General features: G+C 45.9%; 1 protein-coding gene across 2 annotated transcripts; it reads left to right on the forward strand.

Annotated features, from left to right (window-relative positions):
* Positions 1-15,136: 15,136 nt before the first annotated feature.
* Positions 15,137-39,437, forward strand: LOC140405674 (protein angel homolog 1-like). 2 transcript variants are annotated; one of them, XM_072494184.1, is made up of 10 exons: positions 15,137-15,241; positions 18,268-18,975; positions 21,295-21,512; positions 26,070-26,139; positions 29,446-29,888; positions 30,020-30,146; positions 31,769-31,879; positions 32,602-32,671; positions 33,893-34,056; positions 37,064-39,437. In XM_072494184.1, exons 1-10 carry the CDS (start codon positions 15,178-15,180, stop codon positions 37,219-37,221), a joined length of 2,133 nt encoding a protein of 710 aa, XP_072350285.1. In that variant the 5' UTR covers positions 15,137-15,177; the 3' UTR covers positions 37,222-39,437. The 2 variants fall into 2 exon arrangements, with proteins under 2 accessions (XP_072350285.1, XP_072350286.1); XM_072494185.1 differs by having other exon boundaries at positions 18,268-18,966.
* The last annotated feature ends 21,056 nt before the right edge of the window (positions 39,438-60,493 follow it).

Raw genomic sequence — 60,493 nt, forward strand, 5'->3', positions numbered from 1 at the left:
CACTAAGGCATGGGAATGCAAACCTATAGATATGAAAGCTGCCTTTCTGCAGGGGCATCAGCTCCAGAGAGACATTTTTCTCCGTCCTCCTAAAGAGGCAGCTAACACAGAAAGGGTACTCTGGAAGTTGAACAAATGTGTCTATGGATTGAATGATGCGTCTAGAGTCTGGTACTTTTCGGTAAGGTCAGCTTTGTTAAAGTTAGACTTGCCAGTTGAAAGCAGATCCGGCAATGTTTTACTGGCACTATAAATGAAATCTTTCTGGCATCTTTATGATGCATGATTTTTTGTGGGATGGGACTAGTGATTTTGAAGCTATTGTAATCTCTGGTTTGAGGAAAGAATTCAGGGTTGGAAGTCAGGCTTCTGGTGCATTTAAATATATTGTACTGGAAATCGGACAGACTAAGTTAGGGGCAACTTTACGTCAGCAATCTTATTTGGAAAGCATCAACCCAATAGCAATTAGTCGTGGCCGGGTTTCACAAAAAGACGCAATGGTTTCAAAGATGAAAAAAGAGCAACTGCGAAGTTTAACTGGGCAATTAAATTGGTTAGGTAGACAGACTAGACCGGATGTGAGTTTTGATGTCTTAGAGTTGAGTACAAAAATGAATGATCCCAAAGTGGAAGACATAATAATAGCAAATAAAGCGTTGGTCAAACTAAAAATGCAGGAATGTGTTTTGAGGTTCCCGGTTTTAGGTGACCGTAGGCACTTGAAACTCATAGTTTATAGTAATGCATCCTATGCAAATTTATGTGATGGGGTTTCAAGCACAGGAGGTTTTATAATTTCCCTTTTGGGGAATACTGGTAAATGTTTCCCTCTTGTGTGGGAAACAAAGAAAATAAGAAGAGTGGTCAAATGCACTTTGGCTGCTGAGATGTTAAGCCTTGTAGAGGGGGTGGATATGGCCTTTTATATATCTCAGATATTGACAGAAATTTTGGGATTAGGGAATTTGAATGTCACATTGACAATAACTCCCTGTGGGAAAATGTGCACTCTACAAAAAGTGTCAATGAAAAAAGGTTAAGGATAGACATTGCAAGTTTGAAGCAGATGTTGGACAGAGGGGAAATAGCAAAAATTAAGTGTGTCGACAGTAGCTATCAATTGTCAGACTGTTTTACAAAAAGAGGGGCTAGTTCACAGAAACTTTTGGATATTGTTAATGAAGGGTGCCTGTTTCTGTGACTGTTTTCTTTTTCTTCCAAAAAAAAAGAAGAAAAAAAGAGAAGGGGGGAAATTGCGTGTGTGTTTGAGTTCTTCGTAATTTTGTTTTCACCTAATTATTTTTTTTGCCCAAGGAAGGGGAGACTGTTAAGTAATGGGTTAAGAGACATTCCAATTAGTTGTTTCATTTATGTTAAGTATCCAAAAATTGACACTGATATGTAAAGAGGCTACAGGTGGCCTTTGTGTCAGGTGATGTGAAGATAGAGTTTTGTGCAGAGTATGTTAAAGTGAAATAAAGGTGTTTGTGAAAAGGAGAAGAACCTTTGACTCTTTATACAACAGCAGCTAAAGGTGTAACAAATCACTGGCTTGGCATTCTCCTTCAACAGTATCTTGTACTTGAATGGTAAATTACCCATTCCTTGAAACACCGTCGGACATTTTTCAATAATGGCATCTATTTCATCTTGTGCATGAACTGAGATTCTGTCTGTGCTGTGGATTCTTTTCACTAGCTGCAGTGACTCACATGCCTGCACGCCTAGTAGTGATGATCATTTTTGGATCCACTATTTCAAATTTCAACGGCATCATCGTGTTTTTATTCTGTACTGTGAGATAACATGTTCCCAATGTTTTAATTACATTGCCATTGTAATCACGTAATTGACAGTCATTGTCATGTATTGGAGGCTGTCGACTTAATTTGGCTAAGTCCAATTTGTTAATTAAATTTGCATGAGCACATGTATCCAATTTAAATTTAATGTCCATTCCATTCATTGTCAATGGAATTGTCCAGTCATCTTTAGTATTGACTATTGATATTGGTTTCTTGTGTAGAAATTCCATTTGAAGCAGTATCAATCTTTTCTACCATGCCAACAAAGAATGTGTTCCAGCTGGTACATGTCTGGAACATTGTCAGGTTTGATCACTTTCATTGCATTTTTATTTGCATTTATACTTTGTACAGTTTTCTCTTTGTTATCTGAACTTATTTCCTTAAACCGATACGATTTTGTTACTGTTCGGCACTGTGCAGCAAAATGATTCTGCCTGTGACACTTAGCGCCCACTTTCCCGAAGCTGGGCATTCTAGGTGGGCATGTACACGTTTGCACATCACGACGCTGGTTGCGTCATGCGCCAAATGGCCGCCCTCTGTAGCGTGCTGTTTTCTCAAGTGTGCCGCAGCCTCGATGGCGCCAGCCACATTTTTTCTTTTGTGTCACTTTCGCGAATCAACATTTCGGAGTGCTGATTCTTAGCAAGTTCACTCTCACAACACATACTGATAGATTCTTCTAGCGTTAGTTTTTGTTGCCTGAGCAATCTTTCACACAGCTTTTCATTTTTTATGCCGAAAACAATCTAATCAGGCAGAATGTAGTCTGTTAACAGCAAAATATTACAGATCTGCGCTTTGAGCCTGAGATCTGTTACAAATTAGTCAATCGTTTCACCTGCCTTTTGAATTCGTTTTCGGAAATTATAACGCTCAAACTTTTCATTAATCTGTGATTCACAGTGTCTGTCCAACTTTGCTATGACAATATCATATTTCTTTTTATCGCCATCATTCTTGAAGTGGAATGAGTTATACAATTCTAATGCTTGCGGACCAGCCATGTTAAGAACAGCACAATTTTTCGCTGATCACTGGCCGCTTTGAGGTCTGAGGCTGAGAAATAGAGTTCAAACTGTTGTTTGAAATTCCTCCAGTTCCCATTTACTTTACCCGATGTACTGTTTTCAAGCCTGTCTCTCTCTGAAACTTCGACAGGACTCGGCTGTTCGATGCGACACTCCGCGGTGTCATTGCAATCGGATCTTTTTTTTTGATCTTCGCATGTCTTTTTCCCGAGATTTTTTCTCTCTCTCTAAATCTAACTGAACTACCTTGGTGACCACACCTGGTACCATGTGATGTTTTCTGTTGTGTCGATCATCATGTCTTGAGAACGTAATGTTAACAAAGGACATCAAGCCATGTTACTGAACAAAGCTGATTCATTTACACTACTTAAATAAGATTCAAGCAAGTCAGCAAGATAAGTTATGAAATTAAACTATATGATATCTCTAACTACAGAACTCTACACTATGCAACTAATCTATCTCACGCCTAAACACCTTCTCCCAGAAGTCACATGATATTTATTTATTTATTTGTTTTTATAAATTTAGAATACCCGATTAATTTTTCCAATTAAGAGGCAATTTAGCGTGTTCAATCCACCTAGCTGGCACATTTTTGGGTTGTGGGGGCGAAACCCACGCAAACATGGGGAGAATGTGCAAACTCCACACAGGCAGTGGCCCAGAGCCGGGATCGAACCTGGGACCTCGGCGCCGTGAGGCAGCAGTGATAACCCACTGCGCCACCATGCTGCTCTGTCACATGATATTTATGACTGCTCCTTGTCTCCATTGGGTGGTGAGAAGTATTAACATCATATTGTTAACCCTTTGTATTGTAGCCACGTAAAATGGCTGATTCCCGATTAGAATGGTCAAACCCCGATCTAAAATGGTGAACGGCAGAGGCTGATGGGAAAATCAGCCAACAGGACTCAAACGGACAGCTGCAGGTAAAACAGTGTATTCGCCTCTGGGGGAATCCAGACAGACCGATACCTGCAGCCATTAACATCACAACAACCCAGCCATCTGCATAGTAAACAGCCATCCCCGGGAACAATTGCCACACATTAGCAACATAAAGCTGCTCCAGACCTCTCGGCGCCAGGAGAGGCTAACACAAAGAAAGGTGGGCGACCACCCCCCGATCAAGGAATCGCCCCATTATTGGAGCATATCGAACCAAGTGATTGGGACCAAGTCCAATCACTTGGAACCAGGGTCAAGGTCCGCCCCGAGAGGCGGGAAGCCCCTGGGGACTATAAGAATAGGGGCCAAGTTCAGCTCGACCCTTCTCTTCCTGCTCGCATCCTTCGCAAGAACCTTCGATAAAGAAAACCGTAAGTTTGACTCCAGCGATCGCTACCCGATAGACACTCCTAACCATCGACCTTTATCAGCCTTTGAATCCCGCGGGCTCAGGACCAATTCGAAAAACCATTCGTTTCCCTGACCTGGTGGGCCATTCCTAAAGTTAAGTATTGGCCTATTAGTTGTAGGTATTAGTCTAGCAGTAGCATTATTGTATAAGTATTAATTGCTGTATATAATAAATGACCGTTGATTTAATTCTTATTAAGCGGTGTGTTGCATTATTAATCATTACTTGGACTTGAACCACGTGGCGGTATCAGAAAGATACCTGGCGACTCGTGAGCAAAGGTGAGAGAATTAGAGGTAATAAACTAAGGCTAAAAAGAGCAACAGTATTCCTTACAATGTACATATTGTTGCAGGAGAGATTCAGGAGAGGTTTACAAGAATGGTTACAGCAATGGGAAACTTCAGTTATGAGGATAAGATTGCAGAGGTTGGGATTGTTCTCCTTGGAGAGAATAAAATGAAATGAAAATCGTTTATTGTCACAAGTAGGCTTCAAATGAAGTTCCTGTGAAAAACCCCTCGTCGCCACATTCCGGCGCCTGTTCGGGGAGGCTGGTACGGGAATTGCACTGTGCTGCTGGCCTGCCTTGGTCTGCTTTCAAAGCCAGCTCTTTAGCCCCGTTCTAAACCAGCCCCATGCCTTTTCTCCGTACCCCATTCAAATAATCATCTCATTCCCTCTTGAATGCCTCGATTGAACCTGCCTCCACCACACTTCCAGAAGAAGACGGCTAAGAGGAGATTTTATGGCGATGTTCAAAATCACGAGGGGGCTGGACAAAGCAAACAGGGAGAAACTGTTCCCGCTTGTAAAAGGATCGAGAACGAGAGGGCACAGATTTAAAGTCATTTGCAAAAGAAGCAAATGTTGTGCGAGAACATTTTTTTTTTCACACGAGTGGTTGGGGTCTGGAATGTCACGGCCTGGAAGTGAGGTGGAGGCAGGTTCAATCGAGGCATTCAAGAGGGCATTGGATGATTATTTGAATTGAAGCAATGTGCAGGGGTACGGGGAAAGGGCAGGGGAACGGCGCTAAGTCACGATGCTCGTTCGCAGTGGGCCAAACAGCCTCCTTTTGAGCCGTAATAATTCTGTGTTTCTTTAATCTCTCTTTGTAGGACTATCCAGCCATTCCGGGAACAAGTCTGATGAACCTTCGCTGTACTTCCTGTAAAGTAAGGGAACCTAAATTGCACACAGCACTCCAGGGCGTAATCCAGACCACCATGCTTCTTTTAGGTGAGCCAAATGAACTAAATCAACAAACTGAAGGATGAATTAAAAGGCAACCCCCTGAAAGAGGCCTGCAACAAAATAAACACAGGCAAGATACATGCGGCTGGGAAAGAATTTATCTCAGACACGCAAAGTACACTCAAAACACCAAACAGAATGTGATGAAATGGGATTGATGACTACTGCAGTCCCTCTAATGCCCACCAGGCATGGAAGGCCCCGACAAACACCGTGTGCTCCGTTTCCAGGGATACCGAGTAGAATGAAAGCCTAAGAAGAGGGGGAGACAATCAGGACGGGCAACCCACTCGACATTCCGCTGCATAGACTCATTACAGATCATTGTGAGTACTGCCGTGTGAATGATCTGGGTTTAATGCAGATTACTGAGTGTGTTGCAGTGTGAGTGATCTGGGTTTAATCCAGATTACTGTGTGTGTTGCAGTGTGAGTGATCTCGGTTTAATCCAGATTACTGTGTGTTGCAGTGTGAGTGATCTGGGTTTAATCCAGATTACTGTGTGTTGCAGTGTGAGTGATTTGGGTTTAATCCAGATTACTGTGTGTTGCAGTGTGAGTGATCTGGGTTTAATGCAGATTACTGTGTGTTGCAGTGTGAGTGATCTGTGTTTAATCCAGATTACTGTGTGTGTCGCAGTGTGAACGATCTGGGTTTTATCCAGATTACTCTGCGTTGTAGTGTGAGTGATCTGGGTTTAATGCAGATTACTGTGTGTTGCAGTGTGAGTGATCTGGGAATAATCCAGATTACTGTGTGTTGCAGTGTGAGTGATCTGGGATTAATGCAGATTACTGTGTGTTGCAGTGTGAGTGATCTTTGTTTAATCCAGATTACTGTGTGTTGCAGTGTGAGTGATCTGGGTTTAATGCAGATTACTGTGTGTTGCAGTGTGAGTGATCTGGGATTAATCCAGATTACGATGTGTGTGTTGCAGTGTGAGTGATCTGGGTTTAATCAAGATTACTGTGTGTTGCAGTGTGAATGATCTGGGTTTAATCCAGATTACTGTGTGTTGCAGTGTGAGTGATCTGGGTTTAATGCAGATTACTGTGCGTGCTGCTGTGTGAGTGATCTGGGTTTAATCCAGATTACTGTGTGTTGCAGTGAGTGATCTGGGTTTAATACAGATTACTGTCAGTTGCAGTGTGAGTGATCTGGGATTAATCCAGATTACGATGTGTGTGCTGCAGTGTGATTGATCTGGGTTTAATCCAGATTACAGTGTGTTGCAATGTGAATGATCTGTGTTTAATCCTGATTACTGTGTGTGTTGCAGTGTGAACGATCTGGGTTTTATCCAGATTACTGTGTGTTGCAGTGTGAATTATCTGAGTTTAATCCAGATTACTGTGTGAATGATGTGGGTTTGATCCAGATTACTGTGTGTGCTCCAGTGTGAATGATCAGGGTTTAATGCAGATTACTGTGTGTGTTGCAGTGTGAGTGATCTGGGATTAATCCATATTACTGTGTGTTGCAGTGTGAGTGATCTGGGATTAAGACAGATTACTGTGTGTTGCAGTGTGAATGATCTGGGTTTAATCCAGATTACTGTGTGTTGCAGTGTGAGTGATCTGGGATTAAACCAGATTACTGTGTGTTGCAGTATGAGTGACCTGGGTTTAATCCAGATTACTGTGTGTTGCAGTGTGAATGATCTTGGTTTCATCCAGATTACTGTGTGTTGCAGTGTGAGTCATCTGGGTTTAATCCAGATTACTGTGTGTTGCAGTGTGAGTGATCTGGGTTTAATCCAGATTACTGTGTGTTGCAGTGTGAGTCATCTGGGTTTAGTCCAGATTACTGTGTGCTGCAGTGTGAATGATCTTGGTTTCATCCAGATTACTGTGTGTTGCAGTGTGAGTCATCTGGGTTTAATCCAGATTACTGTGTGTTGCAGTGTGAGTGATCTGGGTTTAATCCAGATTACTGTGTGTTGCAGTGTGAGTCATCTGGGTTTAATCCAGATTACTGTGTGTTGCAGTGTGAGTGATCTGGGATTAATCCAGATTACTGTGTGTTGCAGTGTGAGTGATCTGGGTTTAATCCAGATTACTGTGTGTTGCAGTGTGAGTCATCTGGGTTTAGTCCACCATGCTTACAGCGCGCAACCACCGCGTCGCCCGCCAACACGCCAACAGCGCGCAGGTGCTGCCCCGCCCATCACCACTCCGGCAGACAGTGCGCATGTGCCCACCGTCATGGCAGCGCGCACGCACCGCCCATTATCACACTACTGCAACACAGTAATCTGGAGTAAACCCAGATCACTCACACTGCAACACAGTAATCTGGAGTAAATCCAGATCACTCACACTGCAACACACAGTAATCTGGATTAAACCCACATCACTCACACTGCAACACACAGTAATCTGGATTAAACCCAGATCACTCACACGGTATTCGGGATTACATCCAGATCACTCACACTGCAACACCCACAGTAATCTGGATTAAACCCAGATCATTCACACTGCAACACACACAGTAATCTAGATTAAATCCAGATGACTCACACTGCAACACACAGTAATCTGGATAAAACCCAGATGACTCACACTGCAACACACAGTAATCTGGATTAATCCCAGATCACTCACACTGCAACACACAGTAATCTGGATTAAACCCAGATGACTCACACTGCAGCACACAGTAATCTGGATTAATCCCATATCACTCACACTGCAACACACAGTAATCTGGATTAAACCCAGATCACTCACACTGCAACACACACAGTAATCTGGATTAAACCCAGATCACTCACACTGCAACACACACAGTAATCTGGATTAAGCCCAGATCACTCACACTGCAGCACACAGTAATCTGGAATAAACCCAGATCACTCACACTGCAACACACAGTAATCTGGATTAAACCCAGATCACTCACACTGCAACACACAGTAATCTGGATTAAACCCAGATCACTCACAATGCAGCACACTCAGTAATCTCTATTAATCCCAGATCACTCACACTGCAACACACAGTAATCTGGATTAAACCCAGATCACTCACACTGCAACACTCAGTAATCTGGATTAAACACAGATCACTCACACTGCAACACACACAGTAATCTGGATTAAACCCAGATCACTCACACTGCAACACACACAGTAATCTGGATTAAACCCAGATCACTCACACTGCAGCACACAGTAATCTGGAATAAACCCAGATCACTCACACTGCAACACACAGTAATCTGGATTAATCCCAGATGACTCACACTGCAACACGCAGTAATCTGGATTAATCCCAGATCACTCACACTGCAACACACAGTAATCTGGATTAAACCCAGATCACTCACACTGCAACACACACAGTAATCTGGATTAAACCCAGATCACTCACACTGCAGCACACAGTAATCTGGAATAAACCCAGATCACTCACACTGCAACACACGGTAATCTGGATTAAACCCAGATCACTCACACTGCAACACACAGTAATCTGGACTAAACCCAGATCACTCACACTGCAACACACACAGTAATCTGGATTAAACCCAGATCACTCACACTGCAACACACAGTAATCTGGATTAAACCCAGATCACTCACACTGCAACACACAGTAATCTGGATTAAACCCAGATCACTCACACTGCAACACACACAGTAATCTGGATTAAACCCAGATCACTCACACTGCAACACACACAGTAATCTGGATTAAACACAGATCACTCACACTGCAGCACACAGTAATCTGGAATAAACCCAGATCACTCACACTGCAACACACAGTAATCTGGATTAATCCCAGATGACTCACACTGCAGCACACAGTAATCTGGAATAAACCCAGATCACTCACACTGCAACACACACAGTAATCTGGATTAAACCCAGATCAATCACACTGCAACACACATTAATCTGGATTAAACCCAGATCACTCACACTGCTACACACAGTAATCAGGAATAAACCCAGATCACTCACACTGCAACACACAGTAATCTGGATTAAACTCAGATCACTCACACTGTAATCGGGATTAAACCCAGATCACTCACACTGCAACACACAGTAATTTGGATTAAATGCAGATGACTCACACTGCAACACACATTAATCTGGATTAAACCCAGATCACTCACACTGCAACACCCACAGTAATCTGGATTATTCCCAGATCACTCACACTGCTACACACACAGTAATCTGGATTAATCCCAGATCACTCACACTGCAACACACAGTAATCTGGATTAATCCCAGATCACTCACACTGCAACACACATTAATCTGGATTAAACCCAGATCACTCACACTGCAACACACAGTAATCTGGATTAAACCCAGATGACTCCCACTGCAGCACACAGTAATCTGGATTAAACCCAGATCACTCACACTGCAACACACAGTAATCTGGATTAAACCCAGATGACTCACACTGCAACACACAGTAATCTGGATTAAACCCAGATGTCTCACACTGCAACACACAGTAATCTGGATTAATCCCAGATCACTCACACTGCAACACGCAGTAATCTGGATTAAACCCAGATCACACACACTGCAGCACCCACAGTAATCTGGATTAATCCCAAATCACTCACACTGCAACACACAGTAATCTGGATTAAACCCAGATGACTCACACTGCAACACACAGTAATCTGGATTAATCCCAGATCACTCACACTGCAACACACACAGTAATCTGGATTAAACCCAGATCACTCACACTGCAACACACACAGTAATCTGGATTAAACCCAGATCACTCACACTGCAGCACACAGTAATCTGGAATAAACCGAGATCACTCACACTGCAACACACAGTAATCTGGATTAATCCCAGATGACTCACACTGCAGCACACAGTAATCTGGAATAAACCCAGATCACTCACACTGCAACACACACAGTAATCTGGATTAAACCCAGATCAATCACACTGCAACACACATTAATCTGGATTAAACCCAGATCACTCACACTGCTACACACAGTAATCAGGAATAAACCCAGATCACTCACACTGCAACACACAGTAATCTGGATTAAACTCAGATCACTCACACTGTAATCGGGATTAAACCCAGATCACTCACACTGCAACACACAGTAATTTGGATTAAATGCAGATGACTCACACTGCAACACACATTAATCTGGATTAAACCCAGATCACTCACACTGCAACACCCACAGTAATCTGGATTATTCCCAGATCACTCACACTGCTACACACACAGTAATCTGGATTAATCCCAGATCACTCACACTGCAACACACAGTAATCTGGATTAATCCCAGATCACTCACACTGCAACACACATTAATCTGGATTAAACCCAGATCACTCACACTGCAACACACAGTAATCTGGATTAAACCCAGATGACTCCCACTGCAGCACACAGTAATCTGGATTAAACCCAGATCACTCACACTGCAACACACAGTAATCTGGATTAAACCCAGATGACTCACACTGCAACACACAGTAATCTGGATTAAACCCAGATGACTCACACTGCAACACACAGTAATCTGGATTAATCCCAGATCACACACTGCAACACGCAGTAATCTGGATTCAACCCAGATCACACACACTGCAACACACAGTAATCTGGATTAAACCCAGATCACTCACACTGCAACACACAGTAATCTGGATTAAACCCAGATCACTCACAATGCAACACAGTAATCTGGATTAAACCCAGATGACTCCCACTGCATCACACAGTAATCTGGATTAAACCCAGATCACTCACACTGCAACACACAGTAATCTGGATTAAACCCAGATGACTCACACTGCAACACACAGTAATCTGGATTAAACCCAGATGACTCACACTGCAACACACAGTAATCTGGATTAATCCCAGATGACTCACACTGCAACACACAGTAATCTGGATTAATCCCAGATCACTCACACTGCAACACACAGTAATCTGGATTAAACCCAGATGACTCACACTGCAGCACACAGTAATCTGGATTAATCCCAGATCACTCACACTGCAACACACAGTAATCTGGATTAAACCCAGATCACTCACACTGCAACACACAGTAATCTGGATTAAACCCAGGTCACTCACACTGCAACACACACAGTAATCTGGATTAAACCCAGATCACTCACACTGGAACACACACAGTAATCTGGATTAATCCCAGATGACTCACACTGCAACACACAGTAATCTGGATTAAACCCAGATCATTCACACTGCAACACACACAGTAATCTGGATTAATCCCAGATCACTCACACTGCAACACACAGTAATCTGGAATAAACCCAGATCACTCACACTGCAACACACACAGTAATCTGGATTAAACCCAGATCACTCACACTGCAACACACATTAATCTGGATTAAACCCAGATCACTCACACTGCTACACACAGTAATCAGGAATAAACCCAGATCACTCACACTGCAACACACAGTAATCTGGATTAAACTCAGATCACTCACACTGTAATCGGGATTAAACCCAGATCACTCACACTGCAACACACAGTAATTTGGATTAAATGCAGATGACTCACACTGCAACACACATTAATCTGGATTAAACCCAGATCACTCACACTGCAACACCCACAGTAATCTGGATTATTCCCAGATCACTCACACTGCTACACACACAGTAATCTGGATTAATCCCAGATCACTCACACTGCAACACACAGTAATCTGGATTAATCCCAGATCACTCACACTGCAACACACAGTAATCTGGATTAAACCCAGATCACACACACTGCAGCACACACAGTAATCTGGATTAATCCCAAATCACTCACACTGCAACACACAGTAATCTGGATTAAATCCAGATGACTCACACTGCAACACACAGTAATCTGGATTAATCCCAGATCACTCACACTGCAACACACAGTAATCTGGATTAAACCCAGATGACTCACACTGCAACACACAGTAATCTGGATTAATCCCAGATCACTCACACTGCAACACACATTAATCTGGATTAAACCCAGATCACTCACACTGCAACACACAGTAATCTGGATTAAACCCAGATGACTCCCACTGCAGCACACAGTAATCTGGATTAAACCCAGATCACTCACACTGCAACACACAGTAATCTGGATTAAACCCAGATGACTCACACTGCAACACACAGTAATCTGGATTAAACCCAGATGACTCACACTGCAACACACAGTAATCTGGATTAATCCCAGATCACTCACACTGCAACACGCAGTAATCTGGATTAAACCCAGATCACACACACTGCAGCACACACAGTAATCTGGATTAATCCCAAATCACTCACACTGCAACACACAGTAATCTGGATTAAACCCAGATGACTCACACTGCAACACACAGTAATCTGGATTAATCCCAGATGACTCACACTGCAACACACAGTAATCTGGATTAATCCCAGATGACTCACACTGCAACACACAGTAATCTGGATTAAACCCAGATGACTCACACTGCAACACACAGTAATCTGGATTAATCCCAGATGACTCACACTGCAACACACAGTAATCTGGATTAAACCCAGATCACTCACACTGCAACACACAGTAATCTGGATTAAACCCAGATGACTCACACTGCAGCACACAGTAATCTGGATTAATCCCAGATCACTCACACTGCAACACACAGTAATCTGGATTAAACCCAGATCACTCACACTGCAACACACACAGTAATCTGGATTAAACCCAGATCACTCACACTGCAACGCACACAGTAATCTGGATTAAACCCAGATCACTCACACTGCAGCACACAGTAATCTGGAATAAACCCAGATCACTCACACTGCAACACACAGTAATCTGGATTAAACCCAGATCACTCACACTGCAACACACAGTAATCTGGATTAAACCCAGATCACTCACAATGCAACAGTAATCTGGATTAAACCCAGATGACTCCCACTGCATCACACAGTAATCTGGATTAAACCCAGATCACTCACACTGCAACACACAGTAATCTGGATTAAACCCAGATGACTCACACTGCAACACACAGTAATCTGGATTAAACCCAGATGACTCACACTGCAACACACAGTAATCTGGATTAATCCCAGATGACTCACACTGCAACACACAGTAATCTGGATTAATCCCAGATCACTCACACTGCAACACACAGTAATCTGAATTAAACCCCGATGACTCACACTGCAGCACACAGTAATCTGGATTAATCCCAGATCACTCACACTGCAACACACAGTAATCTGGATTAAACCCAGATCACTCACACTGCAACACACAGTAATCTGGATTAAACCCGGGTCACTCACACTGCAACACACACAGTAATCTGGATTAAACCCAGATCACTCACACTGCAACACACACAGTAATCTGGATTAATCCCAGATGACTCACACTGCAACACACAGTAATCTGGATTAAACCCAGATCATTCACACTGCAACACACACAGTAATCTGGATTAATCCCAGATCACTGACACTGCAACACACAGTAATCTGGATTAATCCCAGATCACTCACACTGCAACACACAGTAATCTGGATTAAACCCAGATCATTCACACTGCAACACACACAGTAATCTGGATTAATCCCAGATCACTCACACTGCAACACACAGTAATCTGGATTAAACCCAGATCACTCACACTGCAACACACACAGTAATCTGGATTAATCCCAGATCACTCACACTGCAACACACAGTAATCTGGATTAAACCCAGATCACTCACACTGCAACACACACAGTAATCTGGATTAAACCCAGATCACTCACACTGCAACACACACAGTAATCTGGATTAAACCCAGATTATTCACACTGCAACACACACAGTAATCTGGATTAATCCCAGATCACTCACACTGCAACACACAGTAATCTGGATTAATCCCAGATCACTCATACTGCAACACACAGTAATCTGGATTAAAGGCAGATCACTCACACTGCAACACACAGTAATCTGGATTAATCCCAGATCACTCACACTGCAACACACAGTAATCTGGATTAATCCCAGATCACTCACACTGCAACACACAGTAATCTGGATTAATCCCAGATCACTCATACTGCAACACACAGTAATCTGGATTAAAGGCAGATCACTCACACTGCAACACACACAGTAATCTGGATTAATCCCAGATCACTCACACTGCAACACACAGTAATCTGGATTAATCCCAGATCACTCATACTGCAACACACAGTAATCTGGATTAAAGGCAGATCACTCACACTGCAACACACACAGTAATCTGGATTAATCCCAGATCACTCACACTGCAACACACATTAATCTGGATTAAAGGCAGATTATTCACACTGCAGCACACACAACCCGTGCGCGCTATCCGCCCGCAGAATGGTAGGTGGAGCGGCTACTGCGCGCTGTCCACCGGCGGGACGGTGGGCGGGGATACGCCTGCGCAGTGTCCACCGGCGGGATGGTGGGCGGCGCTACGCCTGCGCAGTGTCCTCCAGCGGGATGGTCGGCGGTGCGGCGCCTGCGCGCTGGCCACAGACGGGACCGCGCCTGCGCGCTGTCGACCGCCGGGATAGTGGGCGGTGCTACGCCTGCGCAGTGTCCACCGGCGGGATGGTGGGCGGTGCCACGCCTGCGCGCTGTCGACCGGCGGGATGGCGCTTGCGCGCTGTCGACCGGCGGGATGGTGGGCTCTCTGCTTGTTTATATTCTGGCGCCGCTCGCTCAGCTCCTCAACCGGATCACAGGTGAGGGCGGCTGCGGGGAAATTGAGGCAGGAGCCGGCTCCCGGCGGCGGGAGCGGGCTGGCGTGAGCTGTTCACCCCGCAGTGAGGCGGGAGTGATGTTCGGGGTGACTGGGCCCCGGGGGGGGGGGGGGGGGGGTCCTGTTACCTGGCAACCGCCAGGAGGTTGCTCCGGGCAACGCCAGGTCTGAGGGTCTCCACCATCCCCCCCTGTTTACCCACTCATCCCCCCCCCCCCCCCCCCCCCACGCACACACACACTGTCTTCGTTGACTTTGTGCCTGTGGTGTGCTGCGGAAATCTGTCCCTCCTCCAGCTTCTCTAATAGCTTCTCTCTGTAAGTGGATCCAGACATTCCCCTCCTCTCTATCTTGGCATCAGCTCCAGTCGTGGGGAATGTTGTGCCCAGCCCTGGGAGAGGGTGCAGTCTGAGCCTCCCCTTGTGCTACCCCCCCCCCCCCTTGTACCCACCCATCACATTGGTCAGGAGTTGGTTGGTGCACTGAGGGGCACAGAAGTCAGAACCACTTGCCTGGGTGTCAGCCGTGGCTCAGTTGGGCAAGTGTCCTCGATCCAGAGGGTTACAGGTTTGAGTCCCGCTCTGGAGGACATACAACTACCGACTCCTGTGCGCCACTGAGGGAGCACCGCACTGTCAAAAGCTGAGTCCTTTGGATAAAGCAAACTCCCATTTGCTGTGCTGGCTAGGTGTAAAATACGACTATCTGAGGAAGGGCCAGGACAATTCTCCCTGCTGCCCATCATTGATCCCATAACCAATGCCCGAATGCAGTGGGCACCTATTTCATTTCTGTTTATGGGGACTCTGTCAGTGGGCTCTTGCGTTTCTCTAACATTGCAACAGTGATTGTACTTTACTGAAACTTTGTGATACCCTGAAGTCATGGATGGTGCGATTAAAAATGCAATACTTCATTTTATCCTTATGCAGGGAATGGTAACAAAGTGGTCATATTACTGAACTAATCATTGAGAGTTCTGGCCTGATGATCTGGCAATTTGAGTCTAAATTCCACCGTAGCAATAAAGAAATTTAAGTTCCGTTAAGAAAATTGTTTCTGAATCTGGAATTAAAAGATAATCAGTAATGACGATTGTGTAATTGCTGGATTGCTATAAAAACCCATCTGGTTCATTCATGTCCTTATCATGTCTGATCTAAACGTGACTCCAGACCCACAGCAACTTGGTTGACTTTAACTATCCTCTGAAATGACCCAGAAAGTTACTCAGCTGTATTTGAACAAGATGACCGGCTCACCACAACCTTTTCAAGGATAGTTGGGATGGGTAGCCTTGTTGGGGAAGGACACATCCTGTGAATGATTTTTTAAAAAAATATTCAAGCCCATTTTGAGGTTCAGTTGCCAACCTGCTAAATTACGTTGCGCAGTCGTGGGAAAACCATGACTACAGGATACGCAGCATTTCAAGGAATAGATCTACTACCTTCTCGGGGAAGCTAGGGACAGTGTAGCAATGCAGCCTTGCCAACATCAACCACATTTTGTTTCGCATTCAACAGAGAGAAGCTATTTTGAAGATGTCTTTGCCAAAACGTTGGATCTTAAGCTTTTTTTAAAAAAAGGTTTAGGATTGCCAGTTCTACATACAGGACTCACGGCTGATTAAGTTTTGGTCACCAAAGATGACTGTTTGCACAGAAATCCAGTGGTTTAAAGGGTGCAGGACATAGACACAATCTTGTAAGGATTCAAAGATGAGACTGAATTCTTTCAATTTGCTATAGATCAACAAGCATTTAGGTGCTGGATGAATGGGACTTGGTCAGGGTGTGAAGAGCTGGGATTTGAACATATTGGAGTTAATGGAAAGAGAAGAATTGGAGGCTGCCATCGTGAACACAGGCGAACTCAAATCCAGTTGTTTCCCAAGGGTGGATAGTGGCTGTGGTAGTGAGGCAAGGGCAGTGGGTGGATGGTATTGGGCAGGATGTTCTAAAGGTGGAAGGCAGTAGCCTGTTCGATGGGTGGAATGTGGGGATTAAAATACAACCCTGATTCAAATAGGTTGCCAAGGTTTTAGGTGGCCTGATTCAGTCCAATTTGACAGGAACGGGATGAAATGGTCGCAAGAGAGGGGTTTTCCTCAGAGATTGAGAATAATCATAGAGTTCCTACAGTGTGGAAGGAGGCCATTCGGCCCATTGAGTCTGCACCGACCCTCTGAAAGAGCCCCACACTATCCCCATAACCCAGTAACCCCACCTAACCTTTTGGATGCTAAGTGGCAATTGATCATGGCCAATCTACCTACCTGCACATCTTTGGACTGTGGGAAGAAACCGGAGCACCCGGAAGAAACCCACGCAGACACGGGGAGAAAGTACAAACTCCACACAGTCACCCGAGGCCAGAATTGAACCCGGGTCCCTGGCGCTGTGAGGCAGCAGTGCTAACCACTGTGCCACCGTGTTTTCAGTACATGTCAAGTTGGAACATCTTTAATGTTCTTGGCTCTGATTTGGAACTTGCAGCTTCAAGACTCAAAGAAAGCAGAGCAGGGTCACTGGGACACTGATCTCTCTAGAATATGTGCGGAGTTTACGAGGGGGGCTGGAGCTTTTTGAATGGTGAACATTGCCTCGAGATAATGAGCACATAATCTAAGCTGACCCTCTAGTGTAGAGTAGGGGAATACAGCGTTGCCAAAAGTTCTGTCTTACTAGTGAGATGTTAAAGTGAGGCCTCATTTCATTGTTCAGATGGATGTCAGAAATTCCACTGTTTGAAGCAAATGAGACAAACTATTTAGTTGACACCAAGCCTCAGTGTTGAAAGTGTGCAGGTTGTGATAGGAAAGGAAGTGCTGAGGACTAGGGGTTAAATTGCTTGTATGTGTAATTACCTGTAAGAGCTTGATGATTGTTGTGCTTTTTTGAAATAAGAGCTGAATATTTCCTGGCAGTTGGAATTCTCCATTTCATTTTATTTTGAGTGCTCATGTAAATAAACCAACTTATTTCTGTTGTTCTTTTGTCCTGTCAGGCCTTTACATTGAAGATGACTCTGCTGGAGAATGTTCAACAACCTTGTTACAGGAAAGCGACGGGCTGTCTGATGGACATTCCGCTCCACGGCTGCCACTTAGCAAAGACCAGACTGCCCTGCTCCAGGATTGGCTACGAGGAGGGACGAGTGAACTTTTGGAAGGGGAGACAGTAGGGGAGAACAAAGTGAGCGTTGACATTGAGAAAAACACCCAGGATCAGCCATCTGAGACCTGGGAGGTGGATGAGGCCATTATGGCATGGCAGCAATCGAGGAATGTGGCAACATTGACCCAACAGTCGGAGCTGTGGCAGGCTGCCACTGTTCAGGGTATCAATCAGGACCAGAGCACTGTGGGATGGCAATTGACTTCCACATCAGAGACTGTCACAGGCTGGCCAACCTTGTCCAGCCAGGGCGTGAAGGAGGGCAATGTAAGTTGGACATCAGCACCTGCACAGGATATGAGTGGGATCGAGGTCCCAACAGGCTGGCAATTTCAACCTGGGCAGCGTGATTGCCAGGATGGCGGTTTAATGGACTGGCAATCGATGCCAGCAGAGAGCATGAACGAGCCAATCGGCGGTACAGGGTGGCAGTTTCCCCCTCTGATGGGTGTGAATCATGCAGCAGAAAATGCCCTGTGGCAGTTCCAGAATGAAGGCAATCTTGTAATGGGAACAGACCCATATCAAGGTGAGAAAGGTGAACAACTAAACAACTCTCACCTGACAACTGACGACTTTTATTTAATCACCAATAAAAGTAACCATATCAGTGATACGGTGCTAACGTTTTGTAGTTTTTGACACTGTAAGCAGTCCGATGGCGTGGGTTCAGACCCCATCACGCCACCATTGTTAAACATTTGTTGTTTGTGCTAGGTTGTCAACTAGGCAAATGATAGCAAGACCCAGGGATTGAACAGGGCTTTACTGGAATGTAAACGGGCTCTCAGAACATTCTCTTCATCCTTGGGAGAGAGTTTGAAAATGAAAATTCAACCAGACCAAAACTCAGGTTATGAATCACCAGTTTATTTTAATGCAAAATAATGTAAATTATTACTATTTAAACAGAGGTGTATACAAACTTTGCATATTTCACAATACATAAAACAAAATAAAATGTACCGTTCCCCTGAGCTAACTCCCAAAGTAACTAAATTCTTGAAAATTGTTGCTTAGTGGTTACTAGACAATGAGCTCCAAACAAGCTCCAGCTCTTTACAAACTGGATATTCTTATCTACATATGAGGGAGCCCAGCACAAACCTGTAAGTGGAATCCCAACCACAGAGTTGTCCATCAAAATGGTCTGCAGGATATGGTGTCCCTACTCGGGCTCACCTCGTGTCTTCGTGTCTGACACAGCTGTTAAAGCATCAATAATCTTTGATCTGATTCCAGGCAGCTGAGTCCAACTTGTTTCAAGATCCTATGAAGGTGTATCTGAATGAACTATTAGCACTGTTGCTTCAAAGTGCCAGGGACCCGGTTTGATTCCCGGCTTGGGTCACTGTCTGTGCGGAGTCTGCAATTTCTCCCGGTGTCTGTGTGGGTTTCCTCCCACAAGTCCCGAAGACGCGCTTGTTAGGTGAATTGGACATTTGGAATTCTCTTTGTGTACCCGAACAGGCGCCGGAGTGTGGCGACTGGGGGATTTTCACAGTAACTTCATTCCAGTGTTAATGTAAGCCTATTTGTGACACTAATAAAGATTATTATTATAATGCACTGGGCTCCCTTTCATTCCTGTTCAAAAAATGCAAGAGAAAGACATGCACCATCCTTGCATTTAACTTGAGCTGCAATAATCCACTTGGCAACAGATTGAAATCGATAACTCTACTAATCTATTTTGTTCAGCAGAAAACAAGACTTGAGCCAACATTAGAACAACAATATTTATTTCTGTAACTCGCAGAGATAGTTCTTGGAACCCGAAATTATCTATTGGTCAATAGTTAAAAGGATTCAAAAGAATAATCTGATGAGAGCCAAAAATATATTATTTTCCCAGCAGTGACAGATCAGACTGTCTAGCTGAAGTCCTGTTTTTCAGTAAAAAGTGCAGGTTGATCTGAAATTTAGATTGTATTTACTTAGTAATCACATGCCCAGCTATAAAGCTCTGGACTTTTGACCTTGAAACATGAGTTGAGCCAAATAGCACATTTCAAGGCATGTGAAACCTTATGACACGCTGTCGTTCTGGTCTGTCACTGGTCATGGCAGAAAGCTGAAGTGATGTGTTATGGTTGTGTGTTAATATTGTCGGTGTTTATTTCCCAATGTGCAGTGATCTGATTAGGTCAAATAACATTGAAATTGTTCATTTGTCAGTGATTTCATTGAAAAGGTTTGGCTGCTGCCCATTTTTAAGGCTATCTACTTTCATTTGAGAGAAGAGCACCAGTTTAATTTCATTTGAGATTGTTTGGGTTATAGTTGCTATACACACAGAATGTTAAAGCTAGTGGACCTACCTGGCACTATTGGCAGCTCAGTGTTTAAAGCACTCATAATACATCTATTGTTATTAGACTCTTAATCCATTTAATGTATTGTGCTTAAAAAGGGATTGATGGAGTTTTGAAGAATAAATCTCTGCTTGTAAGATGCTTTTTTACCTCTGCCCTTTCTTAGCTCCCCTTCTCTTTCCATGATTCCTTTCTGGCCAAGAGGACTATCAAATGAACCCGTGTTTCCAGGTTTCTACCATGTTCGTATATATCTGACTAATGAATTCCTTGTGATTGAATTCCTTGTGAGTGTGGTGGGAGCTTCTGATTCACGACTTTTGTGAAGCTGACATGGGGATTTGTGGCTGTGAATCTCCACCCAGCCACAGGGGTTGTGTGTGGTTATTGAACACAACACTCTATCTTCAGGCCTCCATGCATCATCTTCAGGCCTCCATGCAATCAATCGCAACTGCGAGCAGCAGCTCGCCCTCAAAGCATCTCTTATTCCATTACTGATGCCCTTCGGGTCACTGGTTCACTTGTTTATTTTTTCCTAGGTCTGTTAGCCAGAGTGTGGGAGGACTTGCCAAGACCCCAGGTGGATGGTGCTGACGACAGCAAGCTATTTGAGTTCACTATCATGTCGTACAATATCCTGTCGCAGGACCTTTTGGAGACAAATGCTGATCTGTACTCTCACTGCCAGCCAGAGTTCCTACAGTGGGAATTCCGATTCCAGAATATCCTGCAAGACCTTGAGACCTGGGACCCTGATGTGAGTACAGTTTAGTTACCATGTTTAGTTATCACCTTGATGGTCAGTCAGGAGACCCGACGACTGCTTGGTAACCACTGACTACTGCAGGGGTGGACTTTAGATATTGACATGGGAGGTTTTTGCTGTGATCTATGGTAACATGTGTTTATACTACTGGGTTAGTAACCCAGTGGCCTGGACAAATGATCTGGAGACACAAGTTCAAATCCCACCATGGCAGCTGGGAAATTTAAATTAAGCTAATTCTAGAATTTAAAAAAAAGCTAGCATCTGTAATGGTGATCATGAAACCATTAGATTGTTGTCAAACCCCACTAATGTTCTTTAGGGGGGGAAATAGGCCCCTCTGGCCTATGTATGGCTCCAGACCCACATAATCTGGCTGAGCTTTAACTGCCCTTTGAGATGGTCTCACAAAGCACTCAGTTATATACTAGAAGGTGGCTTATCAAGGACAATTGGAGATGAGCAATAGATGCTGCCCTTGCCAGCGATGCCTACATCCCCCCCACATCCCACAGATAAATTAAGTTTGTCATAGTCAAAAAGCCTATCCATTGTTGCTTGTCTCTTATAAAGAACAAAGAAATATACAGCACAGGAACAGGCCCTTCGGCCCTCCAAGCCCGTGCCGACCATACTGCCCGACTAAACTACAATCTTCTACACTTCCTGGGTCCGTATCCTTCTATTCCCATCCTATTCATATATTTGTCAAGATGCCCCTTAAATGTCCCTATCGTCCCTGCTTCCACTACCTCCTCCGGTAGCGAGTTCCAGGTACCCACTACCCTCTGCGTAAAAAACTTGCCTCGTACAACTACTCTAAACCTTGCCCTTCTCACCTTAAACCTATGCCCCCTAGTAATTGACCCCTCTACCCTGGGGAAAAGCCTCTGACTATCCACTCTGTCTATGCCCCTCATAATTTTGTATACCTCTATCAGGTCGCCCCTCAACCTCCTTCGTTCCAGTGAGAACAAACCGAGTTTATTCAATCGCTCCTCATAGCTTATGCCCTCCATACCAGGCAACATTCTGGTAAATCTCTTCTGCACCCTCTCTAAAGCCTCCACATCCTTCTGGTAGTGTGGCGACCAGAATTGAACACTATACTCCAAGTGTGGCCTAACTAAGGTTCTATACAGCTGCAACATGACTTGCCAATTCTTATACTCAATGCCCCGGCCAATGAAGGCAAGCATGCCGTATGCCTTCTTGACTACCTTCTCCACCTGTGTTGCCCCTTTCAATGACCTGTGGACCTGTACTCCTAGATCTCTTTGACTTTCAATACTCTTGAGGGTTCTACCATTCACTGTATATTCCCTACCTGCATTAGCCCTTCCAAAATGCATTACCTCACATTTGTCCGGATTAAACTCCATCTGCCATCTCTCCGCCCAAGTCTCCAGACAATCTAAATCCTGCTGTATCCTCAGACAGTCCTCATCGCTATCCGCAATTCCACCAACCTTTGTGTCGTCTGCAAACTTACTAATCAGACCAGTTACATTTTCCTCCAAATCATTTATATATACTACAAACAGCAAAGGTCCCAGCACTGATCCCTGTGGAACACCACTGGTCACAGCCCTCCAATTAGAAAAGCATCCCTCCATTGCTACCCTCTGCCTTCTATGGCCTAGCCAGTTCTGTATCCACCTTGCCAGTTCACCCCTGATCCCGTGTGACTTCACCTTTTGTACTAGTCTACCATGAGGGACCTTGTCAAAGGCCTTACTGAAGTCCATATAGACAACATCTACTGCCCTACCTGCATCAATCATCTTAGTGACCTCCTCGAAAAACCCTATCAAGTTAGTGAGACACGACCTCCCCTTCACAAAACCGTGCTGCCTCTCACTAATACGTCCATTTGCTTCCAAATGGGAGTAGATCCTGTCTCGAAGAATTCTCTCCAGTAATTTCCCTACCACTGAAGTAAGGCTCACCGGCCTGTAGTTCCCGGGATTATCCTTGCTACCCTTCTTAAACAGAGGAACAACATTGGCTATTCTCCAGTCCTCCGGGACATCCCCTGAAGACAGCGAGGATCCAAAGATTTCTGTCAAGGCCTCAGCAATTTCCTCTCCAGCCTCCTTCAGTATTCTGGGGTAGATCCCATCAGGCCCTGGGGACTTATCTACCTTAATATTTTTTAAGACACCCAACACCTCGTCTTTTTGGATCACAATGTGACCCAGGCTATCTACACCCCCTTCTCCAGACTCAACATCTACCAATTCCTTCTCTTTGGTGAATACTGATGCAAAGTATTCATTTAGTACCTCGCCCATTTCCTCTGGCTCTACACATAGATTCCCTTGCCTATCCTTCAGTGGGCCAACCCTTTCCCTGGCTACCCTCTTGCTTTTTATGTACGTGTAAAAAGCCTTGGGATTTTCCTTAACCCTATTTGCCAATGACTTTTCATGACCCCTTCTAGCCCTCCTGACTCCTTGCTTAAGTTCCTTCCTACTTTCCTTATATGCCACACAGGCTTCGTCTGTTCCCAGCCTTTTAGCCCTGACAAATGCCTCCTTTTTTTTTTTGACGAGGCCTACAATATCACTCGTCATCCAAGGTTCCCGAAAATTGCCGTATTTATCTTTCTTCCTCACAGGAACATGCCTGTCCTGTATTCCTTTCAATTGACACTTGAAAGCCTCCCACATGTCAGATGTTGATTTGCCCTCAAACATCCGCCCCCAATCTATGTTCTTCAGTTCCCGCCTAATATTGTTATAATTAGCCTTCCCCCAATTTAGCACATTCATCCTCGGACCACTCTTATCCTTGTCCACCAGTACTTTAAAACTTACTGAATTGTGATCACTGTTAGCGAAATGCTCCCCTACTGAAACATCTACCACCTGGCCGGGCTCATTCCCCAATACCAGGTCCAGTACCGCCCCTTCCCTAGTTGGACTGTTTACATATTGTTTTAAGAAGCCCTCCTGGATGCTCCTTACAAACTCCGCCCCGTCTAAGCCCCTGGCACTAAGTGAGTCCCAGTCAATATTGGGGAAGTTGAAGTCTCCCATCACCACAACCCTGTTGTTTTTACTCTTTTCCAAAATCTGTCTACCTATCTGCTCCTCTATCTCCCGCTGGCTGTTGGGAGGCCTGTAGTATACCCCCAACATTGTGACTGCACCCTTCTTATTCCTGATCTCTACCCATATAGCCTCACTGCCCTCTGAGGTGTCCTCTCGCAGTATAGCTGCGATATTCTCCCGAACAAGTAGCGCAACTCCGCCTCCCCTTTTACATCCCCCTCTATCCCGCCTGAAACATCTAAATCCTGGAACGTTTAGCTGCCAATCCTGCCCTTCCCTCAACCAGGTCTCTGTAATGGCAACAACATCATAGTTCCAAGTAGTAATCCAAGCTCTAAGTTCATCTGCCTTACCCGTAATGCTCCTTGCATTAAAATATATGCACTTCAGGCCACCAGACCCGCTGTGTTCAGCAACTTCTCCCCGTCTGCTCTGCCTCAGAGCCACACTGTCCCTATTCCCTAGTTCTCCCTCAATGCTCTCACCTTCTGACCTATTGCTCCCGTGCCCACCCCCCTGCCATACTAGTTTATGTGATGAAAAAGCACTTAAGATAGTGGATCACCTAGACCCACATACGATTGTCCCTGCAATCTACTATTGGATGCTTTATATATTTTGGCATGCTCTAACTAAATTGCAGGAAGAAATGGGTCCCTTGCGGACAGGAAAGAGATGGAAAATAATACTGAGTCTCACTGCAGGGAATCCAGGCACCATCTGTAAAATTTGCACTATTGATTGAGAGTGGAGCAGCTCAATTAGATATTTTCACGAACATCGTTTTCCCTCCTGAAGTCTCACTGGGTGGCTCCTTTTCCCTGGCCAGGTGGGTCAATGGATCGACCTGCTGAATGATAATGCTACCCACTCCTGCCAACTTAGTAATGCCCAGCCACTCCTAAGTTCCTCCCAAAACTGCACAGCTGAGTTTGGGAACATTTGCTGAGAGAAATAATTGTACATATAACAGCTTTCTACTGCTCTACGGCATAGTGCATTTGACCTATTCATCAGACCGTCAGATATATAACAGGAATTTAACATCCCGTAGTTTTATGTCTGTCCTAAATGGAAAGATGAGAGTGCCTTTGTGATCTGAAAATGAAATGATTAGTCGACTTCATCCCAGCTCTCGATTACATTCATTCACAGGTCAGAAATATCACAGATGACATTGAATTGACTACCTAGTTCAGATTGCCCACGTGGCTGACTGGTGTGGGAAATGGAGTGCATCTTCTGGTACAGCCTCTTCTGAAGTTGAGTCTGCAGTCGACTTGCACTCCTGACCTGAAATACTTGATACTAGCACTGGGTTACATTCCTTACTGTATTATCTCTGGCGTAGACATGACTGTTACAACTATCTGGATGTCTTCTTGTTTCAGTGCAGTGGCTACGACCAACTAAATTTAAATACATATTTTTAAACTGCAAGCGAGACACTAAGAGTACGTGACAGTCTGACATCTTGTGGATTCCCTTTCAGATTCTGTGCCTACAGGAAGTTCAGGAGAATCACTACCATCAACAGTTTCGACCAGCTCTCCAGCTACAGGGTGAGTGATGCAGAAAGGATGAACCCATAATGTATCCGCATCCACCCATAATGTATCCGCATCCACCCATAATGTATCCGCATCCACCCATAATGTATCCGCATCCACCCATAATGTATCCGCATCCACCCATAATGTATCCGCATCCACCCATAATGTATCCGCATCCACCCATAATGTATCCGCATCCACCCATAATGTATCCGCATCCACCCATAATGTATCCGCATCCACCCATAATGTATCCGCATCCACCCATAATGTATCCGCATCCACCCATAATGTATCCGCATCCACCCATAATGTATCCGCATCCACCCATAATGTATCCGCATCCACCCATAATGTATCCGCATCCACCCATAATGTATCCGCATCCACCCATAATGTATCCGCATCCACCCATAATGTATCCGCACCAACCCATAATGTATCCGCACCAACCCATAATGTATCAGCACCAACCCATAATGTATCCGCATCCACCCATAATGTATCCGCATCCACCCATAATGTATCCGCATCCACCCATAATGTATCCGCATCCACCCATAATGTATCAGCACCAACCCATAATGTATCAGCACCAACCCATAATGTATCAGCACCAACCCATAATGTATCAGCACCAACCCATAATGTATCAGCACCAACCAATAATGTATCAGCACCAACCCATAATGTATCAGCACCAACCCATAATGTATCAGCACCAACCCATAATGTATCAGCACCAACCCATAATGTATCAGCACCAACCCATAATGTATCAGCACCAACCCATAATGTATCAGCACCAACCCATAATGTATCCGCACCAACCCATAATGTATCAGCACCAACCCATAATGTATCCGCACCAACCCATAATGTATCAGCATCAACCCATAATGTATCAGCATCCACCCATAATGTATCAGCACCAACCCATAATGTATCAGCACCAACCCATAATGTATCAGCACCAACCCATAATGTATCAGCACCAACCCATAATGTATCAGCACCAACCCATAATGTATCCGCACCAACCCATAATGTATCCGCACCAACCCATAATGTATCAGCTTCAACCCATAATGTATCAGCTTCAACCCATAATGTATCAGCACCAACCCATAATGTATCAGCACCAACCAATAATGTATCAGCACCAACCCATAATGTATCCGCACCAACCCATAATGTATCAGCACCAACCCATAATGTATCCGCACCAACCCATAATGTATCAGCACCAACCAATAATGTATCAGCACCAACCAATAATGTATCAGCACCAACCCATAATGTATCAGCACCAACCCATAATGTATCAGCACCAACCCATAATGTATCAGCACCAACCAATAATGTATCAGCACCAACCCATAATGTATCAGCACCAACCCATAATGTATCAGCACCAACCCATAATGTATCCCCATCAACCCATAATGTATCAGCATCAACCCATAATGTATCAGCATCAACCCATAACGTATCCGCATCCACCCATAACGTATCCGCATCCACCCATAACGTATCCGCATCCACCCATAACGTATCCGCATCCACCCATAACGTATCCGCATCCACCCATAACGTATCCGCATCCACCCATAACGTATCCGCATCCACCCATAACGTATCCGCATCCACCCATAACGTATCCGCATCCACCCATAACGTATCCGCATCCACCCATAACGTATCCGCATCCACCCATAACGTATCCGCATCCACCCATAACGTATCCGCATCCACCCATAACGTATCCGCATCCACCCATAACGTATCCGCATCCACCCATAACGTATCCGCATCCACCCATAACGTATCCGCATCAACCCTTTTATTTTTCCCTTTGGTGTTTTCCTCCTCACTTTGCTGGGATATGGCTCCTAGAATTCTGGTAAGTTGCCCAAGTCACCATTTGTTTTCCATGTGTGAGACTGAGCAATGAGTTGAGAGATAAAAATGGAAACCTCTGGAAATACTCAGCAGTTCTGGCAGCATCTGTGGAGGGAGATTTCCTGCACCTGCAGTGTTTCACTTTTATATTGTGGTAGTGAGTGTTGAAAAGCTTTTTGGCATATGGGCAGGGGACATCCTGCCCAACAACCCCAGACATGCATTTTTCAGCAGGAATCACTGGATTGGGAGCAAGATTGGAAACATTGCCCAAGGCACACAGATCAATTGTAGCACTCCAAACTGCTTGACATTTAAAAAATCACATGGCACTATTTGAAGCAGAACCGAGTTTTCACTTGGTGTCTGTCAGCGTTCCTTCCTCAACCAGCTCCAAAAACGATTCTCAGAGGTAGGACGTATGCACATTTGGAAGTGAATGGTCTTATTAAGTTTATAAAATTATGTAGGGTATAGATCGGGTGAACAGTTGGAGGCTTTTTCCCAGGGCGGAAATGACAATTAGAAGGAGGCACAAGTTCAAGGTGAGGGGGGGGAAAAGTTCAGTGGAGATGTGCAGGGGAAGTTTTTACACAAGAGGGTGGTGGTGGCCTGGAATGCACTGCCAAGTGAGGTGGTTGAGGCAGATACGTTAGCGATCTTTAAGACTTATTTGGACAGATACATGAACAGACAGGGTATAGAAGGATACAGGCGGTTGATCTAGATAGGACACGTGATCAATGCAGGCTTGGAGGAGCGAAGAGCATGTTCCTGTGCTGTATTCTTTGTTCTTTGTTCTCAAAAGTGAGACTGATAGATTTTTAATTAGGCAAAGGTATTATGGGTTAGGGAGCTAAAGCAGGTAGATGCAATTCCGCTGTAGATAATTGAATGACCGAACCCCCTCCTGTTTCTAAATTTAGGTTACCTGGTCATTTATTTTGTTGCTGTTGATGGAATATTCCTGGTGAACTTTGACTCCCCCCTCCATTGCAACAGAAATACTTTGAGACATGTCAGGCTGCTGTGCAATATAAGTATTTTATTTTCATAACTTGTATCCTTCTGGTCTGAGTCCCACATTGGGAATAACTGCTGAGCCGTCAAGGGTGAAGGGAAGATCTGGATAATTATCAGAAAATAAGAGCTCACTTCAGGATTGCCAGTCACGCAGTCAGTCTTCATGAAACATTTATTTTCAGGAAAGTTAGTTTGGAACTCCCATCTCAAAAATCTCTTTTTTAATATAAGGAACCCATTATCAGGTGCATTTGATGAAAAGTGAATGCAAACAAGTAGCGGTATTAATGGTTAATTCCACATATGCTGTGGACCGGTGTTTCTTGTGGCTACCTGTGAATGGAGGGATACAGTGTTACCCGAGTGCTAATCTGATTGCTTTCTCTGCAGGGTACGAATGCGTTTATAAACGGCGCACCGGTGTCAAGACGGATGGGTGTGCTGTGTGCTACAAAAGGGAGAGGTTCTCCCTGGTCTCCGCGCACCCCGTAGAGTATTTTCGACCTATTGTGGAAACGTTGAACAGGGACAACGTGGCACTGCTGGTTCTGCTCCGACCCCTGTCCCCAGACTGTGCCCAAGAAAGCTCAAAGTTTCCTGACATCTGCGTGGCAAACACTCACCTCATATTCAATCCCAGGCGGGGGGATATTAAACTCACCCAACTGGCTGTGTTATTTGCTGAAATTGAGCAGGTAGTACACACAGCATATGCAGACGATACCTGCTGTCCAATCATTCTCTGCGGAGATCTGAACTCTGTCCCGGAGTCCCCTCTGTATAAACTCATCCGAAATGGAGAGCTTTACTATTATGGAATGCCAACATGGAAGGTAAATAATCGACACCTCCATCGCTTTAGACCCATTTCCCAAATTAGTGTTTTTTTTTAAATAACCTTCAGCCTGTCTCCAAGGCAATGCCAGTAACCCATGTTGCGCTGTTCTATTTAATATTCTGGCAGGTGTCAAGCCAAGAGGACTGTTCTCAACAAATGTGTTCAAGGAAACTCTATGGCCCTTTGTGGCCGAGCAGGCTCAGGATAACGGACAACTGTCAGTATGTGGATATGTGTGAAAAGAAGAGAACGGGTTAGCTGCACGTTTCCTTTTTCCAATGTGCTGTTTGTTTACCTTTTCCGTGCTCGCTGAACTTGTACCCGATCTCTGGTTCGTGCTCTGGCTCTCGTAAACACTCTTAACTCTCTTTACTTCAATCCTCTGCTGCTTACTTTTGTGTTTTCTCCTGCTCACAACCATCCTGTTTGTACTGTCATTGTCTGGAGTACTCTGTTTAGTTATGGATATCACACCTTAGGAAGAATATGTTAGCCAAGAGAAGGTGGACTAAGAATCGGCCAGAATGAGACCAGGAGTTTAAAAGGTTAAATTAATAGGTCATGCTATGTAAACTTGGCTTGTATTCCGTTGAGCTTAGAAGATTGAATGGCAACCTAATCGCGGTGTTTAAAATGTTAAAGGGATTCGATACGTTAAATGCAGAGAAACAATTTTTTTTGATGGGCAATCCTTAACAAGAGTGTGTAATCTAAGATTAGAGCCAGACCATTTGGGATTGAATACTTGTTTACGCCGGGTGTAGTGGTAACCTGGAATTCCCAGTCCTTGGAAAAAGCTGCAGATCAACTAAACCGTTGCAGATTTTTGTTGAGTAAGGGAGTTATGGGCAAAGGAGGATAAGTGGAATTGAGATAAAAATCAACCATGACATTATTCAATGGCAGAACAGGCTTAAGGTGCTGAATGGCTAACTCCTGTTCCTATGTCACTGTGTTCTCCTGCGAGCAGAAGAGTTTGAGAGGCCTTGCTCATGGTGCTGAGCCACTTTAAAAGGTTTTGGTGTGTGTGTGTTGGTTGTGTATGGGGGGGGGGTCATGAAACCATGATATTGCTTTGATGCAGCTCATGTTTTGCAATGCTCAAATCTGGGGGTCAGAAGAAGGTTACAATACTGGTATCTACAAACCTCCTTTAAATGGTCCGATTATTCAATTTGGGTCCCACATAGCACTGGGGCAAAGCTTTGTTTTAAGCTCACTCACATAAAATGGTTTGAAATAGGCAGGCGTACTTGAGAATCCTTCTTAAAATAGGATTTTTCTGTTGCTGTGTACTATGTATTTCTATGATTGAGACTGTTCTTTACTTCTTCACTGAATATCTAATAAACTTTATTTCTACTCTTTTGCCATATTGTAAATGCCGTCACTTTGCAAAGACACTATTTCCTGCCCACTTCCCAATATTGCTGCAGTTTAGTTGACATTGAACAGGGTTGGAAGGAAGAGAATTGTGAATTCCTTTTGCTGTGTGAAATTGTCGTAACGATGACAGGTGCAAATTGCTTTTGCCATTCCTGTTTTTGTAATATTGTTCTATTAAAGATGTTTTCATTGCATTATTTTGATTGCCTCAGCTCTGCTAGGTGGATTTGCTCTGACCTTCTGCTTGCTCTATGACATGCTGCCAGATACCGTACAACAGTTGTATGGGACACTTCTTCATACCTGTTTTTTATGGAAAAGTCATTGGCCTCTGCTCAGCATCTGTTTGGTGTGTAACTGCCAAAATTGTGAATCAGTGTTGGTCTGCTTCGTGTCACTCTGTGTTGCAACACTCTGTAGCTTCTTGCCCAGTTTCGCTATTCCAGTGATGTTTGCAGTGCCTAATACCTATTTTGTTTCCTCATTTAGGAAAACTGAGATATGGCCGTGAGTTTCTCCTCCAGCTAAGATATTCTGCACCGGCTCTTGAACGTCCGGAGAATCTTGTTTTCATTGAGGGTGTAACTGATGCAAAACCAGGTACAGCCAGGTCAATGTGCAAACCCAATCTGCCGACACCCTTCTTATAGGGAAACTCTGAGCCTGACATCAACGTGGAGAAGGGAGTGGAGCAGAGTTATGGGTAGCGGCAATGAAGGTGCTCAATGTTGGGGGGCAGGGTAGGAATGTTTGATTGAGCAGCACGGTGACGCAGTGGTTAGCATTGCCGCCTCACGGTGCCGAGGTCCCAGGTTCGATCCCGGCTCTGGGTCACTGTCCGTGTGGAGTTTGCACATTCTCCCCATGTCTGTGTGGGTTTCACCCCCACAACCCAAAGATGTGCAGGGTAGGTGGATTGGCTAAATTTCCCCTTATTTGGAAAAGCCCCCTTTTCACAGTAACTTCATTGAAGCCTACTTGTGACAATAAGCTATTATTATTAATAAAATTAATTGGGTACTCTAAAAAAAAATTTTTTAAGGAATGTTTGATTTAAAGGGGGGTGCCTGATTATCATTTATCTTCTGAGTTTCGCCTCTCCAACCCATGTGAGTAGGCATGTTGGGATCAGGTAACATAATTCTTACACTTTAGAACATAGCCCTTCTTTGAACCCCCCCCCCCCCCCCCCAACCTTTCCCATCTGTCATGAGATGAATGGGGGGAGGTGGTTACCAGTGAAGCCACTGTTTTTTAGTCTGCCTGTATTATTGCCTTTTGGTTTCACTAATGATCTTAAATTGTGTCCTATCTCCATTCAGAGCCTCCAGGGGATGGTTCAGAAGGCTATGTCAGTGTGTCTGAGCCAGAGGATGAACTCTTCTGTAATAGGTATGTATCCTGTTGTTAAACCAAAACTAGATTAATATTTGTAAACTATTAGCTTTTAAACAGAGGCTGAAAAAAAGCTTCTGGGATGGTTTACAGGGCTACAATAATGGAATTCCTGACACCAGTGTTTCTTGGAGTGTGATTCCTGGGACATTCTCAGTTAAATCCACCAAAGTCTTTGAACATCTCTGTTGCATTTTCCCTTAAAGTCCTCAGTCTCGCCACATAGCTGAAGTCCCTCATCACTGGTAACATTCTGGTAAATGCATGTACCCGTTCCAAGGCTTGAGCATGTTCCCCTTTGTGAATAACCTTGAGTTAAATTGTAATATTTATACTCCAGTAGGTAGGGAAAGGTTTTCCATGGCTTGTATCGGTTACTGGTCAGACAGTGGGCCTTGTGCTTTGCTGCAGTTTCTAAAGGGATATTGGCAGGGGGAGCCAAATGTGCCTGAACTCTGCCCAATTTAGAATTTTTAAAATCAAAAATGAGCTGCGCAGAGGCGACATTGTGCTGGACCAGAATTGTAAAGTGCAGGTTTGTGACCAATAATGTCCAGATGTTGAGGAGAAAATTAAGAGAATCGTTCCAGTTTAGCCACAAATGAATCCTAATATCCAGTGGAAGTGGTGGAGATTGGATATGGGGCAGCTATTATCTACGGTTGGGTTGATATGAAATGAAAGATAAATACCATTTTTAGAAGCCGCTTTTGTCTTTTGACGCTGATGAATGACGCTGCAGTGGTTACGGTGGTACCCAAATAGCAACCCGGGGGGATTGAGTTGAGATCCCACCCACAGCAAGTTCCATAGAATTCCTAACAATGCAGAAGGAGGCCATTTGGCCCATCAGGTCTGCACCAACCCTCCGAAAGAACACTCCACCTAGGCCGACTCCCCCATCCTAACCACATAACCCCAGGTATTGGTCATGGCCAATCCACCTAACCTGCACATCTATAGACTGCGGAATCAAAATTGTGAAGTCAAATTCAGCAGATCAGATAACTTGTAGCTTGGCAGCAGAATAAATGGCTATAGAAGCTGCTGGATTGTTGTAAAATTATACCCTGGCTCACTGATGACCTTCACAACTTATGCTGGAATTTGAACCCAGCCCTCAACTGGGTTTCTCATCCGCTGCTGTAGTAACTGCTCTTGGGTACCATGTCTACTAACACCACAACAAAACTTCTCTGCCTCTTTCACTCCAATCAGGTCGCCAACCACTCTCCGGCACAACCTCAACCTAACTTCGGTCTACAGTCATTATCTGCCTGACACAGGACGGCCCGAGGTCACAACCTGTTCACCAGGCTTCGGCCTTACTGTGGATTACATCTTCTACTCTGCACAGCCAGTCACCGATAAAGGTGGAAAAGGTTTGTCTGCCATCATGCGACATGGAATAAGAGATTGGGGATGGCGGGAGTGAGTGGTGCTTTATGTCTGACCATTTGAACTGAGGTTGCTGCTCTGTTTGTGAAGGGGGTTTCATGTTGTTCAGCACTCGGGCTTGCCTGTACCCCACCCGAGGGGTGATAATCTGACAGATTCTGCCTTGCCTTTCTTGTTGGATAAAGCAGTCGTGGCTTCAGAAGCTGCAGAGGATTCCTTGGCTGTTTCCTGTCACTGAGTAGAACTTGTGTTGGGTGGATGGCCAGGACACGGGGTGAAAATGGAGAAGCATCCTCCACAGCCAGCAGCAAGTTGTGTATTTACTATGCGATAATAGCTGTAGCACAAGCAATGTAATCACTGGATATTTGGAATAAAGCAGGAAATATTGGAAATGCACAGCAAGTCAGCCACCTGTCTGAAAAGAAAGATAAATTAATGCTTTAGGCCTTTGCCAGAACTCAAAATAGAGTTCAGATGAGATGTCCCCCCAACCTGTAACAGCATTTGCATAGTCCCTTAAACAAGGCTGAGTTCAATACCTCTGACTCAGAAAGGTGTGGGTGCAAACCCGACTTCAGGTACTTGGGCACCAAATCCAGACTGACACTGCAGTGCAGTACTGAGGGGGAGCTGAAGGTGTTGTCCTGCAGATGAGATGTTAAACTAAGACCCTGTACGCCCTCTCGAGTGAATAAAATATCCCATTTTGAAGCCGAGTAGGAAAATTCCCCCAGTGTGTTGGCCAAAATTTATTCTTCAGTCAATGCCTTAAAGAACAACGACATCACAGTGCTTTTTGTGGGAACTTGCTATGCGTAAACCGGTTGCTGCACAGGTGGGGCACGGTGGCACAGCGGTTAGCACTGCTGCCTGACGGTGCCGAGGACCCGGGCTTGATCCCGGACCCGGGTCACTATCCGTGTGCAGTTTGCACATTCTCCCCATGTCTGTGTGGGCCTCATCCCCACAACCCAAAGATGTGCAGGGTAGGTGGATTGGCCACGCTAAATTGCCCCTCAATTAATATTAATAATCTTTCATCTTTATTGTCACAAGTAGGCTTACATTAACATTGCAATGAAGTTACTGTGAAAAGCCCCCAGTCGCTGCATTCCGGCGCCTGTTCAGGTACACTGAGGGAGAATTCAGAATGTCAAATTCACCTAACAGCACATCTTTCGGGACTTGTGGATGGAAACTGGAGCTACCGGAGGAAACCCACGCAGCGGGGGAGAACGTGCAGACTCCGCACAGACAGTGTCCCAAGCCAGGAATCGAACCTGGGACCCTGGCGCTGTGAAGCAACAGTTCTAACCACTGTGCTACCGAAGAAAAGAATTGGGTACTCTAGATTTATGAACAAAAAAACAAAACGACTGCTGCGTTTCTTACATTGCATCATTGGCTACATTTCAAAAGTACTCTGTTAGCTGTTCAGTGATAATCTTGAGGTTGTGAAAGACTTCATGCATGTGCAAGTCTTTTGTGTGAACCTATCCATTTAAGGAAGTGATACCTGGTCACTGGTTATAGCTGCGCCTCTGGCTCATGCTGTTGATTATTAATAGTTATGTTGAATTCATAAATTATCTAAAATTATTGTTTGAAGTGGCTGATGTCCTGTTTTGTAATTCCTACATGCTGCGGCGTCAGACCGTTTTTTCAAAGCTATTTCCAGTTTCAAAGCTATTAGAATAGGTTAGACCAAGGAGAGCCAATGGATGTATCTATCTTGACTTCCAAAAGGCCTTTGATAAGGTGCCTCATGGGAGAGTGCTGAGTAAAATAAGGGCCCATGGTATTCGAGGCAAGGTACTACCATGGATTGCTGATTGGCTGTCAGGCAGAAGGCAGAGAGTTGGGATAAAGGTTATTTTTCGGAATGGCAACCGGTGACGAGTGGTGTCCCGCAGGGTTCAGTGTTGGGGCCACAGCTGTTCTCTTTATATATTGACGATCTAGATGACGGGACTGGGGGCATTCTGGCTAAGTTTGCCGATGATACAAAGATAGGTGGAGGGGCAGGTAGTATGGAGGAGGTGGGGAGGCTGCAGAAAGATTTAGACAGTTTAGGAGAGTGGTCCAAGAAATGGCTGATGTAATTCAACGTGGGCAAGTGCGAGGTCTTGCACTTTGGAAAAAAGAATAGAGGCATGGACTATTTTCTAAACGGTGACAAAATTCATAATGCTGAAGTGCAAAGGGACTTGGGAGTCCTAGTCCAGGATTCTCTAAAGGTAAACTTGCAGGTTGAGTCCGTAATTAAGAAAGCAAATGCAATGTTGTCATTTATCTCAAGAGGCTTGGAATATAATAGCAGGGATGTACTTCTGAAGCTTTATAAAGCACTAGTTAGGCCCCATTTAGAATACTGTGAGCAATTTTGGGCCCCACACCTCAGGAAGGACATACTGGCACTGGAGCGGGTCCAGCGGAGATTCACACGGATGATCCCAGGAATGGTAGGCCTAACATACGATGAGCGTCTGAGGATCCTGGAATTATATTCATTGGAGGTTGAGGGGAGATCTAATAGAAACTTACAAGATAATGAATGGCTTAGATAGGGTGGACGTAGGGAAGTTGTTTCCATTAGCAGGGGAGACTAGGACCCGGGGGCACAGCCTTGGAATAAAAGGGAGTCACTTTAGAACAGAGATGAGGAGAAATTTCTTCAGCCAGAGAGTGGTGGGTCTGTGGAATTCATTGCCACAGAGGGCGGTGGAGGCCGGGACGTTGAGTGTCTTTAAGACAGAAGTTGATAAATTCTTGATTTCTTGAGGAATTAAGGGCTATGGAGAGAGAGCGGGTAAATGGAGTTGAAATCAGCCATGATTGAATGGCGGAGTGGACTCGATGGGCCGAATGGCCTTACGTCCACTCCTATGTCTTATGGTCTTATTTATCCTGCCTCTTTGTGAGTGCTGATCTCTTGACCTGACTGTCCGGCATTGTGACATGCTTCTTTCTTTTGTTTCTTCTTGACAGGGCGGAGGCGGTACAAAGACGGAGCCCTCAAGCTGCTGGGCCGACTTTCTCTGCTGTCTGAGCATGACATCTGGCTGGCCAATGGGTTGCCCAATGGCATATGCTCGTCTGATCACCTCTCCCTGCTTGCCAAGTTTGGGTTGAGACCCTGCGGCTGATTTCATTTTTTAAAAATGTAATGCGACTTGCCCTTGCAAAGCGTCGTGGACAGACACCACTCAGTGGGCAGATTTGAAGCCCTGATGTAAGATGCCCAATCTTCATTTTGCAGTCTGATTTTGGCTATTTTAATCCTTGTTTCTTCTTTTAATGGACTAGAATTTCAAGTTTGCTGCTTTAAAATAACGGAAATGCCAAAGGAATATCGGCTGGGTCGGGGCAAGTTGGTTAATGATATTGCCATCTAGCGCTTGCAAAATGTGACTCTCTTGTATAATTTTGTTCCAGATAAGCTGTTCCACCAGAGCCCTTTATGAAGCTTATTAGCTTGAATGATAATTTGCCACAGGGACATGGTTGTTTTATATGGCCATTCCCTTCATTTCTCTTTCCCTTCCTTTGAAATTGTTAACTGAAGCTGAAAATTGATGGACAGGTGCCGGTTGCCCTCTGGAACCTGTGTCAAAGCCGCCATTCTTTGTATAGGCAAACTATTCATCTGAGGCAGGCATCACAGTAGAGTCCAACCCTATCCCTGACTGATCTCCAGGGTTACAAGGATCCATTTGAACAAGAGGGCACTTAATTGCCATCAGCAGCAGGAACCCTGGCAATTGGTTTTTCTTTTTCTCCCCTCCCCTTGCCTGATGTCAGCTAATGAAACAGACACTGGGATTGAGTGGCACAGTGGTTAGCACCGCTGCCTCACAGCACCAGGGACCCAGGTTCAGTTCCATCCGGCCTGTGGTCCGGGAGGTGGTCTCGGAGAAATAATTTCTCAGCAGTTCTTGTGCTCCGCCAAGGCACCAGCTTGGGTCTTCTCCTCTGCATTCCGCTAGCAGAAGGGTCCAGAAAGAAGATGGAGAGCTTAATAAGGCAGAGGAAATAACCTTGAATGCTTCACGACAGGAAGGGTTAGGATTCTGCAATTGGCCTGGATCCTTCTTTACTAAAGAGACAGGGAAAGATGTGGCCAGAGTTCCAGCTGCTGATTGGTTGCTATGAGCCCCTACTGGGATGAATTTGGAGGTTGGGGTGAACGTAGGATTGGACTGAGCCATGATTTTCCTTCGCCAAGTCATATACCATTTAGGCACGTCCCATTTAGGCACATCCAAAGGACTGCCACTTTGGTAAGTTACTGGAGGCCAGTATGTGACCAGATTCCAAGTAATACTTCCAAGGGTGGGTGGGGAGTAAAAGGAAGTACATAAGAAATAGGAGCATGCGCAGGCCATTTGGTCCACCATGTTTAGAGCGCGAGTTGGGATTGTGTGGCTGCTTTTTACATTTATCCCAGTTTACTGGACTCATTACCTTTCTCTCACAGCAATATTCGATCATCACTTACTGTGGAAGTGGAATTAATGGGTCCTCTGGTTTGGTGCTTGTGATATTTGGATTCTAGGTGCTCTTTTCAGGAACCGCCCGCTTTCAATAAATTGCTGCACTCTGCTTGAGCCATTGTGATTCATGACACCGATCAGGAATGCCTTGATTCCCACTTCCCTCTTGTCTGTGAGCAACCAGCAGCACAGATTCCCACAACCAACAAGTCCCGTGAGCTGTCCTCTCATGTTCTTGGCCTCCATTCAAGGCCTATCTGAGGTGGACATTGGCAGAGCACCAACAACTCCATTGCACAAGAAGTGAATGCAGCTTGGTAATGTCAGAGATGCTGCAGGCCATGTGCAGTGCAGCGGGATAGACCCGGAGTGGTTAATGGGGCAGGGCATCGGGTTGCAGCATTCTAAAAATGCTTCTTGGAGAAAATCAAGACTCTGACCTTTGATTTTCAAGAAGAACAGCAACCAAATCAGTCTCACTAATTTAAACGCCCGAAACCCTCAAAAGCATAGAAGATTGTTACCAATTTGTTCATCATCGTTTGCTTTGTTGTGTGTAAATAACAGTGTGACTAGCTTCCATGTTTAGGAGTCTGCCTGGATTATTTTGGAATAGGGTATCAAACCCAGATCCACTGGCTAAAGGACCAAATTCTTCAGTCAGCCGGAATCATGGGATTGATTTACAAACGGGTGCACATAGTTATTTATTACGGTTGGGGTGTAAGAACAGTGTGGAACATTTTGGCAACACTATCTGTAGATAAAGTGTATATTCAAATAGTATGATTTAAAGGCTTTGTTTGGCCTAATATTTTTGTGACATGGTTCAGTAACACTTTGATTAAATAAAAGGCTTGTTTATTTGATGAGTGGTGGGGTCATTGCTTCCTGTTTGTGTGTTGAAGCCTCTTGTTGATATTCTGGAATTGGTGCTCGCGGCAAGGAACTGTAGAAATAAAGTTGGGATCAATGAACTCCGTGTCCCAGAGATAATATTGTACACACTGAAGCTTACGCAAAACACATTTTACAAAATTTGAACTACTTTGTATGTTGAAGGGCATTTTAGAAGATAAGGTTGCAAGCCAGGCAGTCGGCATTAGAGATTTAGATACTAAATGATGTTCTGCTTGACCCATAGCTTAAATCTCCATATATTATCCATTGCTAAGATTTTCTAGTCCCACACCCATCTCCACCCTTCTCTCTAATTCATCCTGAATTTGTTCACATTACTTCCTGGCCTTGTCCCTCTTTATCTGTGCATCTCCTCCAGTCCTATAGCCCTTGTTTCTCCAATTCTTGTTTCTCGTGCATTCCTCACCAACTTCACCCTCGCCATTGGCAGCTGTACTTTCAACTGCCTAAACCCCGAGCTGTGCAATTCCCCCCCAACCCCCTCCCAATCTCTGAAGATGCTCCTTAAAACCTCCCTCTTCACTAAGGTTTGGTGACCTCCTCATGTAACTTGGTGTTAAATGTTGTTTGATGCTCCTGTGAAGGGCCTTGAAATGTTTTGCTACATAAAGACTAGGAGCAGGGGGAGGCCATTCAAGTCTCCCCTGGCATTCAGTACGATCTGATTGTGACCTCAACTCCACTTTCCTACCTGCTGTCGAGAACCCTTTGACTCCCTTGTCAATCAAAAATCTGCCTAACTTAGCTTTGAATATATTAAATGACCTTGCTGTCTCTGGAAGAGAATTCCAAAGATCAGTGACCCTTGGAGAAGAAATTCCTTCTCATCTCTGTCTTAAATGGGAGACCCATTATGTTTAAACTGTGCCCCCGGCTCTAGCACCTCCCCATGAATAGCACCGACCTCTAGACCATCCTCGCAGCCCCTGTCAAGCCCCCTCCCAATCTTTTATGTTTCAATAAGATCATCTCTGACTCTTCTGAAGTCCAATGAGTATAGGCCCAACTTGCTCACCCTTTTCTTTTGGACAAACACTTATCCTAGGAATCAACCTTATGAATCTTATCTGAACTGCTTGCAACAAAAGTATATCCCTCCTTAAGTAAGGTAACCAAAACTGGACTCACTACTCCGGGTGTTGCCCTTTACAGTTATAGTATGACTTTCCTAAGGTTGGGGCCATGTTGCCTTTAGAATGGTAAAATTCTAAAACAGCAAGTGGGCTCACTGAGCTGGAGACGTGATGCCTACACTGCTAGTAAAGTGCAGACCAAAGAAATGTTTTTGGAGTTAGAGGTGATTCAGTTGAACACGTTCAGTAGACCCTTAAGGGAAGGGCCACATTATTATGGAGGTGGGTGGAGGTTAAGATTTTCTGGTTTCAATGTTTCTGCGTGTTCGCTGTAGAGGGTGGTAATTGCCATTTGAACCTCGTGTGGTTTGCCTCATAGAGAGGCTCAAGAGTTGGGAAATCATGTGGCTTTGAATTCCTCATGAGTGAGACACAGTTTTAATGAGATTTTGAGATTCACAGTGATAACTCTCTGGATGCGCTGCTAAAAGATCCATGACTCTGTCTTGACTGCATCTGCCATTTAATGTATCAACCATAGTTTGCCTGTTAATTTCTATTTATTTCATGTTAACTCTGAATGTTAGCATATGAAGATAGATATTGTAAATTGTTTTACTTCTCTGACTTTGTATATAGTAAAGTTCATTTTATTTGTTTAAAACAGTGGAACATTGTAATGTTCCCCTTTCAGTGGATAACTGGGATTTCAAACCTTGTCTATTTTAAACCGGATCATAACCATACTGTATCTGCCAAATGTTTGCCTACTCACTTAACCAATCTATAACCTTTTACAGATTGTTTGTATACTCCTCACAACTTTCATTCCTACCTATTCTCCTCCAATGCCTCTCTATTGTTGCCTGGCTTGATGGGTCTGCTCTCACTTGGTTAATTGAATCAAATGTCTAGGCCCCGAGCTCGAGAACACCCTGCCTAAACCTTCACTGGTTGTAAACCATTTTGCGATATCCCAAAGTAATAATAATCTTTATTAGTGTCGCACGATTCTGTCTACACCGTCCACTGCCTCAGGAAGGCAGACAGCATTATCAGAGACTCCTCCCACCCAGGCATTGCCTTCTTCCAGACCCTTCCATCAGGCAGAAGGTACAGAGGTCTTAAGACCCGCACATCCAGACATGGAACAGATTCCCCACAGCTACTAGACTCCTCAACGACTCTCCCTCGGACTGATCTGTTCCCTGTTAAGAATACTATTCATGCTTCCGTGTGCGGCTATGCAGAGCTAGGGCGCATATTCGGTAGCTCCCGCTTGGAACGGACTTTTGGTCTCTTTTACAGGGCCCCCATGGCATTTGTTTGACATTTCCCGGTGTGGGAAGAAGACTGCAGCATTCCCCTGACAGTGTCCCCCAGGAATGTTATGTCTTTTGGCTACCAGCCCCAACGGAACTTTTTTTTTTTTTTTTGGACGCAGCCCGTGGAGAAGGGAAGAGAGAGGTCCCCCTCCAACTTCTATGAAACGGACCAGATGTGTAACGGCCAAAGGAGCGGCACTGGAGCAACGGGAGAAGCGAGGGAAAGAAAACAAAATGGCGGCGGCCAGGGACAAAGGGGAGCTGCAGGAGTTCATCAAGCGCTGCTTCGAGGAGCAGCGCGAGGAGATGCGCAAGGAGATGTTGGCGCCTATGCTTTCGGCAATTGAAGGACTCGGGATCACCCAGAAGGCCCACAAAGCTAAGATCCAGGAGGTACAGAAAAGAGTCAGTCAGAACGAGGACGAGCTCGTGGGCCTGGCGGTGAGAGTGGAGCAGAACGAGGCGCTGCACAAGAGGTGGGTGGGAAGACTCAAAGACCTGGAGAACAGGTCGAGGAGAAAGAATCTGCGAATCCTGGGTCTCCCTGAGGGAGTGGAGGGGGCTGATACCGGGGCATATGCGAGCACGATGCTCGAGGTGATGATGGGCACGAAGGCCCCTTCGAGGCCGCTGGAGTTGAACGGGGCACATCGGGTGCTGGCGAAGAAGCCCCATGCAAATGATCCGCCAAGGGCGATGGTGGTGAGGTTCCACCGGTTCACGGACAGAGAGTGGGTCCTGAGATGGGCCAAGAAGGAGTGGAGCAGTAAGTGGGACAATGCAGAGATCCGAATATACCCGGACTGGAGCACGGAGGTTGCAAAGCGGAGAGCGGGTTTCAACCGGGCCAAAGCGGCGTTGTACCGGAAAGAAGTGAAATTCGGAATGCTGCAGCCAGCGCGACTGTGGGTCACATACAAGGGCCAACACTATTACTTTGAAACGCCTGAAGAGGCGTGGACCTTTGTACAAGCCGTAAAGTTGGACTCTAACTGAGGGTTTGTGAGGGTGGGGGGGATGTTTTGGGGTTTGATGTGTGATGGTTGTTGTATATAGGGGGGTCAATCACGCGCAGGAAATGTTACATGGGCTGGGGGAGAGAGACAAGGCCGCGACAGGAGCTGCGCCAGAGGGGGCGGAGCGGGCTTTGGAAAGGTGGGAAGGGGAACGAAGGAATGCGTATGGATTGGGAAACTCCCACACGGGGAGGTCAATGGGACGGCGGGGGAAGCCGGGGTGTCAGCAGGCGTCAGCTGACTTACGGGAGTGACATGGGGGGAGCAAAAAAGCTAGACAGGGGTCTAGCGGGGGGGGGGGGGGGGGCGGGAAGGGTTGCTGCTGCACTGGCCGAAAGGGAATGGGACACAGAAGAGGTGGTCGGGACGGGGGTCCCCCCTCTGGGGGACTGGAGGGTGAGAGAGGCGTGGACACGGGACTGGCCCAGAAAAGGAGATGGCTAGTCGGTGGGGGGGGGGTGTGAGAGGCCCTCCAATCTGGCTGATAACGTGGAATGTGAGGGGCCTGAATGGGCCGGTGAAGAGGGCTCGAGTGTTTGCGCACTTAAAGGGACTGAAGGCAGACGTGGCCATGCTCCAAGAGACACACCTGAAGGTGGCGGACCAGGTCAGGCTAAGAAAGGGATGGGTAGGACAGGTATTCCACTCGGGACTGGACGCGAAGAATAGAGGGGTGGCAATATTGGTGGGAAAGCGGGTGTCATTTGAGGCCAAGACTATTGTAGCGGACAATGGAGGGCGATATGTAATGGTGAGCGGTAGGCTGCAAGGGACGTGGGTGGTGTTGGTAAACATATATGCCCCGAACTGCGATGATGCAGGATTCATGAAGCGCATGTTGGGGCGCATTCCGGACCTGGAGGTAGGAGGCCTGATAATGGGAGGGGACTTCAATACAGTGTTGGATCCAGCACTGGACCGCTCCAAATCAAGGACTGGAAAGAGGCCGGCGGCGGCCAAGGTGCTTAGGGGGTTTATGGATCAGATGGGGGGAGTGGACCCATGGCAGTTTGCAAGGCCGCAGGCCAGGGAATTTTCTTTCTTCTCCCATGTACACAAAGCCTACTCCCGGATAGATTTCTTTGTTCTGGGTAGGGCGCTCATCCCGAGGGTGGAGGGGACGGAGTATTCGACTATAGCCGTTTCGGACCATGCCCCGCACTGGGTGGAACTGGAGCTGGGAGAGGAGAGGGACCAACGCCCGTTGTGGCGGCTGGATGTGGGACTGCTGGCGGACGAGGTGGTGTGTGGGAAGGTGAGGGGGTGTATCGAAAGGTACTTGGAGGCCAACGACAATGGGGAGGTGCGGGTGGGGGTGGTATGGGAGGCGGTGATCAGGGGAGAGCTAATTTCCATTAGGGCTCATAGGGAGAAGACAGAGGGTATGGAAAGGGAGAGGTTAGTGGGGGAGATTTTGAGAGTGGACAGGAGATGCGCAGAGGCCCCGGAGGAAAGATTACTTGGGGAAAGACGACGGCTCCAGACGGAGTTTGACCTGTTGACCACAGGGAAGGCGGAGGCACAGTGGAGTAAAGCGCAGGGGGCGACCTACGAGTCTGGGGAAAAGGCTAGTCGGATGCTGGCACACCAGCTCCGTAAGAGGATGGCAGCGAGGGAAATAGGGGGAGTCAAAGATGGAAGGGGAGCCACGGTTCGGAGTGCGACGAAAATAAACGAGGTATTCAAGGCCTTTTATGAAGAGCTGTACAGATCCCAGCCCCCAGCGGGGGAAGAGGGGATGAGACGATTCCTAGATCAGCTGAGATTCCCGAGGGTGGAGGAGCAAGAGGTGGCTGGTTTGGGGGCACCAATTGGGTTGGAGGAGCTGAGCAAGGGTTTGGGGAGCATGCAGGCGGGGAAGGCCCCGGGCCGGACGGATTCCCGGTGGAGTTCTACAGGAAGTACGCAGACCTGTTGGCCCCGCTACTGGTGAGGACCTTTAATGAGGCAAGAGAGGAGGGGACCCTGCCCCCCGACAATGTCGGAAGCGACAATTTCTTTGATCCTAAAGCGGGACAAGGACCCACTGCAATGTGGATCGTACAGGCCGATCTCGCTCCTCAATGTGGATGCAAAGTTGCTGGCAAAAGTGCTGGCCATGAGGATCGAGGACTGTGTCCCGGGGGTAATCCACGAGGACCAGACGGGATTTGTAAAGGGCAGGCAACTAAACACCAATGTGTGGCGGCTCTTAAACGTGATAATGATGCCATCGGAGGAGGGAGAGGAGGAGATAGTGGCAGCTATGGACGCGGATAAGGCCTTTGACCGAGTAGAGTGGGAGTACCTCTGGGAGGTGCTGCGTAGGTTTGGGTTCTGGGTAGGGTTTATCAATTGGGTTAAGTTCCTTTACAGAGCCCCGATGGCGAGTGTAGTGACGAACCGGCGGAGGTCGGAGTACTTTCGACTGTACCGAGGGACGAGGCAGGGGTGCCCCCTGTCCCCCCTGTTGTTCGCATTGGCGATTGAACCATTGGCCATGTCATTGAGGGAGTCTAATAAATGGAGGGGGGTGGTCCAAGGGGGAGAAGAGCATCGGGTGTCGCTATATGGGCAGCACGGTAGCATTGTGGATAGCACAATTGCTTCACAGCTCCAGGGTCCCAGGTTCGATTCCGGCTTGGGTCACTGTCTGTGCGGAGTCTGCACATCCTCCCCGTGTGTGCGTGGGTTTCCTCCGGGTGCTCCGGTTTCCTACCATTGTCCAAAGATGTGCAGGTTAGGTGGATTGGCCATGATAAATTGCCCTTAGTGTCCAAAATTGCCCTTAGTGTTGGGTGGTTATGGGGATAGGGTGGAGGTGTTGACCTTGGGTACGGTGCTCTTTCCAAGAGCCGGTGCAGACTCGATGGGCCAAATGGCCTCCTTCTGCACTGTAAATTCTATGATATGCGGATGACCTGTTGCTGTACGTGGCGGATCCAATGGAGGGGATGGTGGAGGTCATGCAGACTCTAAGGGAGTTTGGGGAGTTTTCGGGCTATAAGCTCAATGTAGGGAAGAGTGAGCTCTTTGTATTACAGGCGGGGGACCAAGAAAGAGGGATAGGGGACCTACTGCTGAGGAGGGCGGAGGGGAGCTTTCGGTATCTGGGGATCCAGATAGCCAGGAGTTGGGGGACCCTACATAAACTGAATCTGACAAGGTTGGTGGAGCAAATGGAGGAGGATTTCAAAAGATGGGACATGTTACTGCTCTTGCTGGCGGGTAGAGTGCAGTCGGTCAAAATAGTGGTCCTTCCGCGGTTTCTGTTTGTGTTTCAGTGCCTTCCCATCGTGATCATTAAGGCCTTTTTTAAGAGAGTAGGCAGGCGTATTGTGGGGTTTGTGTGGGCGAATAAGGCCCCGAGAGTAAGGAGAGGGTTCCTGGAACGCAGTAGGGACCGAGGAGGGTTGGCGCTGCCAAACCTGGGGAGCTACTACTGGGCAGCAAATGTGGCGATGATCCGCAAGTGGGTTATGGAGGGAGAGGGGGCGGCATGGAAGAGGGTGGAAATGGCTTCCTGTAAAGGAACGAGCCTGGGGGCGTTGGTGACGGCACCGCTGCCGCTCTCTCCCACAAAGTATACCACGAGCCCGGTGGTGGCAGGATCTGGGGCCAGTGGAGACGGCACCGGGGTGCAATGGGAGCATCGGTGTGGTCCCCGATCAGGGGTAACCACCGGTTTGTCCCGGGGAAGATGGACGGGGGGTTCCAAAGCTGGCATCGGGCGAGGATTGGTAGAATGGGGGACCTGTTCATCGACGGGATGTTTGCGAGCCTAGGGGCACTGGAGGAGAAGTTCGAGTTACCCCCGGGAAATGCCTTTAGATATATGCAGGTGAGGGCTTTTGTGAGGCGACAGGTGAGGGAATTCCCGTTGCTCCCGGCACAAGAAGTTCAAGATAGGGTGATCTCGGGTGTATGGGTTGGGGAGGGCAAGGTGTCGGAAATACACCAGGAGTTGAAAGAAGAGGGGGAAGCGCTGGTAGAAGAGTAGAAGGGTAAATGGGAGGAGGAGCTGGGGGAGGAGATCGAGGAAGGTCTGTGGGCTGATGCCCTAGGTAGGGTTAATTCCTCCTCCTCGTGTGCCAGGCTCAGCCTGATACAATTTAAGGTGGTCCACAGAGCGCACTTGACAGGGGCGAGGTTGAGTAGGTTCTTTGGGGTAGAGGACAGATGTGGAAGGTGCTCAGGGAGCCCGGCGAACAATGTCCATATGTTTTGGTCATGCGCGGCACTGCAGGGGTTCTGGAGAGGAGTGGCGGGAGCAATATCTCAGGTGGTGAAAGTCCGGGTCAAGCCAAGCTGGGGGCTAGCAATATTTGGAGTAGTGGAAGAACCGGGAGTGCAAAAGAGGCCCGCCTTCTGGCCTTTGCGTCCCTAGTAGCCCGGCGAAGGATCTTGCTAATGTGGAAGGAGGCGAAGCCCCCCAGCCTGGAGGCCTGGATAAATGATATGGCTGGGTTCATAAAGTTGGAAAGGATTAAGTTCGCCTTGAGAGGGTCTGCGCAGGGGTTCTACAGGCGGTGGCAACCGTTCCTAGACTATCTCGCGGAGCGTTAGAGGAAGGTCGGTCAGCAGCAGCAACCTTGGGGGGGGGGGGGGGTTGAGGGGACGTCCTGGGAGGGGGGGGAAAGGGGGGACTACCTGGGAGGGTGGATGAGCAAGAGATAACATGAAGGGTTGGGGAAACTGGCACGTACGGGTGAGGGCCAGTGTACAAAGCTGTGTAAATATATCATTTTGCCATGTATATATCTTGCTCTGCGCGATTTCTCGTTTTTGTTTGTTACCGGGGGGGGGGTTATTGTTTGTAAGGGAGAAAAATTGTGTTAAAAAACTTTAATAAATATATTTTTTTTAAAGAATACTATTCACGACGCCCTATGCTGCTCTTGCTCATGTATTTGTTTTGTTTGGCCCCTTGTTCCGCACTGTAACCAATCACTGGTTGTCGATGTGCCATTTTGTCAATGTTCACTGTTGATTATTCTTTTTGTCTACTATGTACGTACTGTGTACTTGGCCGCAGAAAATACTTTTCACTGTACTTCTGTACATGTGACAATAAATCAAGTAGGCTTATATTAACACTGCAATAAAGTTACTGTGAAAATACCCTAATCGCCACCAGTGAAAGGTGTTTCAGAATTCCAAGAGGTGGAGTTCAATTGTTTAGAAGGTGCTGTCGAAGAATCCTTGGCAAGTGGCTGCAATGAGACTTGTTGTTGGTACACATTATGATATCCTTGGGAATTCTGTACCCAGAGGGCTTTCATACAATCAGAATTTACAGTGCAGTAGGAGGCCATTCGGCCCATCGGGTCTGCACTGGCCCTTTGAAAGGGCACCCCATTCAAGCCCACACTTCCAACCTATCCCAATAACCCCACCCAACCTTTTTGGACACTAAGGGCAATTTAGCATAGCAAATCCACCTAACCTGAGCATCTTTGGACTGTGGGAGCACTCCGAGGAAACACGCAGATACAGGGAGAACGTGCAGACAGTGACCCGAGCCGGGAATCGAACCTGGAACCCTGGAGCTGAGAAGCAACTTGTGTTGCCCCGTGCTTTGGAAGGGATACAAGGATAGATCAGGATAGTGGAGTTGGGATAGAAAATCAACCGTGATTTTATTGAATGGCGTAACAGGCAAAGAGGTCATTGGGTCGACACCTATTTCTTGCGCAACCATGGTGCACTGGTGGTGAAGCGAGTGGATGCTTACTGTGGTGTGGAGGTATTCGTAGTTTTTATAGAAGGAGAAGCTAGATGGGCAGAATAGCCTTCTGATCTGTACTTTTTTTGGTGAGTTTTGTGGTCTTTCTGTACGTGTGGGGCTAGGAAGCGAAACAGGAATCAAAGGAGTCTACTGGCACCCTGTGGCTCAACGTGGTATTGCACAGTATATTTTTTAAAGTGCATTCAATGTAAAACTAGACCGAAACAAGGTTCAGAATCTGCACTCAGGACAGTATGAGAAACATAAGAACAGGAATTCCTATTCAGAACCTGCAACTATTTATGGAAAATCTATATGTACCTCAACCTCTTTGAACCATATCTCTGGATGTTCTTATCCAACAAAAACCTGTTGATCCCAGTCTTGGAAATTTAAATTGACACTGCCCCCCCCCCCCCAAAGATCCATTTCCTGTCTGGAGAAAGATTTCTAGATTTCTGCTCGCTCTTGTGTGATTAAAATGCTTCTTGATTTCATTCCTAATGGCCTGGCTCTAATTTTAAGATGGTTCTGAACTTGTCCACCAGAGAAAATAGCTTCTCTCTATATACCCTATCAATTACTTTTATTGTTTTAAATGTCTTAAGTAGATACTCCATAGATGCTTGTTATGTAAGTATATCAAGCAACAAAGGTGGATAAATGGAGTTAAGATGCTGATCAATCATGAAGATGTTTCCATGTGTCTAGGAGACCAAACCCAGGGACCAGAATAATAATCTCTATTACTGTCACAAGGAGGCTTACATTAACACTGCAATGAAATTGCTGTGAAAATCCCGTAGTCGCCACATTCCGGCGCCTGTTCGGGTACACTGAGGGAGAATTCAGAATGTCCAATTCACCGAACAGCACTTCTTTTGGGACTTGTGGGAGGAAACCAGAACACCCGGAGGAAACCCACGCAAACCCGTGCAGACAGTGACCCAATCAGGAATCGAACCCGGATCCCTGGCGCTGTGAAGCAACAGTGCTAAACCACTACACTACCGTGCTGCCAATATATGGTGGTGACTAATAAATCCAAAGATTTCTTTACCCAGGGTGTGGTTAGAAAGTGGAACTCGCTACTACACCGAGTAGTTGAGGCGACTAGCGTAGATGCAATTATAAGGGAAGCTAGCTAGGTTCACGAAAGCGATAGTAATTGAAGGATATAGTTTCAGGGTTAAATGAAATAGGATGGGTGGAGTCTGCAAAAGCAGCATGAAGGTCTGTTCCTGTGCTGTGCACTCTATGATTTAACTAAACGGTGGAACAGGTTCAAGGGGCCAAATGGCTTGGTCCTGTTGCTGCTGGGCAATGAGGCGAGTGGGTGTGTGAGCCTTTAACTGCAACTTGTCTACACATCCCTGCGAGCAGTTTGTAAGAAACAAAAGATCATGTATAATTGTCTCGGGTGACGGTGATTACACTGTTTGTTTTGCATAGATCTCTCGCGGTGACAGTCCTGTAAATTTCACTGGTGCACTTGCCCAGGCTTCATAACAAATTAAAACCTTCAGTCTGACAGCTCGCTGGGTTGACATTGATTCCACGCCCATTTCCTGCCCAAAATCGCACTTCAGATTTATCTGGAAGGGTGACAAGACTTCAGGTTTTCGTCAGTACCGTGACTTGTAAACTTGTCAGCCTGAAAGAAACAGGACAACGAGGCTGATTAGGCTAGCCCTTGCTGCGGCGGGTGGAAATATTCTGTCAGACCTCTGTACAAATATATAAAGGTTCACTTCCAATTACCCGCTTGCCAATAGTAGATTAAGTTTATAAGCAGCTGGCCAATTGTTTGGCTCTATGCGAATTGAAGAGGGTGGGGGGTTACTGGAGTCAATGCAATCTGCAGATTTGGGTAGGGAAAGGGCTGAGAAAGAGAATGAGAAGTGGGCTTGAGCATCTCTGTCTTGCACGGTTCACCTCCCCCGCTGACCTCCACGCCAATTCCACTGCCTGCTCCGCTCTGACTTGTTGCAAGATCAGCGTCTCTCACGTTGAAATAATTGTCGGCGGGGCTCGGGCCAAAGCAAGGAGCTACCTCCAACTCTCCACAAGGCCTTCAGCAAACCTCTCCTCACCAGATTTGTCTTGGCCGAACCTTTGACAGAATCTGCACCGCGGTGTATTTATTTTACAAATTTACGCACTGTGGAAAATTCAGAACTCGGATTTCCAGCGGTCACTTCGTGTCAGTGAGGAGTCAATGCGAGGAAGTTAAAACCGTTTAACAAGCACCATGGACGTACAGAGCACCATTCAGTTTCCCCCCACCTCTCCCCACTTCCAACCCAACCATACGAAGGAGGGCAACATCTTACAACATGCCAAGCTTTTCATCAAACTCCTGTTTTCTAATCTTGAATTTCTTACTCATGGGGCAGATATTGGTTTGGATACACCTTGTATGCTTGTCCTCATGTTCATCTCCATTGACATTCCCACAAGCACACCATCGTACATAAACTTACCTGGAGAATACAACACAAACAGGCCATTAGGTCCAAACAATCCATGTTGACATTTGCTGAACCTCCAATCCCTCCTCATCCAACTTTCAATATAACCTTCCATTCCTTAATAATAATAATAATCTTCATTAGTGTCCCAAGTAGACTTACATTAACACTGCAATGAAGTTCTGTGAAAATCCCCCCGTTGCCACATTCCGGCGCCTGTTCGGGTACACAGAGGGAGAATTCAGAATGTCCAATTCACCTAACAAGAGCGTCTTTCGGGACTTGTGGGAGGAAAATGGAGGAAATCCGTGCAAACTCCACACAGACAGTGACCCAAGCCGGGAATCGAACCTGGGACCCTGGCACTGTGAAGCGGCAGTGCTAATCACTGTGCGACCGTGCCGCCCTATTCCCTTCTCCATTGTATGTTTTTCCAGTTCCCTTTGAATACACTATTCTCCTCAATCTCTCCCCGTGGTAGTGAGTTCCACATTCTAACTATCCTCTGGGTAAAAGATTTGTTCCTCCTGAGTTCCCCACTGGGTTTATTCTTGACCGTCTTAATGTCAGAGGTCGCGATATGAGCTCGTCCCTCCAAACGGAGGAAATACACTCTCGCGGTGTTTACTCTTGTCACAACCCTTTCATAATTTTGAAGACCCCTGTTAGATCGCTCCTCACTCTGCCTTCTCCAAGAGAAAAGAGTTCCATTGGGCGAGACCCGGCAAGGAAGTACACTTGGGGAAGTGATCTCTGTGATCCTGAAACTTTCGGGGAACTGAACTGACTGGGAGGAAAATCCAGCGATTGGGGGGGGGGGGGGGAAGGGGAATTCAGTGGAGGGGGCAATCTGGGGAAGTGTAAAACCAGTTATAGCACTTCATTTCCTGAAAGCAATGTTGGGTTAAAATGGCCTCTCTTGTGTCCCTCAGCAGAAATATGGTTTACTGGCACGGTTCCTGAAAATAAATCCAGAAAGAAAATAGTTCCCTGGTTTATTTCAAATCGAAAATTACTTATATTTTAAACTTGTGCTTGTAAATGACTTGTAATCTATGATTTCACATGTCAGTGATGAATGAGAGGAGTCAGGTGGGCCCTACTCAAACCGCCCGGGAAGGTAGGAAATGTTAACCCAGTTTGAGAGCTGAATAAATTATGTAAATACTGAATAAATAAATCCTCATTTAATCCACTTTTGCAGCATAAAGTGGACATTCCCCTTGGTGCTCTGGTGTCTGAAATGTGATTAGTCAAGAAGGTAAGGAGCTGAATTAAACTGCCCCAAATGTATTTCCATCATAGGGTCCGGAGTGAGGGGTGTATTTTGATAATTTTCTGATATTCGGCCCTACTCCCAACCCCTCCAATAGTGAAGCTCCCCATTTCTTAAACTCTTCCGGTGGATTTGACCAGTGTTTCTTGCACCTAATTTCCCTTCAGAACTGAGTGGCTATTTCAGAGGGCAGTAAATAATTGCTGTGAATCGGGAGTCACATCTAGGCCAGATCAGGTAAGGGTGTCCGATATTTCTTTCCTCAAGGATATCAGTGAACGAGATGGATTTCTGCAGCAATCAATGATAATTTCATGCACCATTGCAGAGGCTTGTTTGTAGCTACCATGGTGGGATTTGAACCCATGTTTCCAGAGCATCAGCCTGAGCCTCTAGATTACCGGTCTAGTTACATTACCACTGTGCCCCCATAGGGCAGCACGGTAGCATTGTGGATAGCACAATTGCTTCACAGCTCCAGAGTCCCAGGTTCGATTCTGACTTGGATCACTGTCTGTGCGGAGTCTGCACATTCTCCCCGTGCGTGCATGGGTTTCCTCCGGGTTCTCCGGTTTCCTCCCACAATCCAAACATGTGCAGGTTAGGTGGATTGGCCATGATAAATTGCCCTTAGTGTCCAAAATTGCGCTTAGTGTTGGGTGGGGTTACTGGGTTATGGGGATAGGGTGGAGGTATTTATTTTGGGTAGGGTGCTATTTCCAAGAGCCGGTGCAGACTCGATGGGCCGAATGGCCTCCTTCTGCACTGTAAATTCTATGATAATCTATGATAATCTCTGTTGGCACATTGAGCAGAATTTAGAAAATTACTAGATGTGAGCTGACGAGTGGCAGGTAGCATTCACGCCACACATATGCCAAGTTAAGACCATGGCCAACAAGACAAAGTTTAGTGTCTCTTGCTGACCATCAATGGTGCCAACAAAAATCCAGGTTCACGCATTATCAAAGTCTAGGAGGATCATCTCCCAGACGCTAAACTAGACTGGTCATATCAGCAACATGGCCCCAAGAGCACGAAATAACTCTTATTTCTGTAGCGCCCATTCAAGACTTCAGGAAGACCCAAAGTGCTTGACAGATAATTAAATACCATTGAACTGACTTCATTGTTGTAATGTAGGAAGTGTGGCAGCTAATTTGAGAACAGCAAGATCTCAATATAATGAGGTAGTGAATATACCTCACAATATAATAACGACTACATAATCTGTTCATTTTAGTCATGAGTGATAAATATTGGCCCAAGTGGCCAGGAAGTACTTCTCTACTTTGAAAGAGCACCATGGAAACTTTTACTTCCACCTGAGAGGGTAGATGGAGCATCTCATTTGAAAGATGGTGCCTCCAACAATCTAGCACTCCTTCAGTACTTTGTTAGGATTGTCAGCCTGGATGTTGTGCTCAAATCCTTTGGGACATGAATCCACAACCCAAAGACAAGAGCGGTAGCACTGAGCTATGGTGGAGAAGAAACCAATCAAAGTGACTCCTCTCTTGACCTTTCAACGCCTGGCTACTATTTAACTGGATGGCCACAATGGTGAAATTTTTTTTTTAATTCCTTTTTTAAATTCAGAATTTAAATTCTTTTTAAAATCCATGGTGTCGACCATGGCTCAGTTGGTAGCACTCTTGACTCTGACTCACAAGGTTTTGGGTTCGAGATCCCTGCCCAGTGAAGCAGTCGAGGCTCCTTCATTAAATGTTTTCAAGGTAAAGATAGATAGTTTTTTGAAGAATAAAGGAAAAAAGGGTTATGGCGTTCGGGCGGGAAAGTGGAGCTGAGTCCACAAAAGATCAGCCATGATCTCATTGAATGGCGGAGCAGGCTCGAGGGGCCAGATGGCCTACTCCTCTCATGAACCCAACTAATCAGATTATATATTAATGATTTGGACGAGGGAACTAAATGTATTATCTCCAAATTGCAAAGTTGGGTGGGAGGGTGAGCTGTGAGGAGGATGCAGAGAAGCTTCAGCGGGATTTGGACAGGCTGAGTGAGTGGGTATATGCATGGCAGATGTAGTATAATGTGGACAAATGTGAGGTTATCCGCTTCGGTTGCAAAAAAAGGAAAGCAGATTATTATTTGAATGGGTGTAAATTGAGAGAGGTGGATACTCAGCAAGACCTTGGTGCCCTTGTGCATCAGTCGCTGAAAGTAAGCACGCAGGTACAGCAGGCACTGAAGAAGGCAAATGGTATGTTGGCATTCATTGCGAGAGGATTTAAGTATAGGAATAGAGATGTTTTACTGCAACTGTATAGGGCATTGGTGAGGTCACACCTGGAATATTGTGGGCAGTTTTGGTGGCCTTATCTGAGGAAGGATGTTCTTGCTATGGAGGGAGTTCAGGGAAGGTTTACCAGGCTGATTTCTGGGATGGCGGGACTGTCATATGAGGAGAGACTAAGTCGGTTAGGATTACATTCATTGGTGTTTTGAAGAGTGAGAGGGGATCTCATAGAAGCTTACACAATTCTAACAGGATTAGACAGGATAGATTCAGAAAAATGTTCCCGATGGTGGGGGAGTCCAGAACTAGGGGTCATAGTTTGAGGATAAGGGGGTAAACCTTTTAGGACTGAGGCGAGGAGAAATTTCTTCACCCAGAGAGTGGTGAATCTGTGGAATTCACTCCCACAGAAAGTAGTTGAGGCCAATTTCAAGAAGGAATTTGATATAGCTCTTGGGATCAAAGGGATCAAGGGATACCGGGGGTGGGGGGTGGGGGGGATCAGGGTATTGAACTTGATCAGCCATGATCATAATGAATGGCGGAGTAGGCGCGAAGGGCTGAATGGCCTCCTCCTGCTTCTATTTTCTATGTTTCTATTATTGAAGAAACAATCATTCCAACAGTGCCATTTCTCCATCCCCACTGAGGTTAGTCTGATTGATGCAAGGATCTGGAATGCATTGTCTCACATGGTTGTACTGCGTTGTAACATCTATTGGAGGGTAATTAACCTGATAAACCACCCTATATTACCGTCTAGCTCAATCCACTCACTCGTCTGCATTCTGAACTTGGACCATTAATGCTGACTGACTTGTTCACTGATCTGAGATGGTTCACCAACGTATATCTATCTTGGGTTTGGCCCCAGCCACTGGCCAATGATCCCAAATGACCTATACACTGGCTGGCCTGCCTGCTGTGCCTCTGCTGTATCCACTCGCTGACCACCATACCCATTGAATCTGGCCACACATTTACCACTGTGTCCACTGGCTTGAGTCATTCACTGATGATTGTTCCCATGAACTAGACTATTCGTTGTTCATTGTTGCCATTTACTGACCACCGTGTCGATTGTACCTGATGATTCACTGCCCCCCCCCCCAATCTAAACCATCCGCTGGTTCAGTAACTACTGTGCCCATTGAGCCCAGACCAGTGATCGAGCACTGTGCCCACTGTCTGGGGCCATTTCCTAACCATTTTGTCCAATGACGTGGGCCATCTTGGGTCCACTTGCTTTCTGTCCCAAACCTGCTGCCCTTGTCCATTTAGGTGGCAGCGGTCATGGGTTTGGAAGTTGCTTTTTCAGGTGGGGTTAAAATTTGGCTCAACTATGATGCCCTCCATGGTTGAAGTGACCGTTTATAGATGAAAGGATTGCCAAGCCCCTGTGACACAGCCCAAAGCTTTACAGGTAGAGAATTCCCATACGGATTCTTTTTAATCCATTGACCCGTGAACGTATGTGTTCTCTCCCAGACTGTTAGTCTACGGGTGAGGCCTGACAGCCTCTTGAGCCTACCTGGGCTTCCACATGGGGCCACCATCTGGGTTAACTTTCAGGACAAGAGACCAGGCAATCCAGAACAAAACCTCAAACAAACAGTCTAGCCATGGCTGCCCTCCCTCCCTCACCCTCATTCCCTATTGTTAGACAGAACATGCTGTATTATTGTTCTGGTGTTTGATGAATGCTTCAGTTCTCAAATTCAGCTGTTTTTGTTAGAAATTGTATTTTCAGACTTGTTGCAGTGAACCAGTAATATTCCGTAATCAGCGAAATATTCAGCAAATGCTGTGTGGAGAAATTGCTTTGGTCTCTCGGGTGTTATGCATTTCACAAAACCTTCAGCTAATGTTTACACTTTTGGTTATTTTTTTTTTTTTGAACTGTTATTTGCCAGGACCTGTGCCAAATAAATCCACTGCTTTAATGACTTTCAAAGAACTCTCTGCCTCCCCAAGGGTCTAAAATGGACCTCATCATCAGCAAGGACACACAAGTCTGACAGAGTGGGGAGTGGAGCTTAACCATCACCCAGCTTGGAAAGTGGAGAGAGAGGGTACTGTACCCCAGGTCGATGCCATCTCTTGCTCTGTGTATGCTGTATATAAACACACACTGATCAACTGTGTGCCCCATATACAGACCATCTCTTAATACCTCTGCCTTGCATATAATCCATCTCTTATTCTATATACAAACCAGGCATGAAATTCATTCACCTTGCATTTTGGTGCAAGGCCCACGATTCACAGCTAGCCCCATTTGCACCGATTCATGTGGACAACGCAACATTGGATTATTCTCCTCGCCTGAATGATTTCAGCGCAAGTCCCCTGTGCCTCCAACGCTGCTCTCTCAGCAATGCTGCCTGTGAGATCTGAACGCAACAGGAGGCCAGGACAGCCTAGTGCGGTGAGCCTGCCTTTTCCTAAATGCAGACTGTTTCTTAAAGAGAAGCTGGGGAGGAAAGAAAATATTGCTGCGATGGAATTGTTTGCAACCTGGACACCAAGGCAGATCGAAGAATTCCGACTGACTGATGCGGCCCTGCGGGGTATTAGTGATGTAGATGGGCCGGAGGAGAGTGCCAATGTTCCACAGGGGTAATAATAATAATCTGGATTGTCATAAGTTAACACTGCAATGAGGTTACTGTGAAAATCCCCTAGTCACCACACTCCAGCGCCTGTTCGGGTACACTGAGGGAGAATTCAGAATGTCCAAATTACCTAACAGCATGTCTTTTGGGACTTGTGGGAGGAAACCGGAGCACCCGGTGGAAACCCACGCAGACACGGGGAGAACGTGCAGACTTTGCACATATAGTGACTCAAGCCAGGAATCAAACCTGGGACCCTGGTGTTGTGAAGCAACAGTGCTAACCACTGTGCTACCACAAGACCATAAGGCATAGGAGCAGAATTAAGCCACTCGGCCAATCGAGACTGCTCCGCCATTCAATCATGGCTGATATTTTCTCATTCCTATTCTCCTGCCTTCTCCCCATAACCCTTGATCCCCTTATTAATCAAGAACTTATCTATCTCTGTCTTAAACACACTCAGTGATATGGCCTCCACAGCCTTCTGCGGCAAAGAGTTCCACAGATTCACCACCCTCTGGCTGAAAGAATTACTCTTCATCTCTGTTTTAAAGGATCGTCCCTTTAGTCTGAGATGGTGTCCTCTGGTTCTAATTTTTTCCTATAGGTGGAAACATCGTCTCCACGTCCACTCTATCCAGGCCTCGCAGTATCCTGTAAGTTTCAATAAGATCCCCCCTCATCCTTCTAAACGCCAACAAGTACAGACCCAGAGTCCTCAAACGTTCCACATATGACAAGTTTTTCATTCCAGGGAGCATTCTTGTGAACCTCCTCTGGATCCTTTCCAAGGCCAGCACATCCTTCCTTAGATACGGGGCCCAAAACTGCTCACAATACCCCAAATGGGATCTGACCAGTGCCTTATACAGCCTCAGAAGTACATCCCTCGTCTTCTATTCTAGCCCTCTGGACATAAATGCTAACATTGTATTTGCCTTCTTAACTGCCGACTGAACCTGCACATTAACCTTAAGAGAATTGTGAACAAGGATTCCCAAGTCCCTTTGTGCTTCTGATTTCCTCAGCATTCCCCCATTTCGAAAATAGTCTATGACTAAATTCCTCCTTCCAAAGTGCATGACCTCACACTTTTCCACATTGTATTTCATTGGCCACTTCATTGCCCACTCTCCTAGCTTGTCCAAGTCCTTCTGCAGCCCTCTCGCTTCCTCAATACTACCTGTCCCTCTACAGACCTTTGTATCATCTGCAAACTTAGCAACAGTGCCTTCAGTTCCTTCTTCCAGATCATTAATGTATATTGTGAAAAGTTGTGGTCCCAGCACAGACCCCTGAGGCACAGCACTAGTCACCGGCTGCAATCCTGAAAAATCCTTTATCCCCACTCTCTGCCTCAATCCTCTATCCATGCCAGGATCTTACCCTGAACACCATGGGCTTTTAACTTATTTAACAGTCTCCGATGCGGCACCTTGTCAAAGGCCTTCTGGAAATCTAAATAAATTACCTCCACTGGTTCTCCTTTGTCTAACTTCCTTGTTATCTCCTCAAAGAACTCTAACAGATTTGTCAGACCCAACCTCCCTTTGACGAAGCCGTGCTGACTCAGTCCTATTTTACCATGCATTTCCAAGTACTTTGCGATCTCATCTTTAATGACAGATTCTAAAATCTTACCAATGACCGAAGTCAGGCTAACCGGCCTATAATTTCCCGTCTTCTGCCTCCCTCCCTTCTTAAACAGGGGTGTTACATTAGCCACTTTCCAGTCCTCTGGGACCCTTCCTGGCTCCAGTGATTCCTGAAAGATCATCACCAATGCCTCTGCAATTTCCTCAGCTATCTCTTTTAGCACCCTTGGGTGTAGTCCATTCGGTCCAGGCGACTTAACCACCTTCAGACCTTTCAGTTTCCCCAGAACCTTCTCCTTAGTAATGGTCACTGCACTCACCCCTGCCCCCTGGTTCTCCTGGAGTTCTGGCATCCCACTGGTGTCTTCCACCGTGAAGACTGATGCAAAGTAACTATTCAGTTCATCTGCGATTTCTTTGTTTCCTGTTATTACTTCTCCAGCCACATTTTCCAGTGGTCCAATGTCTATTTTTGCCTCTCTCTTACCTTTTATATATTGAAAAAAACTCTTCCTATCTTTCTTTATATTACTAGCTAGCTTGCACTCATACTTCATCTTCTCCCCCTTATTGCTTTTTCAGTTGTCTTCTGCTCACTTTTAAAGGCTTCCCAATCCTCTGGCTTCCCACTAATCCTCGCCAATTTGTATGCTTTTTCTTTAGCTTTTGTGCTGTCCTTGACACCCCTCATCAGACATGGATGCCTTGTCCTCCCCTTAGCATGCTTCCTCCTCATTGGGATGAATTTCTGTTGTGCCTCCCCAATAACCCCCCAAAACTCCTGCCATTGCTGTTCCACTGTCTTCCCTGCTAGGCTCCTTTTCCAATCAACTCTGTCCAGCTCCTCCCTCATGTCTTTGTAGTTACCCTTATTTAATTGTAATACCGTTATATCTGATTGCAGCTTCTCCCTCTCAAACTGCAGGGTAAATTCTATCATATTGTGGTCACTGCTTCCTAAGGGTTCCTCCACCTTAAGTTCCCTAATCAAGTCTGCCTCATTACACATCACCAAATCCAGAATTGCCTGTTCCCTAGTCAGCTCTGTCACAAGCTGCTCAAAAAACCCATCTCTTAGACATTCCACAAATTACTTTTCTTGGGATTCACTACCAACCTGATTTTCCCAGTCCACTTGCATATTGAAATCTCCCATGATTATTGTAATATTGCTTTTTTTACATGCCTTTTCTATCTTCTGATTTATTTTCTGCCCCACACCCTGACCACTGCTAGGGGGCCTGTACATAACTCCCATCAGGGTCTTTTTACCTTTGTGATTTCTCAACTCTACCCACAGAGATTCTATGCCTTCTGATCCTATGCCGCTCCTTGCTATCAATTTAACTTCAGTCCTTACTAACAATGCAACCCCGCCCCCAATGCCCATCTGCCTGTCCTTTCGATAGGACACATATCCTTGTATATTTAGATCCCAGCCCTGATCCCCTTGCAGCCACGTCTCTGTGATGCCTACAACATCGTACTGGTCAATTTCAATGTGCACAACAAGCTAATTTACCTTGTTCCGTATACTGCGCGCATTTAGGTACAACACCCTCAATCCTGCACTGACCGCCTTCTTTTTTCACTCTTCTCAGTCACTGTGCTGCCCACTCGGGCGTAGGAGCCCCCTCAAGGACCACCCTCAGAAGAAGTGGGC

Source organism: Scyliorhinus torazame, chromosome 2 (genome assembly GCF_047496885.1).
Source record: "Scyliorhinus torazame isolate Kashiwa2021f chromosome 2, sScyTor2.1, whole genome shotgun sequence".
Taxonomy (NCBI): domain Eukaryota; kingdom Metazoa; phylum Chordata; class Chondrichthyes; order Carcharhiniformes; family Scyliorhinidae; genus Scyliorhinus; species Scyliorhinus torazame.

Excerpts from the sequence above, each read along its gene's own strand:
- LOC140405674 (XM_072494184.1), top strand. The coding sequence starts at position 15,178 with ATGGTGGGCTCTCTGCTTGTTTATATTCTGGCGCCGCTCGCTCAGCTC. Across the intron at positions 18,976-21,294 it reads CCCATATCAAGGTGAGAAAG|GTCTGTTAGCCAGAGTGTGG; the intron begins GTGAACAACTAA and ends ATTTTTTCCTAG. Across the intron at positions 31,880-32,601 it reads TGTAACTGATGCAAAACCAG|AGCCTCCAGGGGATGGTTCA; the intron begins GTACAGCCAGGT and ends ATCTCCATTCAG.